Source organism: Ailuropoda melanoleuca, chromosome 9 (genome assembly GCF_002007445.2).
Source record: "Ailuropoda melanoleuca isolate Jingjing chromosome 9, ASM200744v2, whole genome shotgun sequence".
NCBI classification, from domain to species: domain Eukaryota; kingdom Metazoa; phylum Chordata; class Mammalia; order Carnivora; family Ursidae; genus Ailuropoda; species Ailuropoda melanoleuca.
This window is the reverse complement of record NC_048226.1, coordinates 63,611,235-63,683,046: the sequence shown is the minus strand read 5'-3', so window position 1 is coordinate 63,683,046 and position 71,812 is coordinate 63,611,235. Positions and strand designations below refer to the sequence as shown.

Here is a 71,812-nt window from a genome sequence, read left to right as displayed (position 1 = left end):
GCCTCAGGAAATTCTTCCAGAATGCCTCCACATAGCCTGCTTGGAGCCTTCTCACACATCACACATGGTTCTCAGTTCTCTTGGCTTCTCCCCTTGGCTCCCTCTCCACTTGTTTCCTAGGGTGGAGCTGGTAACAGTGCCCCAGACTCTTGGTACTGACCTAAGATTTTGTGGAGCAAGACCCAGACATCACCTCTCAGCTCCAAACACTGATGTGTTTCTGAAAAAGAAGACTGAGGCCATGTGACCTGGAGTCCAGAAGGACTTGTTCCCTATCCATCCAATCCAAATCATTTTTTTTAATGTCTTTGTTCTGGTTTTGTGCTCATCTAGCAACAAATGATCATGACATGGAATTTCAAGTGGATTTTCTCACTGGAAGGAAGTGACCAGAGAAAATAACCATTTATTATCATAGTTATTACATCTCTTGTTGCAAATAAATCCATTTCCATTCTGTTCAACAAGACTTAAGTCAGTCCCTCAGTATAATACCTATAACTCCAGAGCCAGGCTGCTTGAGTTTAATACTGGCACTACCCTCACAAGCTCAGAGACCTTGGATATTACCACATACTTGCGATGGGACCTCAGGCAAGAATCTCATCTCTCTGAAGCACTTTTTGTTTCCTCATCTGTAAAGTGGGCAAAATAACAGAATTTACCTCATAGGGCTACTGAAAGCATTGAAAAGAGGAACGTATCTAAAGTACTTAGAGCTGTGCCCACACACAGGAAGGGTTATGTCACCATTATTATCACTGCCTGGAAATTAATAAAATAAATGTGGAGGCCTATAACCATAAGAACTGAGTTACCCCCAAACACTGACACAATAGCAGCCCCAGGCTGAAAAATAAGCCAGCTTCAGAGACTTCCCTTGCCCCCAAGTCCCTATAGAATTGGTAGTTGGTCTGTTTGGTGATAAAGACACAAGCCAATGCTAAGCTTTGCCCTTCAAGGTCAAAACCACTTGGCAAGTGATTCGAGGCAAAGAAATGGTCTGGTAGCTCAGACAAATCTGTTATTCTGATGAACTGATTCACACATGGAATAAGGAGAGTTCCAAAGAATCCATGTAATAGTATCTGAAAATATCCCCCGTAGCAGGGTTTTGAGAAGAATTACTGCTTGAGAAAGAACTACAGTGAATCAATACTGGTATTTCCATGGGGCTAAGGGAAGTGAAACTGTTGCAAGCTCTATCTATATGATAACCAACCAACTATTCAAGAAAGTTGACCGAAGAAACTAATAAATCAATCAATTCATTCAGTTAACTTGCCAATTTAGTAAAAGATTCAGTTAACTTCATGTTCAATTCAGTCAAACGTATTGAACATGTTTTGCTATAATAAACTATCTGTAGTTCACTTGCCAAAAAAAATTAAAATGGCAGTTCACCCAGGGAAAACCTTCATGAAGGTTAGAAAGTGATTACATTATCTCATAAAATTACCAATACAAACAAAAATTAGGTATGAGAAGAGCTAGAAAAGTCAAATCAAGCTATAGCAGCCGCCATATCATTGTTGCCCCAAAATGTGATTCTGGTTAACTTGCATAAACAAAAGACACACCTTAGAGGCCAATCACAGCATAATTAATAAATAACAAAGTTAACAGCTGAGTCAGAGCAGGTAATAGGGTAATTAGGCAGGGACACCTGGATGGGACTGATTCCCTTAAGTCAACTGGAAAAGTGGTACAGGTGCCTCCCTGGAGAGACACAGACATGGCTGAAAATCTCTTCTGTCTTCCCTGCTGGGAGTCACAAATGCAAAAGTCCTATGTCCATACTATGCACAGATCTAGAACCCCAGAAGTTGGCTAAAGAACACCAGAGATAGAAAAAAGAATACATTTCCAGGGATCAATGTGACCTAATAGAACTCATTCTAACTGTCCATTCATAAACGTGTTTGGGGTTGGAGGGGTATGTTGGAGAATGGAGCTAGAACGTTGAAATGCCAAATAACAACACCCAAGATATGCTGGGTTGCTTACTATGTGCCAGGCACTCTTCTAAGCACTCTCGTACATTAATTCCCTTATTTCTCAGGACAGTAGTGTAATCAGCTCCACTTTACAGATGAGGAAACTGAGGTATGGAAAGATAAAGTAACTTCCCCAACATCCCTCGTGAATAAGTAGTAGACCTGGGATATTATCTAGGCAGTATGGTGTCGGAGTTTATTTACTTGAACACTATATTATGGGGCCAAACAAAAGAACCCCCTTACATAATGCACTATGGGGTCAAATGAGAAACAAAGGACTCTATCAAGTCCCCTTTGCCTTTGAAGTGCCTCCAACAAGGAGGCCAGCATTTGCAAAGAGGTAGTCATTTGGACCAGTGGAGCAAACCCAGTGACATCTTTAAAAGACTGAGAAGGGGGAAAGTTAGGAAGAAGCTGGTATTGTGAAAAAATACTCACCACACATCACTCTCCCTTTCATAAACCTTGGCACAGCCTCTACAGGCTGACCACATCCACAGGGTTCCATGCCTGCGAGGCATGGCAAATACTCTGAAGTAGCTTCCTGGCAGCATGGAAGAAAAGTCAGACTTACAAATCCACAATAATGCAGGCCAACTGCCCCCCTGCTGCCCTGCCAGGTCCTGTGAACTGTTTGCAGCACCTGTGCGGCCCTGGCCCCAGGGAGAGGTGGGCGAGGCCCCCTCTCCAATTTCAGAGAGATGTGGAAGGAGGTAAAGGGTGATAAAGCCTGTTGTGCACAGAAAAGATCTCATCACAAGGAAAAGCTATATATATCCACCTGAAAGGGAAAAGTAATTAGTATTAGCAAATAATGGAATACTCTGGGAACAGAGAAACAGCAGAGTATGTCCCTCGGGGAACAGTCAAAAAGAACCAAAATGGAGATAAGTGCAGTTATTTAGAAAGAGAAAAAAAATCTATTTTAAAAAATCATCAGTCCTACACCCAGCTGCATTTTAAAACAGCTGAAATCTGAAAGTGTATTTGCAAAAGCTATTGACTGGAAAATCAGAGAGGTGTCCTGTGTCTGCTCAGAGTTCTCACCGGACCCCTCTCAGGAAGATTGAGGCCTGTTCTGTCCTTTATCCTCGGAAGCAGAGTGCCCGGAGCAGGGAGGGGCAGCACCACCCAAGGCACATGGGTCTTTTAAGGGAAGAAGGGGGACAGTGAAGGCAAACCAGATGTTTCTCACTGGATTAGAAAAACTTCCACAAAACCTTTTAAATGACAGAACACGCTGAACACACCAAAGAGAAAGGTTTTCTCTTCCTTGTGATGATTCAAACACCGAGGGATGCCATACAAAAATGAGGACGCAGAGGGGGCAGGGAGGATCCTGATGGAGCCCATGTATGCAACATATGGAATAAGTTACTGAAGAAAGTGGCTCGAACAGAGTCTCCAAAAGTTGAGGAGAGGCGGTTATGCTTCTTTTGGAGACAGAGAAGATTGAGGGCGTGGTGAAAAAATAGCAAAACGGGATTAAGATAAACCAAAAACAGAGGAGAAATATTGGGCCAGATGAACTTTCACCTTCCCTAAAATGATTTATGTACTTATGAATAGCTAGACTGGACTTGATTTCTGGGGGTGAAAGTTGCTGGTGAACCTGCACGAATCCAGCATTTCTGTAGGAATTCAAGGCAGAGCTACAGTTCTACAGGCAGACCAAACATGAAACTTTAGTGGTGAAGAGGCTGAGTATTTAAGTGGGACCAACCATTACTAAGTCTCAGACTTGAGCACCTCACTCTCAGGAGAGGAAAAGATGGGGGGGAGGGAGGAGGAAGAAGTAGAGTAGGAGAGAAGCTGATTACACAGAAATCCGAGGAAAGAAGTGGCTCCCTTTTTCTGAATGCTCTAGTCTAGTCTTTTTTCTCTGTTCTAGAAAAGAATAGTTTCTGTCTCACTTATGACTTCTAGGTATCAGAAGTCAAGACAGACCCAACTAGATCTAGCCAGTGGCTTTCATAATAGTTTGGGCCAGAGAGGGTTGGGCAGAATAAAGATCGTTAGCCAAGCGGTGAACTGAATGCCAGTGTATCTATCTAACAAACTGTCCACAGGGCAAAGCAGGAGCCAGGATGCCAAGGAAATAAAATGTAGGACTGAGAAATTTGGTGTCAGGTGTCAGGTACTGGATGGAGAGATTGAGGGAATACAGACTTGTCAAGTTTAAGGCTCAAAGATTCAAAGGTTAACCCTGAAAGATTTACTAAGGGTTGAGATCCATGAAAGGGTTCATGAAACCAATGTAGTCCATTTTTCACCAGAATTTTTTAAAAAATAAATAAAATAGGATAGAACAGAATAGGCTAAGATAGGATAAAATATAAAATAAACTAGACTATACCAGAAGAGTGAATTACATTCTGTACTAAGAATTAATATTGTGCAATGAAATTTTTAATTCAGGGCTGTTGGTATGTGTGCATGCACACATGTACTGAGTCTTTATATAAAATACACATCTTACCATGTGTATTTACCGAAAAAGTTTGAAACCACTGATAAGTAGAGGCTTCGGGCGAAATGGGGGAGTAGGGAGGAAAGAACCGTAAAATTCATGAAAATTAGAATTCTCTGAAAATGCCAAAACAGTTCTAATGTCCTCCTTGAAGAACGGAAGCCCAAAGAAATAAAATAATGTGCCCAAAGTTCTAGAGTTCATGACAATGCAGAAACTGGTATCTTCATGCTTGTATTGTAAGGGCCTAACATTAAGTTTTTGATTGCCAAGGCATCCATTTCATAAGACATCCATCTTAAATAAATATATTGTCAGCTGTGTGACACAGCTACCAGCAAAACAGCAGCCAGATAAGGAATTAGGCTCCCCCCACCCCACTTCAAAAAGCCCTGGGTAACCCAAATAACCGACCACCTGAGTGATGCTGCTTCTCCCTTCCTACACCCTAATTCCTGCTCTCATGCTTTAAATTACCCAATAGAGTAAACCTGAAAACCTTAGACGTCCTACCCTCAGCCCCTAATGAAAGCAGAATTCCAGGTTCATTCTCTCCCTCCCTCTCTTTCTCTCTCTCTCTCTCCACCTCACCCCCCTTGATTTTGACTTCACTGTGTGGCCTTTGGGTGTGCCGTGCCCTTCAGGATTCATAAGTAACAAACCCTGATGCTCAAAATTCCCCGAAGGTTTTGCTAAAGTGGGTCCCGCGATCAGAATAAAAACTACAAGGGCCAGTGCAGCCACAACATTGGCCCAGGCTGGGGAAATGTCTGCAGGGACTCCATACGAATAACACCAGCTGGGCCTGGCAAGTTCCGCAGGCATTTTTAGCTGAGAGCATCACTGTATAGTCTGGGACTACACAATAATGCCAATAAATGCTTTCTTCCCCCCTCAACTGTAAGGGAAACAGGTTGAGAGAGGACGCATAGGAGGAAAGGGAGGCACTGCAGACAAACCTCTGCTTTGAGGACTATCTTAGGTTGGTTCTACCACTAAGGTAGACAAGGGATTGGTAATGACAAGTCTCTGTTCTGCCACCCACCTAACTTGGGCAGTCACTCAACTTCCATAATGCCCAGTATTTTTCCTCTGTAAACTGGCACCAAATACTTGAACTAAACCCCATTGAGTGCTACCAGCCTCCATTCCCTTCTGTTTATTTCCTAACAGTAGCCGGACTTTGTTCATTTATCTCCTTCCTCTATGTGACCCAAGGGTAATGGACTCCACATCCCTCTCCAACATGGATACTGACTGGTCTATGCCACTTATAGTAATCCCATCCTTCCTTGCCAGTAATTGGTTCAGGCACCCAAGCTAGTCACTGTAGGTCATCCCTCCATTCCCCCACTCTCTTATGCAAGGGACACATTACCTACACTGGCTAATCAGGAGAAGAGAATGACTTCTCTTCCATGGTGGGGTGAAAGAGTTTTCTTCTTTTCAGCTAGACATGAATAATGAAATGGGTAACTCCAGTTGCTACTGACAGAGTTCTTACTACCATGAGGGAAAGTAGCCTTGGCTGGAGCCGATGCCCTGGATGAAAAAGAGTGGAAAGAGAGAACTAACTGAATCCTTACCAACCTGATGGAGTAACAACCACGAGCTCACCACACCTCTGGATTTACAGTTGAGACCATTGTAACTTTTCTTACTGTTTAATGCAGCTTGATTCAGGCTTTCAGTTGCTCACTGCTGATTAAACCATAATGCAGTAAGGCTAGAGTGAAGATTAAATTAGACCTCTATGTAAAAACCTGTTATAAAGTGCAGAGAATGTATACAAATGGCAGCTTTTTTCAAAATTATGAAGTTTCAACTAACCTAGATAGAGGGTTTTCTAGGAAAAATCCTTAACTACTATGAGCCTCACCTCCTTTCTTGTGGAATATATTTGCCCTCTGTCTTGACCTCTGAACACGGACTGCATTCTGTAACAACACCTAGTGCATATCAACACTTAATAAATGCAAAATAATGTTGTGTTAACTACAAATTGCTGGCAGATGTTCTTAAGGCTTTGGAAACTTCGGGTGAAACTGATTGCACAAAATAGTTTAATTACTACATCATCCATCTCAATAATGGAGAGTGTTTGTCTGTCTCAGCACTGAGATCTCAGGTTAGACTGTTACTGCAGGGTTTAAGACTTCGTGCTCAATATGCAATCCCTAAAGGCAGGTTTTGGGAAGAGCCAACAATCAGCTTCTCTGTACATCACCATCTTGAATTATTTTGTTCAAAGACAAAGCTCAGCATCCAAAACAAGAGGTCAAACAAGATGTCAAAAAAAAGTTTCTGGGGAGCCTGGGTGGCACAGTGGTTAAGCGTCTGCCTTCGGCTCAGGGCATGATCCCAGCGTTCTGGGATCGAGCCCCACATCAGGCTCCTCTGCTATGAGCCTGCTTCTTCCTCTCCCACTCCCCCTGCTTGTGTTCCCTCTTCGCTGGCTGTCTATCTCTGTCAAATAAATAAATAAAAACTTTAAAAGAAAAAAAAAAAGAAGTAGTTTCTGGCTGAAATGAAGTTTAGGAAGACAAGTAGTCCCAGCAGTGCAGACAAGTAACCAGAAGCATTACCCATAAGTGGTTAATAAGAAGATAGAAGGACAAGGTTCTTTAGAAGAGCTAGAAGGAATAATCTCCAGATTCCTGCATCCTCAGAAAATATTCCTCCCATCCAGTGGGTTTTAATCCTGTCTGTGATTAGAATCACCTGGGGAGGGGCTTTTTGGGGGTGATTAGTATCATATGTCTCTGAACCCTACCCCAGCTAATTAAATCAAAATTCCTGGGGGAATACCAACATCATTAATATCACTAATATCACCTAAGAATTCATTAGAAATGTAGAATCTGAAGCCCCACTCAAGCCCTCATCCAAGACCCACTGAATCAGGATTTGCATCTTAATAAGATCGCCAAGTGACTCTTGTGCCCATTAAAGCTGAGAAATGCAAGTTCAGAAAACAAAGAAGCTTATTTTTACTCTTATTAACAGTTCCAATGCTAACAGTGCTAACAGAGTAGCAGGGAAGCCTAACTCCACAGAGTCATTCAGTGACCCAGGTTCTTTCTTTTATGTTGCTCTGTCCTCCCTAGGACAGTGCTAACTACTGCCTGGATTACTACAGGGTCCAAACAGCATCAGGGGAAGAGAGCACTGGAGGAGAACCTTCGGTCACCCTGAGGTCTAACACCAGAAGTACTATACAATATCACTGCTCTGAAATTAGTCACAGGATCACAACTAACTCCAATTGAGAAATCTAGTCTACTTACATGTCTAGGAAGGAGGAGAGGACAAATTTTGGTGAACAAAGATCAGTCTCCATGCTGGACACATAGTAAGTGCCCAATAAATGACTGCCCTTATTAGAGCTATTCTCATTTAACCAGGATGTATGTTTTACTGGCTTAGAATACAAATAGTGTTTCATTTATTTTATTATTCTAGTGAATTGCTTGAGACCCAAAGACCTTACCAGCAGGGAGTTTGGAACTCCTTCCTTAAGATCTTTCCCATTCCTCCATCCCTACACGGTCCAACATCCTCAAGCCTTTTTCAATTCGAACGGGTCAATCATACTTCCAAATGCCAGATGAGAGAAATAACTAGAAAATTCTATTAGCTCACCAGTACCATTACTTTGGTGGCTACCTCATGGGCACACCAAACACTGGCAAAATGATCAACTTCTACTCAAGACCAGTTCTATATATACCAAGGGTTTTGATCAGGGGGCTTCCTTGGTCAAACCATAAACAAAAACCCCTTAATGTTATCCCAGGGGCAGGGGTGTCTACTGACCTTACATTTTTACAACTCAGGGAGTTTACACTCACGGGACTTTTCCTATTATATTTCCTATTATAATAAAATTTCCTATTATAATAAAAATCTGCTCTAAGGCTGCTGCTGGATGTTAAAGAGGCTGGTGTCATTTTAAAAATCTCATCTCACCAGTTATCAATAGCACCTAACATCTCCTTAAGGCAAGTATCATGATTTCTGTTTATTGTTTTAGAAAGGGAGAATTTAAAACACTCCTTAGTCTCAGTGACCACAAGGCCAGCACTCAAAACCTAGTTTTTCTGGCAAATAATAATAATAATATCTGACATGAATTAAGCACTTTTTATTCACCATGAACTTCTTAAAAACTTTTAAGAATAATCAGAAAAGAAGTTGTGGTCCATATATACAATGGAATATTACTCAGCTATCAAAAAGAACGATTTCTCAACATTTGCTGCAACATGGACGGGACTAGAGGAGATAATGCTAAGCGAAATAAGTCCAGCAGAGAAAGACAATTATCATATGGTTTCACTCATTTATGAAACATAAAAAGTAGGAAGATTGGTAGGAGAAGAAAGGGAAGAAGAAAGGGGGGGGTAAAGAGAAGGGGGAATGGACCATGAGAGACTATGGACTCTGGGAAACAAACTGAGGGCTTCAGAGGGGAGAGGGGTGTGGGAATGGGATAGCCTGGTGATGGGTAATAAGGAGGGCACGTATTGCATGGTGCACTGGGTGTTATGTGCAAGTAATGAATCATGGAACTTTACATCAAAAACTAGGATGTACCGTATGGTGACTAACATAATATAATAAAAAATATTATTAAAAAAATAATCAGAAAAGTACAAATATAGAGCTTGGTGAATTTTCACCAGCTAAGCACACCCACATAGTCAGAACCACAACAGGGAACACAATATTTCCAGCACCCCCAGAAACCCTCCTCATGTTACTAGCTACTCATTCTCCCCAACTAGGGCACTCACTATCCTATTTTCTAGTGTTGCCTGTTTTTGATCTTTATGTAAATGAAATCATACAGCATTTATTCTCTTGTATCTGACTCTTTTATTCTTCATTACATTTGTGAGATTCATCCATGTTTTTGCAAGCACATACAGCTTATTCATTTTTGTTGCTGTGTAATATTCTATTACATAAATATGCTGTAATTTATTTATACATTCCACTTTTGATGGGCATTCAGGTAGCTTCCAGTTTGAAGCTATTATAAATCCTGCAACTGTGAGCATTCTAGTACATCTCTTTTGGTAAATACATATTGGATATATACTTAGAAGTGGAATTGCTGGGACATAGGGTATGCATACTGTTCCACTAGCAGATGCTGAACAGATATGGTTTAAGTCCTTCATGTGGATTAGCTTACTGAATCCTCATAATAGTCTTAACAGTGAAAGTACTATCGTTAGCTCCCATTTTTACAGAAGAAGAACAGAAGCACTTAGGATTAAATAGGTTAAATAACACTGCCAGTAAGTAGATGAATTCTATTTAAATAGGGTTTAAATTCAGGAGGTTTAGGAGTGGAGCCTGTACCCATAACCACCACCCTGTATTCTTAAGCCAGGATTCATTCTAGAACTATGCACATCTGTTCTTTTGCTAACTCATTTCCCCCACCACGCATTGTTACAAGAATTAGAGCACACATACACACATGCACACAAGATAGTATTGGGAATGACGATCATTAACAGTATTGATATCATTGATATAAAACCAGCCATGAGCTAGTCATTTACATGGGCAATCTGTGTATATATGAAAAGTTCAGATCAACCAAGGATTATTTTTACTTCATTTCTAGTGGAATTAAAAATATAAGGTAGGCATGACATTCTCAGTTAGATACATAGTGTCAGACCTTCTATTTTAACTGGGAAAGTTGGAGCCTTACTCATCTCAGCTTCCTACAGAAAGTGGAAATTTTACATAGTTAATCATTCAACATATTATCTGTGCTGGGTGTTCTGAGGGGTGTACCCTGAGAAAGGATGCATGGAATGAACACACCCTCATGGATCTCACCATGAGGGACATTAGAAATAACTATGACAGACAATAACAACAAAAAGTGCCACAATGTAGTTATAGGGCTACAGATAAAAGAGAAGTCTCATTGACTGGTCAGGGAAGACTAAAGTGGTGGTCTCATTTTAGCTGAATAATAAAAGATTGATAAGATTTCCCAAAAAAGATAGTACAGTCAGGGAAGGAGTAATGAATGGAATGAACAAATGCACAGATACAGGAAGACACTAAATGCTTCTGGAAAACAGAATGGAGTATGTTAGAAAACGAAGGCTATCCCGGACAGAACCACCACACCACTAACAACCACAACACTAACACTTACCGAGTATTTACTGTGTGCATTCTCATCTGACGCAACAGCCTGATGAGGTAGGCATCATTGTTCCCTTTTACAGGTAAGGGTCCAGGGATATAAAAAAATGTTAACTTGTTCAACCAGTGTCACAGCACTGGTAAGTGCCATTGACCAACTTTCAGTTGTGGCCCATCTGCCTTCAAAGCCCCCACTACACTCAAATGCCTCCTGCCAGGGGTAATGGGAAATGGATCTGAGGGGGAACTAGGTGCCTGGACTTCATATGGCAGGCAATGTAAGGCCATCAGAGATTTAGTAAGAAACTGAGCACATAATCAGAGTAATGCCCTAAGAACAGAATATTTCAAACTGTGGGTAACTACTTATTAGTGGGTCATGGAATCTGTTTAGGTAGGTTTTAACTAGCATTTTTTATTTATTTATTTTTTAAAGATTTTATTTATTTATTCATTCAACAGAGATAGAGACAGCCAGAGAGAGAGGGAACACAAGCAGGGGGAGTGGGAGAGGAAGAAGCAGTCTCATAGCAGCAGAGCCTGATGTGGGGCTTGATGCCATAATGGCGGGATCACGCCCTGAGCCGAAGGCAGATGCTTAACCGCTGTGCCACCCAGGCGCCCCTAACTAGCACTTCTTTAAATAGAAGGATAGAACAGATTGGAATAGAAAATATTAGAATGCATCTCACATCGATTAAAATACAATTTTATAAAACTTCTGTCTCACTTTAGATAGGTAACATACAGGTAATAAGTAGATGATTAAATAGATGATAGATGGCAGAGAGATGTACATGTATACTGGGCTGTCATCTAAAATGTATTTCTTGGGGCTCCTGGGTGGCTCAGTCGGTTAAGCATCCAACTCTTGATTTCGGCTCAGGTCATGATCTCAGGGTAGTGGGATCAAGCCCCACCTTGAGCTCCACGCTCAGCACCAAGTCTGCTTATTCCTCTCCCTCTTCTTCCCTACCCCTGCTCACACACGCTCTCTCTCTCAAATAATTAAAAAGATCTTAAATAAATAAAATATTTCTTACTGTAAGTCAGGATCAAAAAGTGTGAAGCCTTCAGCTCTAAGAAGATGGCCAGGAGTGGAAGCATACCGATTTGATTGGAGAAAGAGTGGGGGCAGGAAAACCAGTTAGAGGATATTTTCAGGTTTCAGTAATGGAGGAGACTAAATTAGGTGGTAGCAGCTGGATTCAACAGAAAGAGTTTTGTGCAATAAATATATGTTTTATCTTACTTAATCTACACTGGAACATCATTCACCTGTTCTCTGTGCCCTCTACAGGGATCCTTCAAAGACCCCTTCTCACTTGCCTGTTTCCTATCAAGAGGCTTAACTTCCATGTTGCATGCCTCCCCAGGGCTCAAACAAGAACCTGTCTGTTACAAAATACGTCCTGACTTTGGGGAGAAAACACTAAACAAGCCAGAGAGGTGCAAGACAGTGAAGATGGTCTCTTCCTCTTGGGCTCCACAGTAGAGGCCATCCTGGCTCTCTCAGTAGCTCTGCACTTCTGTTGCCTCCACCCATTCAGCCCTCACAACATCCTTGCTAGATAAGTACTATATTAGTAACCCCATTTTTTAACAGGTAAGGAAACTGATGATCAGAAAAAATAAGCAACACCTTCAGGTACCCACCAACCTCAGCAAGTAAACAGGGGAAATGAGATTGCAACCCAGGCCAATGTGACTTCTAATGCCACGTGTTCACCTCCTTTGGCACACTGCCTTTCATTAAACTATGTTTCCTTTCGATTAAGAAACTTTAAATTTTTTTCTTTTTTTATTATGTTCAATTAGCCAATAGACAGTGCATCATTAGTTTCTGATGTAGAGTTCAATGATTCATTAGTTGCATTTAACACCCAGTGCTCATCACCTCATTTGCCCTCCCTAATACCCATCACTGGGTTACCCCATCCCCCACCTCCCTCCCTTCTGTAACCCTCAGTTTGTTTCAAGAGTCCAGAGTTTCTCATGGTTTGTCTCCCTCTCTGAATTCTTCCTATTCAGTTTTCCCTCCCTTCCCCTATGGTTTTCGGCACTATTCCTTACATTCCACATATGAGTGAAACCATATGATAATTGTCTTTCTCTGCTTGACTTATTTCATTTAGCATAATCCCCTCCAGTTCCATCCATGTCGATGCAAATCGTAGGTATTCATCCTTTCTGATGGCTGAGTAATATTCCATTGTATATATGGACCACATCTTCTATATCCATTCATCAGTTGAAGGACATCTCGTCTCCTTCCACAGTTTGGCTATTGTGGACATTGCTGCTATGAACATTGGGGTGCATGTGCCCCTTCTTTTCACTACATCTCTTTAAATTTTTTAAGATTGCTTTTAGTTTATTATACCATAGAAAGCTAAGGTATGGAAGCATATCAGGTCTTTACTAGTCACAACTTACAGATAAAGAGACTGAAAAACAAGAATTTCAATGTCTCCTCTAAGACATAACCCAGTAACAGAGTTAGATCCAAAACCAGAGCTAGCGAAGCCAAGTGACAAATTGCTGTTGGTTCAAAGAATTTTAATCTAACTGTACTCAGGGCATAGAAAGATACTGGGCTGGATTTCTGTCAGAGGCCACTGTGTAAATTCACTGCACAACCTCTTCCTTGGAATAAACTTTTGAACTTTTCCTAGCTGATGGAACTTATTAGCATTTTCCTTCACACTCACATCTCATCTTCTCTGTGCACACAGGATGGTTGCTGGAGAATGTTAAGAGAGTACAGACAGATTCTACACACAGTGGACATCTGTAATAACTGTAGAATAATGCAAACTGGCAAGTGTCATATGAACTTATATACACTCAAAGATCCTGAATTGAACAGATGCCCCACAGATAAGATTTAAGAATTAAATTGTTTGGTTAGGGGCGCCTGGGTGGCACCAGCGGTTAAGCGTCTGCCTTCGGCTCAGGGCGTGATCCCGGTGTTATGGGATCGAGTCCCACATCAGGCTCCTCTGCTGTGAGCCTGCTTCTTCCTCTCCCACTTCCCCTGCTTGTGTTCCCTCTCTCGCTGGCTGTCTCTATCTCTGTCAAATAAATAAATAAAATCTTAAAAAAAAAATAAAAAATAAATTGTTTGGTTGGGTAAATTTCTTGGCCAAGTCCTTATAAGTAATTAGAAGATCAAATTAAAGCAAATTCCTACCCTTGCCTCAGTTGTGTTTTTTTTTTTTTTATGAGGAGGAAAAAAGATAACCTTAAGATAAATAATGAAAACATGTAAACTATAGTATGACATGGTAAAATGAACATGAGCTCTGGAGTCAGACCCAATTTCAAAACCCAGGCTGTACGACTTTGGACAAGTAGCTTTACCTCTCTGTCCCTAGTTCTTCAGCTGTTACAATTAAATAAAATAGGTTACATAAAGAGCTCAGGATAGGTAGGTACGCAATAAATTATATTATAGATGTGAGACTGCTATACCCCACATGATCATTGCCCTGAGGCACGCTGACACCTCAGTGCCTGGCTGACAAGAGGACAGAAACCATTGCAGTGTAGCTCAGGCTAAGAGAACTGACCTGACCTGGGGCTTATTTATATGAAAGGAGTCCACCAGGCAAAACTCACAGTTTTCAAAGGCAAGCTTGGATCTGATCCAGCCTGACACTTATACCCAAGGGGTTGGAAGTGGAGGCCTGGAAAGGCAGTAAGAATGTGTGAGCCGTGGAGATATTCATAGTCAAGTGGGTGACAGAATCTGATTCCAGACAGACTCATTCAGGTTGAAGCACAACTTTAGCCATAACCAAAAGAGGCAAGGGGCCGGCACAGGCCAAGAGTTTGTCGGGGTCCTTGTGGTAAGCGAGGAAATAGCCCTAAAAAGGATAACCATGTCAAAACCCCAGAATCTATGAATGCTACCTTCTTTGGAAAAGGGATCTTTGCAGATGTAATTAAGTTAAGGATCTTGAAAGGAGGAGTTCATCCTGGATTAGCTGGGACGGCCCTAAAGGCAATCACATGTGTCTTTTAAAATGGACACACAAGGGGCACCTGGGTGGCTCAATCGGTTAAGCATCTGACTCTTGATTTCGGCTCGTGTCATGATCTCAGGGTCGTGAGATCAAGCCTCACATCGGGCTCCTCACCAGCCATGGAGCCTGCTTAAGATTCTCTCTCTCTCCCTCTCTGCTCCTCCCGCCCCCCTTAAAAAAATGATACACAAGAGAAGACACACAGAGGAGAAGGCCACGTGAAGACAGAGGCAGAGATTGGAGTGATAAGGCCACGAGCCAAGAAGTGCTAAGAGCCACGAGAAGTGGAAAGAGGCAAGAAACTAATTGTTCCTTGGAACCTTCAGAGGGAGTATGATCCTGCCCACAGCTTGATTTCAGACTCCTGGGCTCCAGCACCGAGAGAATAATTTCTGTTGCTTTAAGCCACCCAGTTTGTGGCAATTTGTTATTGGCAGCCCTAACAACGTACTGCAGCCCTGGACAAGGGTCTGGGGTTTGGGTGAAGTTTCAGCTCAAGAACAGAAACAGAGTTCAATCTAAAGGTAGAAGAGAAGTCCATCACAAGAGGCTTAATGGGGCAGAGAGCACTGTCTGTCACTCGCCACAGGCCATCCAGACCAATTCCAGATTGAATCATGAGGGAGAAGAGTGAGCAAGCTCTGGGCTGGCTCAGAGGCTGGTGTGGTTCATCTTGCAGGGACGTATTTCAGCACCCACAGCCAAGCAGGCAAACAGAAACTGACAGAGCAACCAGTGATGTTCTGCCAATAAATGATAAATATCTTATAGAACCTGGTCACACGTAGTCTAAGTTGATTTCGGGAGGAAAAAAAGCCGGAAAATATGCTTCTCCTACTACGGAAGGAATCTGTCCTTTCATTCACATGCTAGGCACGTGCCTGCACTAGGGGTGCAGAGGTGAAGACAGGTCTTGCTCCCCCCAGAGCTCTAGATCTGCTCTGGCCCTTCTTGTAGCCCCCACAGTCTCTCTTAGAATGAGAGACTGCACGCTCAACAAGACACATTTTCCTTCAGCCAAGAGCTTCTATGGCTTGAAAAGACCATTTTGTGCCCATGTTAGTAAGAAAGGAGGATCGGGAAAAGAAAGAACTTACCATTTCTACGGCCTTCTAAGTTACAGGTCAGAGAATCAGCCTTACTGTTAGAATACAATGGGGATTCCCTGACCCCCAAAAGTACTGTTATAATAGGATTTCAGCTTAGATGTTCTCAAAAGCCACACTTCTCCATCCCTTCCTAGGCACTATAGGAGAAACAGGTATTCATCAGTTATAGTCCCTGTCCTTCAAGGAGCCTGTGTCCTCACATGTAATATGAAGTCTAGACATAATCACTAAACTATAAAGGGGTAAGTACATTAGAGTGACACAGACGATCAGAGATCAAAACCGTGAAGGGATAAGAGATGTTTTTATTGATATGTCAATGCAGGCATGAAAGGGTTCCAAACTGTGGCAATTTCATATTAAACTTATATCATCAATGTCATGGCCACTAGAAAGAGTCTTATCCAGAATAACCAGGATGATAAGAAATAAGACAATGTAATAGTTGCAGTGAAAATCTCTTAATAATCAAAGAATTTCTAAATTGTTTCGATTCTTGCCTTGATTGCTCATTCTATAAAATGGAAGCGTTTTATACATAATCACTAAAGTCCTTTCAAATATTCCTTGGGCAATTCACTGTAAGGGAGATAGCTCTGTTGGCTTTATCCTTAGGGACTTCCATGACTTTTTTTGTGGATGTGAAGAGCTTTTGGATTTTCAGAAACCTACAGGCACCCTTTTTTAAAGCCATAGATTGGTTGACATGTGGAAATGGGACTGAGAAAATAGAGAGGACTGGTCTGCTTAAAACCCTGGCTCCTCCCTGGAAGGCAATATGGCCAGTTGGGGGACAGAAGACTGATGGGCACGAAACCTAAGCCCAGGCCGTGAGACATTTCCGATTGCCTCTGCCAATTTGGTTCTCACTTTGCTTTCATTCTCACACCTAGCTGTAATTCCTACTCCCCATCCCACAGAGTTCTCCAATTGATCCTTTTTTCTTTCTCTTGAATCAGGATTAACTTTCTGAAGGTTTAAAATCGTAAAGCAAAAACTAATATGAAACAAGAAGGAGGGAAGAGGGAGCTGTGCTCACAGAACTGTAGAATTGAAAGGCATATTTTAATGCTCAAGCCTCAAGAGAAAGGCTGGACTACGGACTCCTCAGAGGGTTGACTGGTTTGAGCCGCATACATTAGCACTTGCCTCCTCAGGCTGATCTGTTTGTTGGTTGCTATATGGATGGTAATAAAATACATATTTGGGTGGGGCCAAAAATTGTATTACACTCTTAGAGCACATTTGTGAATACCGGCCTCTTGAACAAATGACCATAGTTCACTAGGCTTCTGTGCTGTCAGAGGCTGCTTTCCAAATACCAACTTTGAACCTAGCTCTGCCATATGGACACATGGGGTCAATGAAAAATAGTGTCCGAGGGGCCCCCAAGCATGAGAAGTTCTGGGAAAAAGTGACAGGTTTTATCCAGGCTGCCGAAGAGAAATGTACTGAGACTGGAAAGACTAAGGAGGTGCACGCCTTCGGAACGTGTCTGTGGATCAAAATACACCCTAATAGATTCTTGAGAGAGCCCCTGGCGGCCATGTTAACCTTGGCATTGTTATCATTAAAAGGTTATGCTCATTTCTGGCACCTAACATCGGACACATTGACAGCAACGGGGTTGATGGAAGAGGAAAGAATCTGTTTTGCAGTAAAAAAAGATTTTTTTAAAAGCAGTTCTCAGATTTCTCAGGCCATTTGAAATCACGCCAGAGAAATACTTGATTTCAGCATTCTTAAGCTCTCTGCGATGATGCTGCAAGTGGTGTCCCCCACGTGTGATGATGTATTTCGGGGCCAGAGTTTTCTCAAGACGTTCCAAGCCTGCAGGCTCCTGATCCTTTTTCAAATTACGAAGATGATAGTATCCCAGTGAGGGTTGTGATTAGTCTAAACTCTCCACAGCTGTGAGAGATGAATGCACAAATTCCAATAAAGATTCTGCATGTTCTGGACTGAATTTACCTACACGACATCGAGGCCTAACAGAGGGACCACTTAAAAGAACCGGAGCTGCCTCAGTGCTATTCTGTTTCTGCTACGGCATTAGCTGCTGGGGGGCTGGCAATTGTTCTGGGAGGATGCCTCCCCTCACACCACTGTCACAGCCCAGCCGTGGATGCTCATTTTAGAAGGTCTGGGATGTGTGGGAGTAAACCCAAGTACATGGGAATTTAAAGAGGCCTTGCAATTCATTATGTGAATAGCCAGGAGGATTATAAAACACCTTGTAACTGAGGGGGTTGGCTGGGAGCTGTGTGGGACAACACAACCAGCTGTATCACCACCCCTAACTCATTTAGAACGGTGCTAGCAAGAAGGCAGGCTCAGAGCTTTCTGCGGTTACTTGGAAAAGCCGACAGGGCTTTGTTTTCTTATTCTGGACACCTTTCTCCTAAAATACTTCCTTAGAATCCTAAGTAATGTAATAATACACAGCATGCTCCTTTTACCATGTCTAATAATTGTCTCATCTGAAAACACTTGGCTATTCTCCTTTATGAAACATCTGACACTAGGCATGCTTTCCAAAACTGTGGAAGACTTTGGGGGACAAGGAATTTACTTCACTGTCTACACAGATTAGCAACCATAGAGCTAATAGATAAGATTCCTCACTTTGGAAAACAAAAAGAAAATACAGGAATATATAATCGTATTTTTTTAAAATATTCTATATGATTTGCAGGAATGCAGAATCTTCTAAAGCTATGTATACAGTCATTGTGCGTACATCCACCTCCATTGTTCACAAGCCACTGAAGCACACCTAGCATCACTCCTGACAACTAGAGATTTTTAATACTCCACTACCTATCATTTTACAGTTTATCACACAGCCACACACATTTGTGATATGCGACACTTCTCCTTGTAGACACAGAACTCATTTTCTCTCTCTAAGGCAAACAAGAAAGGCAATGCCACTAAAGTCAAGAGACCCAATGAAGAATTGAATGAGCTGTAAGCAAAATTCTCAAAGCACCAACCCCTGAATGATCTATCTATACATGGCATTTTATTAAAATGAGGAAGGGAGTGGAAGAAGAAGGAAACAAGCCCCAATATTTTCTTATATTCATACAAACAAAACACGACTACAGCATTTCCGCTTTTAATGTTTCACAGTCCTTCATGCAAATCCTCTACATGCTAATAGATTCTCTCAACTACTAGCCATACCACCTCAGATTTCATCATTTCTAGAGAAAAATCAAATTATTAGTTTAAGCCTGTTAAACTGGATGGTAACTATGCATTACTCCCCCTGGAACCCATGTTGCAAGGGCAACTTCAGTATCAAATGGCTTATTCCTGTCTTTCTGCTGGAGGCCAGTTCCAAGTACAATCACCCAGCAAGGCAACTTGAAGGGAAAAAAGATAATAACTTTAAAAAATTGAGTAGGAAATCAGACAGCATGTCAGGATTCTAATGGCTAAAACAAAGCTGCAGGGAGAATAACCAGAACAGCCCTACAGATAAGAGGAGTGTTGCCTTCCTAAGAATATTCAAAGTTGGTCTGATAGTAACATTAGTAGTTGCTGGTAGATGCTTGACAACCAGCTCATATGGAAAAAAAGCCATGTTTTGTAGCATTTGCAATGTCCCTGGTGCAAAAGAACCCAGGAAGGCTGATTTCAAACTACCCAAGTGACATCCCTGAATAGGAAGTTAAGAAGAGATTCACGATAGATATAACTAACCTCAACAGCATAAATTATAATAAAATGTGGTGAAATAACTAGACTATGATGAATTTTGAGTATTACTTTTGTTTTTAATGTCATTAGTTTAGTTGTAAGTTTATATAATTTAGTTTTAATTAATGGTTGCATTTAACAATTGGCTTCCAAAATTCATAAAAATATAAAGGTGGGCTCAAGTGAGTAGGTACCATTGGCTCCACCAAACCACTGAAGTTTGCTCTCTAGGGACATTAAAGACATTTTCAACGAACAACAAACCAAATAAATGAAGCTACTAAATCACTTGGATCAAACTATTTCCAGGGTTTCCAAGGGTGCCAACCTCTTTGCTACTCCACCTTAGAAAAACTCAAAGTTCAGGTTACACCTTTCGTAGTATTTACAGGAATATCATTAAATAACACCTTGTATTTGTATCACGCATTACACTTTTCAAAGTAGAGCTTTAGAGCACGATGGGACAGTCTGATCCTGCCTAGTGAACTTAAATCGGTGGGTAATAGTAGCATTTTAGTGCCTTATCCATGAAGATACTGTCCTGGAAGCTGTTTGTCCAAGACAGAGGTGGAGAGATGGAACTGAGAGCCAGGCAAGGAAGCCTAAAGGTGGCCAGACGCCCCTAGTTCCAGATTCCCTCCTGGAAATGGCTCCATTACTAAGAAAGCAAGTGTACGGTAGTACCAGGCTTTCCTCCCTCCCTTCGGTTTTCTGCCTCTAACTAGAAATCTGACTAGAACTCAGTTTTTCCTGATAGAAAAGAAAAGGATTGGGTTGGACGGGATATGCTCGAAGAGTCTCTCAAAAAGCTAAAATTAGAGCCATAACATTCAAATATGCTCTTACCTGATTGAACAGCTTTGTAATGTTTTTCTCCCCCACCCAAACATACCTGTTACACCGCCGACACTTGTGTGAAGACTCTACATAGATCTTACTGCCAAAATTAACAACAGCAGTAGTCGTGGCCGAGTGGTTAAGGCGATGGACTAGAAATCCATTGGGGTCTCCCCGCGCAGGTTCGAATCCTGCCGACTACGGGAAGGTTAACTTTTTTTGCAGCTGATACTTGCTTTCGTTTTGGAGCGTTCTCTCCACCTTTCTCCGCAGATTATTTAAGTAATTTATGAACGCTGGGAGTACAACGGGGACCCCAATGGGGCCGTAAAAGGAGCGCATGAGGGAGCTACGGTGTCGTGTGATTGTGGTTACAACCTGGGCCCAGGAGGGGGAGATGGGACAAAACACTCCAATGTGGAACGAAGAAAAGCAAAGCGTCGCGAGGTCACGCAGAAAAGAGACAGCTCCGACCTCTGGCCCCGCGGGTAGCCCAGCGCCACCAGAACTCGCGGGCCCCCGGCTTCCCTCTGCTCGAGAGCCTTAGCTCCAAAGCCTCGCGAACGCTTGGGCCGCCTTGGGACGGCAAGCGCATGCGCGGGGCGCGCTCGGCGGGTCCTCGCGTTGCCCCTGGAAACCACCCGGCGCTACCGCGACTGGAGCGGGGGGGGCGGGGAAAGACGTAACGATTCAAGATGGCGAAGGACCTGGACGAGCTCTTGGATGAGGTCGAGTCCAAATTTTGCAGACCAGACCCACCGAGACTGGGCTTGGTCGAGCGGCCCAGAGGCTGCGGCGGCGGCATCCTCAGCAACGACCGGAACGGAGCCGAGGCGAAAGAGAATCTCAGGTTAACAGGCGGGAGGGGTGAGCTGTCCTAGTAAAGCCTGCTGCACGCCCTGAAGCCGTCCTCTGCCCACGATCTCCAGCTCCTGTACCTAGTCGGGCCCAGATCCTCAGTTCCCCACCCCCGGGACAGCGCACACCTCAATTCCCTGTCCAGGAGGATTTGGGCATCTCTTACCAAGGCCCAGTTCGGCAACCCGGGCAAGCCCCAGTGAGCTAGCCCCACCCGTGAGAGCCCTCACCCAGTCTCTTTCACCCAGATGGAGCCCCGGGGGAACTAATGGAGGTGGGGAGAGAGAGGTGCAGCGTAGGGGCCCTCCCCAGAGCCCCGAGAGGGTCTATCTGACCAGCTCTGTATGCCTGAGTTGTTCTCACCTCCCGCCCTCTCGTGAGATGTTCGTTCCCACAGAGAACCTTAGCCTATCGCCTCTGACCCAGTTCCCCAGGCAGAATAATCCTTGGGCCGGTTGTTGGAGAAAACGATTCCGCTCTAGTCTGTGTCATCATTAGCTGATTTTTTTTTAACTCAGAGAATTGAATGAGATTACATTTATGATAAATGGTTAATTATTGTGAACACTGTCTGTATTAATCCAACCACCTACCTTCTCCTCTGGTCCCCAGGTAAGGTCTCAGGGAATCTCAGGCATCCAAATTGAAATTTGAGGCGATTTCTTAAATATTCTGGTTTTTGATCAAAAAAACTACCTTTTAAAGTAATCTCTTTGATTCCGTATAATCATAAAATAATAGGACTTCCTTTTTCCTCTCATTTTATCCTCAATCCCAAAAGGTCAAAAGTGTTGCATCAGAATGAATATTGTCCTTCAAAGTGATGACTTGGGAGCCTCTGCAATAGCTCTGTTGGAAATATTTGTGAAATTACACAAAGGCAGCTTTGGAACAACCCAAGAAAGTCATTCTTGTCAATTTATGCCTGCATCTGTGGTTTGGTTTTGTTTGGTCTTGGTGTTCGTGGGCATGATTTCCCAGAAGTATTTACCCAAAACATTGGTACCCAGTTTATCAAACGTACCTCTAATGGCACTTGTTTATAAAAACTTAACCTTTAAAAGATAAAAGCGTTGAGAAGATTCTAAAGTTCAGAAACAGAAGTTCTAAAAATTAGTTCAGTACTGGGCAGCATTCTAAAACTCAAATGTAGAGCCAACTCAAATGACTACTTTGAAGGGGCTAAGGCTTACTTAACTGAATGTTTATTGCAAAGATCATTCTCATTAATTTGTATGTTATTGTCTTGTATGCTGGTGGTCCTTCTGTACTCATTCCCGTACATCCCACAGCAGTGTTACAAAATTTCTTTTGTTCTTTTATTCAGTCCTTTGGGGAATGGAGAGAATTTATCAAAGAGCCTTCCAAAGCTTGTTCATCTTAGGAGCACTAGCATGCAGAGGAATAGGATGATTTGGAGCAGGCTGGTCAAAATGGAAAGGGCTGTTAAGGTGGATCATTTTTGAGAACTGGTCCTTTTATGCCTCTCTTCATAACCTGTTACTGCACTACTAAAATCCATCTGTAATGTTGCTAGCATCCCATCCCACCTTACTACATCAGATTTTTCAGTAATACATTTGTTAAAGCTGTAGCAAACCGGTACTGTGGTTATTCATGTCTTAAAACTTTTCATTTGGTAATGTATTTGTAAAAGTAATTTATGTAAAAAAGAGCAGTACAGGCCCTAAACCTAATACCCAAATACAATCCTTACCTGTTATATAATGTCACATATAAAAATGTTATCCTGACCAAAATCGATTTTTAAAAATTAGAAACCGATTTATGTTATGAATTTATTGACAGGAGACTGTCTGCCAATTGTATAGTCGTACAGCTGTTATCTCTTTCCCTTGTAAAAGTTAAAATACTGAAGTTCTCTGTTAAAATGATAGATCTGCAAATGATAAAATAAATGACCATGCAACATCTGGGTACCAGGAACAACTACTAATGTAAGAGTCAAAACATATACAAGTTGTTTAAGTTTCAAAATGATAAAGAAAAGTACATGATTAGTTAAAAAAAAAAAACAACAACAACAACTATGAGTTAAACTGCAATAGGACTAAAGTGGTTCAGGATGATACAGATGGGAATATTTACGGATAATATCATAACCTCCAAATAGTAGTTATATTAATAGCCAACATTTATTGAGTCCTTTCCATATGCCTAAGTGCTTTGTATGTGTTATTTCATTTATTCTCCCCAATCCTATGACGTGAATAATACTATTATCCCCCTGACCAAACTAAGACTTAGTGAAAGAGTTACTTGCCCAAGGTCATATTTCCAAGTCTACCAGGATATTGTAGATCTAGATTTAAGCTTTTACGTATGCCTTTCACATTTAATTGTAGGCTTCAACTGTTTATAATCTCTTTTTTTAGAGTATACCTTTTATTGACAAAAACTGTATCTTTAATCAAGATTACAGTATAAGAAGCAGAGTTGGGGGGGAACCAATAAATGTTTATTAACCTATGATTAAGGTTATTGTATTATAAGGACACCTGGCTGGCTCAGTTGGAAAAGCATGCGACTCTTGATCTCGAGGTTGTGAGTTTGAGCCCCATGTTGGGTGTAGAGATTACTAAAAAAATAAATAGGGGCGCCTGGGTGGCACAGCGGTTAAGCGTCTGCCTTCGCCTCAGGGCGTGATCCCGGCGTTATGGGATCGAGCCCCACATCAGGCTCTTCCACTATGAGCCTGCTTCTTCCTCTCCCACTCCCCCTGCTTGTGTTCCCTCTCTCACTGGCTGTCTCTATCTCTGTCGAATAAATAAATAAAATCTTTTTAAAAAATAATAAAATAAAAAAATAAACTTTTAAAAAAAGATTATTATAGCATCAAAAGACTAAAAGTATTATATGGTCCTTTAAAATTTGTATGAATTCTCATTGAAATGATGGTATTCTTCTTTTTTTTCATTTCTACAATAAAGCATAGGCAATTGTATGCATCATGAAATTGTAAAGCAGACCAGAATCTTATGTAAGTGTGGATCCCTGATAGTATTCATTGGTTTGATAAAGTTTGAGTGTATCTGATTCCAAAGAGTATGTTGTGAAAACTAGAGGAGAGAATTTCAAGAGGACAACTTAGCAAACTGCTGTCATAAAAGAAATTGAAGGAATTGGTCCCTAAGAGTGTCAGGTATTTCTGAAAGATTAAGGAGGATTGGAACTAAAAAGGGCCATCGAATTTAGGGATGGCAGTATTGACCTTTGAGAGAAGATTTTCACTATAGTTGAGGGATATAGAGGCCAGAGATAGAATATTACATCCAGAAGAAGTTGTATATAGTTGTCTAGATCTCCTTTTTACAGGTAAAATATCTGAGGTTCAGAGAGATTAAATAGTTTAAAGTAGGTCAGTAGTTCTCAACCAGTGAGGATTTTACCACTCAAGGGGCGTTTGGCAATGTCTTGGCATTTTTAATTGTCAAAACCAGGGAACGGTATGTATGCCTGCTACTGGCATCTAGTGGGTAGAAGTTAGGGATACTGGAAAACATTGTACAATGCACAACAGCCCTACTCACCACACATATGCACTGAAGAGTGATGTGGCCCCAAATGTCAGTAGTTCCATGGTTGGGAAACCCTCATCCAGATCACCATCCATTATACTTGTAAGGAAGTAGATAGACTCCAGTAGTGAGTAAGAGGGTGGCAGCTCAGGAGAGTTTTTGGAGTGTTTCTTTGAAGAGTAGATCTTGTGGATACTTGTAAGTCAAGAGAACAAGCCAGTACCAGGTAGAAGACTTTAAAGATAAAAGTTAGAGAGGGAGCAACTGAAGAGGCAAAGCCTGGAGGTAGATGGAATCAGACATTCTGTATTAAGCCGCACTGTCTGGTTTTTCTTACATTGGGTTAATTACTCCAAGCAGTAACAAAGGAGTATAATCCTGAAGTTAAGAATTTTCAGGGTAAATACATTTCTAAAATTAGAGTCTGACTAAAAAACTTGTCTTATAAAATAAATATTTTAATGGTCTAATGAAGTTACAAACTTGATGTGAAGCATCTATAATGTATAAACTCTAAAAAGAGTTCATCTTGTTTAGTGTTAGGTGTCCGGACTGCCCTAGATTCAGTCCCAAGCCTCTCCTCCCACTAGTTGTATGACCTTGGGCGAGTTTCTGAATCTCTCAGTCCCTGCTTCTTCATCTATATTGTGAGTATTCAGTAAATGTTAGCTATTAAATAGAGGTTTTGTACAGTAACAGTTTGTATCAATAATTCTGTGATGGCTTTCCCTGCGCAAAGTAGAAAGGTAATTGAGATACTCTGTCAAGTGAATATTGCTCTTTTTTTTTATATTGATCATTTGATTGTATAACCTTCAGCTCCTGTAGTAAAAAGATACGGTTATTTGACTTACAGTGGAACTCTTAGGGAAAAAATTAGAAAGACTCATTAAAATTATCTTTGTTTATAATTCTCAGGTTCTACTTATAATTGTACATATTTTGTGTTCTTTAAATAAAGAAAAGCACATGCCCAGCTTTCTCTTGAATATAACATATAGCTTTAAATGTCTTATTTTAAGTGTGAAATAATAATGTATGTATGTGAATTTGTACCTTATAAACTACATCTTTGTCTCAACAATCTTCAACTATGTCCATAAAGGGAAAAAATTAATTAACATCACATTTATCCTTCTGTTATCAACTTTAATAATAGACTATTTAAGCAAAATTCTTCTGATACTGACTTTATCTGTACTTAAGCTTCAGCTATTTTGTTTTCAGATCAGCAGAAACATTTGAGAGAGAAGATGATCTTGACAGTCTTATTAATGAAATATTTGAAGAACCCACCTTTGACAAAAAACCCTTTGTAAGTTAAGTATTATAAATGTGCAGTAATTCTTTCATTATTTCAAAACATGTTTAGAATAGTCTGAAAATGTATGGAATGTACAAGTATCTAGTCCTTTGAATTTTGAAAAATACAGTTGTTTTAAGGGAATTATTCCATTTAGACTTGTAGAAAAAATAAAATATTAAGAACTCTCATGTGTTTTGCTGTTCATTTAGAGCAGAAGTCAGCTCATAAATGAAGTTGGTTACTTTATTTATATATTCTAAGAACACTTTTCTAAAAGACCAAAAACAGCTTTTATTATAGGAATGTGCTTAATATCTCAGATGCAGTGCCATTGCTGTTATCCTATGAACCTGTAAGTAAATTGTTAGTATTTTAATGTTTAAGTGCTTTTGTATCTATCAACTTTATAAAAAGCTCATTAAACAGTATATCAGCCAGCTATATATTTACCACCCATAGTGAATATATCTTAATGTTTTGTCATATTTGCTTCTCTGGATTTTTCTTTTAAATAAAAATTATAGATATAGTTTAAGAACTCTCCAGATCCGGGGCGCCTGGGTGGCACAGCGGTTAAGCGTCTGCCTTCGGCTCAGGGCGTGATCCCGGCGTTATAGGATCGAGCCCCACGTCGCTCCTCTACTATGAGCCTGCTTCTTCCTCTCCCACTACCCCTGCTTGTGTTCCCTCTCTCGCTGGCTGTCTCTATCTCTATCTCTGTCGAATAAATAAATAAAATCTTTAAAAAGAAAAAAAAAAGAACTCTCCAGATCCTATTCTTCTGCTTTCCTTCCTGGAGATAACCTGTCCTTTCCATCCATACTTTTCTATTTTAATTATACTTGTTTAATCAAACCATTTTAACTGATGTCCGTTATGTATCTCTGCCAGTTTATTTATCCGCTTCCCTGGTAATAGACCTATAGATTGTGCCCAGTTGTTGCTTTTAAAAACAGTGTTTCATCAGATATTTTCACATGTCTTTTTTTACCTACATGTAGGAGTTTCTCTAGGATGTGCAAACCTAGGGAAGGAATTACTAGGTCATTAGGTGTGCTTATCTTCAACATTTCTACCCATTGACAAAATATTTTCCAGAATGACTGTATCATTTCTGTTCTTCTCACCAGCAGTAGATGAAAATCTGTGTACTTTAATTTTTACCAGTGTGGTGGGTGTAAAATATATTTGTGAGATTTAAGAGGAGACCAAATGGAGGTTTAAATTGCAGAGACCACAAAGAAAAAGAAAATCTAAGAATAAATATAATACCAAAGAGGTTTTTTTTGAAGGGGGAAGATTACAGTGAGATAGACTAAAAATCACGAGGCGGTGGTGGTAAGGATATGGATATGAGCCATTTTTATTTTTGTCAGCCACTCTAAAAATCAAATGACTAATATAGAGCTTAAGATCTTTGTTTCTCTATATTTAACATTTTCAGTTCATAAGCAGATGGTAAATTAATAAGCTGATGGCCTAGTTGATTAACACATTAACATAGTAATAATGGTTTTGAATACTCTGCAAAGAAGAATGCATCATAAATGCCAAATAGCAACACTAATTTAATTAATAGTAGAGAAGATTACATGATGATCTTATTCATGGATCATCTGAACAATTCGTTATTAAGTACTACTGGGTGTGTATATGTGAGGCACAGTATCTCTAGTTCAAGACATTTCAGGAGAAGGAAATATTTCTCTGCTTTGGCTTTAAGATACACGAATTTGAAATAAGAATAACTCCTACAGTCATGAAAAGGTAAACTCCCATGTACTTCTTCTGTATACTCTCTTTTCTTAGTTATTATATCCAGTTCTCCAGACTGCAAGGGAAAAAAACAACCTAAATAAACTTCTGGAGGAGAGCAGGTCTGTTTCAAACATGGATTGGGTGAGGAAAAGAGGGGTCTGTGAAGAGGTGTGTCTGCCCACCTTGTCCAGACCAGGTCGTGCTCCTGCGAGTACTGCTTCCTCCCCCATCGCTCACCCATTCTGTTGAGTTTCTGAACTGCTCTCAGACCCACACAAGAAAGCCCGAGGATGACAACAAATGCCACAGTATGCCAGCTTCAAGTCATAAGTGTGAGCCTGGATGGTACATGAAACATTTTTCTCAAAATAAAAAACGACTCACGCACATTATTATTTTTTCAGACATGCACCAGAAATTTTTCCAGTTCTGTTTAACATCAAATAAGAAAATTAAGAGCAACAGTAAAATGAAATATTTTTGCCTCCATTAAATTTCCTCACCTACAAGGTAAAATGAAGGCATGTCTCTGCATAGTTTAAATTGTCTTTTCTCCAACTTACTTCCTTTCCTTGGCGGTGGTCCTAGTATGTGGTTGGTTTATGTTGTTTGGTACCATATACCAGTTAACACTTAATAAATGCTTACTAATAATGATGTTATGTTATGTAACCATATAGGAACTACTGTATGGTTGTGACTAGGTAGTTCTACAATTTCCTTGAATGTCTATTGGTTGATACCATTTCATTTGATCAAAATTAATATTCCTGAAGTTACCCAGGAGTTTGGTTAGTTTATTTTTAGTTCAGGTGAGTACCATTCACAGCCTTTAAAAATGAGTCTGAGGTTTTTTCCTCCTCAATTGAATTTTTCCAGGATGAAGTTTTAAATAGCAGATCCTTCATATTAAATCACTGAACTTGGTATTAACTGAAGAGTTATAAAGTGACTCTAAATCTTAGCATGCTAATAATGGCAGTATATCAATTTCCTAGACTAAAAGTTAGCCGAGTAATTTACAAATTCCTCAGGGAGGTCTACTTCCCTTTTGCCTTTAAAAGGTTTTGATCATTGTTTTTATTTCAGAAACTTTAAAATGATACAAAATTTTCATTTAAGTCATTTTTAAAAATACTCTTGTAATAAAATAAAGAATATTCGTTTTTATGTTAGAATTCTCAAAGTTACCCTTGGCCTTTTATTGTTTTGTTTTGTTTTTTAACAGAAATTAAAATCTAAATCTTCAGGTAACACATCTGTCAGAGCTTCCATTCAAGGCCTTGGTAAAAGGTAAGTTGAGATGGCTTTAGTGAATTACACACACTAGTGAGCAAACACTGTGAGCAAAGTCTAGTAGATTTTGTTACCATTTAAACAACAGTAACGTTGAACAACAAAGCACTGGTTGGCTTTCAGGAGAAAGACCAATAGTAATATCTTCCGTGTTCTTAAGGTCTGTGACCCCTTGGTGTAAAAGAACTTGAATGGAAGATTATTGCTATTGTAAATAATTTTCTGCCACATGAAAAAAAAATAAGCGTGAACAGTTTCTCAGAATTAATGTTCTGTTATGTTCTTCAATGTTTACTTTATCCCTTATATTATTTGGCAAACACGTTTTTCTGTGACTCATTTTAATTCCTTGAGTGTTCCTGAATGTATAGGTTATGTCCAATAATGCAGTGATCCTAGAATAAATGCCTCTTCTTTGAAATAATTGGCCTGCTCAGGAAAATATACAATTTGATTACAAGAATATAGACTCAATGAGGCCAAATTAACTTCTCATATTTTTTTGTTGTAATTTTTGTCTTCCATCTATTGAACATGTCTAGCTGCAGCCCAGTGTACCTTGGTGGAAGCACTGCTCCATGTGGAATTGGAACAAATACTTCACAGAGGTAGGATGTCAGAAATAGATTTTCTTGGGGTGCCTGGGGGGCTCAGCCAGTTAAGCGTCCGGCTCTTGATTTCAGCTCAGGTCATGATCTCAGGGTTGTGAGATCCCAGCTCCATGTCCAGCTCTACTTTCAGCAGGGAGTCTGCTTGCCATTCTCTCTCTCTCCCTCTACCCTTCCTCCTGCTTGTGCATGTACACACTCTGTCTCACTCTCAAATAAATAAATCTTTTTTAAAAAAAGAAAATAAATAGATTTTCTTTCTTCCTTATTAGGCTTTTCCTAGTTGATACCCTGTTGTTAAAATGTTCTTGCTATCTTGGCATCCATCTATGTCAAAATCTAAGGTGTATTTTATTAGCCAGTCTGAGAACACTGTTCTGAAATGTTTGTTATTCTGGGCAATAGCTTTTGAAAGCTGTGATATTGGGTATATGTTGTTCATTTTGTTGATGTCCATTTCTAAGCCCCACTTGAAGTGCCTGGGTCACTCCAGTGCCAGCCTGCTTTCCACAGGACGTCAAGAGAGTGAGCTTCTGCCTTGCCATTTTTGCCTCCTGGGCAGTAGAAGCCAGCAGATAAGACGGGTGAAGCAATGTGGCCATGCAGCCACGTGATGTGTTACCCACTGTCTTGGCCAAACTGTCAGCATGAGAAAGCTGGGTCTTCAGGACCCAAAAAGTTCTCAAGCATAGTCACTTGATTTTACATATTTAAAATGCAGAAATCCTCCTTTCTTCATCTCTTCCCCAATCCTTACAGCCACTATCTCACCCATTACTCCTTTCAGGGCAGTCTTGTGGTCATGATACCACCTACCCCATACTGCTAGCATATTCCACTATCATTCTCATAATGTAGAGAAACAGACAGGTTTTAAGCATATCTTTCCGTTGTCCTGGTAGTGTTGAGTCTGTTTTTGCAGAGGCCTATTTGCCTAGATTATTACATTTTGTCTAGTTATTTCTAAAATACTTTTTTATTTTCTGTTAATTTTTTAAGAAAGAGAAGAATGAGATACATGATTGCATGTTGACCACATTTTAGGAGGAATAATGGTTATATTGAATAATAGAAGTGGGATCTAAAAAGACATTGTCAGAGGGTTGTGGTGGTGCTGGTGTAGATCCCAGGAAGCCTAGAAAGAAAGGCTATGGGACCAAAGGAAAGTTGAGAGTCTGGGGAAGCCTATATCCAGAATACCAGGTAGCAGACAGGCTAACAGAAGCCCACTGGGGTGCTGCCTGCTGTAAGGACTGGAAATAACAATTGATAGCACTTGAATCATTGTGTGTTGAGGGCTATCTATACAGAGAATTAGAGACACAAGCTGGCCCTTAAAGAAGAGTATAGTCGGGTTGCTCTCAGTCCTAACTTACCTGTGTGGGGTCACTGGGACTTGTCTCACGTTTCCAGACCACACCCCCTCCAATCCCAGGTTCTTTCCAATTACTTGGGAACTGCACCAGATTCCTTGCTACCATCCACTTCCTTCTCTTTCTTCACCCACATCTAGCATGAAGGATAATATCCCTAACTTATTCTTCTGAGCATATCTCCCCTGTTCAGAGGGAAAATGAGAGTTGCCATTTGTCTCACATTAACTCTAGGGTTATTTGCTTTACCAAATTGTGTTCTTCCTCTTCTTGGTCCCTTCACCTCCAGTGAGAGCCCAGGTCAGATAGTCTACTTCCACTAGAACATTTGTTATCCTCTACTCTCCACTTACATCTTTCTGCTTCTGAGTATTTTTACATTTATTCCCTGTCTGGAGTGACCCTCCTTTCTAATGTGTGTCCTCACTGTCTTATCTGCTTATCTACAAATTTATTTTGTCATTCTATTTGAGCTTCTTTTTTCTTTTCTTTTTATAATATTCATTGAATGCCTGGCATGTCCTAGGCTCTGTGCTAAATACTAGATACCAAAAATAAATAAATAAATAAATAAATAAATAAATAAATAAAAGCCTAGCCAGGAGAGGAACTGGTAAAGAAGCAAATGATGACACCCTAGAGCATGAAGAGGAGGAGCTCTGATGGCAGAATGCCTGAGTTCAAATCTTTCATTGTGCCACTGATGAGATGTGAAGCCTTGAGAGAAGGGATGTATCTTCTAAAACTTTGGTTTCCTCACCCAACACACTCCATGGAGATACTGTGAGGATTAAATACAATAATATGTTACAGTATACCTGTGGTGCAAAGACAGCTAAGATAGTTTGAGTAATAGTTCGCAGTTAGTCCTGTGTCTTTATCATCTGTCAATGCTGCCCTCTCATTGTATTCTATTTCAGTGCCAGGAATCCTATATTCTTCTACTACGTTTCCGTTTTATCTCAGGTAATATGTGTCAGTGTTTACCTACACGGGTCTTCTGATTTTTAAAATGGTCTCGGGGTGCCTGGATGACTCAGTCAGTTAAGCAGCTGATTCTTGGTTCAGCTCAGGTCATGATCTCATGGTCGTGAGATCAAGCCTTGCATTGGGCTCCATGCTGGGCAAGGAGCCTGCCTAAGATCTCTCCGTCTCCCTCTGCCCCCCACCCCCCCCCGCGCCCCGCACATGTGCTCACTGTTAGTCTCTCTCTCAAAAAATAAAAATAACAAATAAATAAAAATAGTCTCCAAGATGATCCATTGTGGCTTACTTTCAAAGAGTAAATACCTCATGAGGATCATCTTTTATATGGTATTTTTTACATGTACTTTGATTTGGTTCTAGCACAGAAGAGTCTTGTTCCAGATGGAAGCAAGTAGACAAAAGAATGGCCTATTTTTATAGCTAAAGGATCCTATCACACAGCATTGATCCATGAGCATGACAGTATTCATCAGACTCCTTCCTACTTTGTCCACAGCTACCAGATGAAAAAACACATACTGTTTGCATATATATGCGTAGGTAAATGTGTATATTCACAGGTCTTTTCCTCCTCACCATTACAAAGATACCCTATGGACGAACCTCTTCGTAACACAGATCTGCACCCACAGAAAGATAAGCCTATACTTGTTCTTGTGCACGTACAACATTCCGTGTGTGAAGTACTTTATACTGTGCAGAGCACTTTTTTATATATGCTTATTGGTTCAGCTCACAGGAAAAAAAACCAAATAGAGCATGTCCTAGATGCAAATAGAGCAAGACTTCTTAACCCCATTTTATAAATGAGGAAATTGAGACACTGGTGTTAAATTCATTGAACACATTAATTAACCACCTGCTTGCTAGGTCCTACATCATACAACACATAATGTGAAGGGAAAGTGCAGGGTGCGATAAGCGTTGATAATTAGCACTCCAGCTAATATGAAGGGTTAGAGAATGCTTTCCCAAGCAAATAGCATTTAATCAGACTACAGTGAAAAGTGAGCTAGCAAACTGAGAGGAGCAAACTGAGTGAGCTAGCAAACTGAGAGGAGACCATTAGAGCCAGAGGGCACACAGTGTTAGATGATCCCTGAGCTGGAGTAGCAGAGGGCAGCTGGATGAGCTTCGCCATAGTGAGTGGGGGGAAGAATGGCTCTTGATGGGGCTGGAGAGGTAGTCAAGGGACATTTCGTTTGGGGTCCTGTAGTCCTCTGGAGGATTTTAGGAAAAGTATATCATATGCAGTGGAAGCCTTTAGTTGTTTGGGAAGGGTTTTTTGGTTTTTGGTTTTGGCAGATGGGGTGACAATCCTATTTGTGTTTCTAAAGAAAGTCATTTTGGCTGCTGAATGGAAAATGGTTTAGAAGTCAAAGGGGCAAGACAAGAGAGGACACGGAGAGAACAGTTAGCAGGTAGTAGTTAACAGTGCTCCAGGAAGGAGACGGGGATGGTAGCTGTGACCTGAGTAGTGACAGTAGCTAAAGGGGAAGGGTGTCCTGTTTGTGCCATTTAGAATCTAGAATTGACAGAACTCAGCGTTTAAATGGCTACGGGATGTAAAAGAGAATGTTCTCAAGAATGACTTCCAAATAATGTGCCTTGCCAAAATCACATAAGTTGTTACAAACCAAGGACTCAAATATGTAACTTGTTCCTGGTCCATTATCCTTTCTAGTATACCAATTTATAGAAGGCCATGTAATGTATGCAAGAGGGAAGAAACTTAGCTGTTTTTGCTATTGTGGCTACTGTTATTTTCCAAGTGTCCAAACAGCAAGGCTTCCTAGATCACTATGTAGATCTGACAGGACTTAACTAAGAAACAGTCTGGGCAGAAGACTATCTTGGGCTGTATTTTGGGTATTCCCATCATGAACACCTTAAAAATAGTAAAGATTGTATGTACTAGATGGACAAAAGGACAAAGCTGTTGGTGACACCTTTATATTCGTGTCCACATTTTGGAAGGAGAATCCTGACAATTTTTTTTTATAATAATTTTTATTTTGTTATGTTAGTCACCATACAGTATATACTTAGTTTTTGATGCAATGTTCCATAATTCATTATTTGCGTATAACACCCAGTGCACCATGCAATATGTGCCCTCCTTAATACCCATCACCAGCCTATCCCAATCCCCCACCCCCCTCCCCTCTGAAGCCCTCAGTTTGTCTTTCATTAGAATCATGCCTTTTTTTTAGATATCCTCCTATATGTATATAGTTAGGGAAGAAAAATACATTTAAGCCCTGAAAATAAGGCTGATTTACATGCCCAGGGCATAAAGGAAATTGAGTCTATTCTGCCTATTTTCCATGTGTTTTATTTGTTTGATTTCTAGATAAAGTTCTGGTTTGGAAGTACTGCTGAATGATTTTAGAGTGTAAAGATTTGAGTCTTTTACCCACTTTGTGGAAAGGAGAAAGAGTAGTAGCAGGAAGCATGGTGGCATAAGGTATAGATAAAATCAAGGCATTATTTTCAAGCCAAATGGAATTTTACTTTCCTATTTTTTAAACTACTTGTAAGACTGGATTATTCCATAGACTGCTACTAATTATGATCTAATAGAGTGAATCGTAGCAGCAGAATGATTTCTTAGCTGCAAGTTAGTTTTATTTTTCTCACAGGGCAGTGTGTAGGAAAATGTGGTAGTGTGAATAGATTTGAATAAACTACTAAATTTTAAATTAAATTAAAAAGCTGTATTTAACATTATGGTTGAGATTTTACACATACAAAACGTCAGGAAATTCTAAATTATAGTTCCCACAACAGTAATAATTTAGCCAAATTGCACATATGTATTAAGGCATTAAAGTTAACACTCTGTGCAATCATGTAATAAACTACATATGCATAAGAAAGCAAGTTATGGCAGCTTTGGGAACCATCATTTTGCATTTCCTGACTTGTACATTCAAAATCCAAGTTCAAACGTGTACAAATGTAATTGTGTTGAATTTCCATATGTACAAATACAACTCTATAAATTGCTAACAGTTTGAAAGAAAGTATGGAATTGTTTATGAAACTTATATAGATTTTGAGTGTTTAGTTGTTTTTATGATAATTTTTAAAATAAAAAGCATTTATTTTCAAAGAAATTTTCAGGCCAAAAAATATTTGCAATTTTGAAGTTAATCATATCTGAATTTTAGAGGGAAATAAGTGAAAAAAAAATTTAATGATGGGGTTTTTTAATTATTTTTTATTGCAGAAGTATTGAATGCTTATTTAAAAAATAAAACAATTTAAAAATGTATAAAGAAAAAGATATTAATCTTGTCTCTCCTCCATTCCCACTACCCCTGAGGCAGCCGGTGTTAGCTCTATAGTGTATAACCTTTCACATTTTTCTCCATGTTTTTACAAAACTTACACCTATACAGGAAATTTTTTTGGTGTTTTTAACAAAAATAGGCTCATGCTATATATGTTAACTGTGTACCTTGGTTAGGATATCCCTCTAGGTCAGTAGAGAAATCTAATTCTCTTTATTGGCTACTAATATTCCATATATATTGCATATTATTTAGTCTTTTCCCTTTTTTTTTTTTAAAGATTTTATTTATTTATTCGACAGAGATAGAGACAGCCAGTGAGAGAGGGAGCACAAGCAGGGGGAGTGGGAGAGGAAGAAGCAGGCTCATAGCGGAGGAGCCTGATGTTGGGCTCGATCCCAGGACCCCGGGATCACACCCTGAGCCAAAGGCAGACACTTAACCGCTGTGCCACCCAGGCGCCCCTAGTCTTTTCCCTTTTTAATAGGTATCCAAGTGGTATCCTTGTTTTTGCCACTTCAGCAATTCTGCAGTGTAGTAAAAATTTTTGAAATAAATGGCTTATTGGCTGATGTGTTTGTTTATATGTAATAGGTTCCCAAAAATGGGGTTGCTAGAGCAACAGCTAGAGATCATTTTAATTTTAAAATAGTGCTGAGGTGTTTCCCAAAAGGTTATAGAAATTCCCACACCCACCAGGAATGTCTGCGGGTGCTAATTTTTGCTAACTTAATTGGTTAAAACATTTATTTCGTGGTTGCTTTACGTTTTAATTACATTATATTTTAACTAACAAACCCTGTGCCAGGCACTGTACAAGCACTTTACCAACGTTAACTTATTAGGTCCACATAACAATTCTATGAGGTATGTAAGTATTAGTGTTACCCCTATTTTACAGATGGGGAAACTGAGTCACAGAGAAGTTATTTGACTGTAGTTACATAGCTAGTAAATAGTGGAATACATCTGAACCTAGGCCCTCTGTCTCCACAGTCTGTGCTCTTAACTACTATTCTGTAATACCTGTATTAGAGAGGTCAAGTATATTTTTAAGTTTTGTTGTCATTTGTAAGCACTTTTTGTATAGTGTAAGTATTTAACCGTGTGTTGAAAACATTTTCTTCCACTCTATCATTGACTGGTGTTTTCACTTCATTTTTGGTATCTTAAAATCTCTTCTTGGGGCGCCTGGGTGGCTCAGTCAGTTAAGCATCTAACTCCGTTTCAGCTCAGGTCATGATTTCATGGGTCCTGAAATTGAGCCGTACATCAGGCTCCACGCTCAGTGGGGAATCCACTTGCAGGTTTTCTGCCCCTACCCCTGTGTGCATGCATGCACAGACAGGCACACACACTCTCTAAGAGAAGTAAATTTTAAAAGAAAAAAAAAAAAAAGCTCTTCTTCTTTTTAATTTTTAGATAATCAAATGTATATATTGATTGTAGTTTTTAAATACTTCAAACAATGGAAGAAGTTTCTTTTTAAAATAAATCATAATTACTATATAAATCAAATTGTTTGCAACAGCAGGTCATAAGCATTTCCATATATTGTTATTTTACTCCGAAACTTACTATGTAGCATATGAGTTTTGAGAATTGCATGGCATTTCATTTCCTCACATGTTCAGTAAGGACCTGTTACATGCTAAGTGTCATTCCAGCACTTCTACCCCTTCCTGTATCATCAGGGTTTTGCTTTTCACTGCAGCTTTGCCATCAACATAAATATAGGCTTTTTTCCCCCTCCTTGCTTAAATATAACCTTCTCTAACCCCGTTCTTAACCACCTCTCACTCCATTTAAAGAGCCTGCTCCAATGGATGCACCTTCTCAGTGAGGCCTGTGCAGACTACTCTACTCACAATTGCAATCCACTCCTTCCCGATACTCCCAGTGTTATTTACTCTACTTATTTCGAAAATTGGAAACACTTTTCACATTTTTTAAGATTTTATTTATTTGAGAGAGAGCGTGAGCACAAGCAGGGGGAGCAGCAGAGGCAGAGGGAGAAGCAGGCTCCCTGCTGAGCAAGGAGACCAATGTGGGACTCCATCCCAGGACCCTGGGATCATGCCCTGAGCCGAAGACAGCCACTTAACCAACTGAGCCACCCAGGCGCCCCACTTTTCACCTTCTAACAAACTATATAATTTAGTTATTACGAGTATAATTTCTTCTCTCATTAGAATATAAGCTCCATGAGGACAGAAACTCTCCAGCACATAGTATGCTTTCAGGAAATGTCTTTTAACTGAACGAATGCATTAATGCCAAGTACTGGCGAAGCAGAAGCAAATCAGATATTGTCCCAGTATTTAAGTAGCTTATGGGGAAACAGATTCATTTCCATATAATGTGGCAAATTCTGTGATAGAGGCACTCCTGAAATTTTCAATAGGAAGGGAAGCAACTTAAAGAAGTTATCTTAAGTGAAGGTCTCCCTCAGACCCAGTTTGAAAACCACTGAACTAAAAGATCTGCACGTCCCTTTTGTTTTACATCTGTACGATATGCATGTGTGTGTATGCATATACACATATATATATATCAGTGCATAAGATTTAGTGAAATAGGTAGCTTTATACAGAAATTTAAACTGAAAGTTTGTACAGAAATTTAACCTGAAAATTTTTACCTAAAGGTATGTAATCTTTCATACAAAACCGTTTAATCACATTATCTTGACTTTTCTGTTGTTTACTCAGCAATCTATAATATGTGGAGTATCTTATGAATAAATCACCAGATTTCCATATTTAAACATACCAGTAATCTTTAATGTACTGTTGTTTTTCTCTGAACAGAGCATGTGATCATCTGCGTTGTATAGCGTGTGATTTCTGGGTTGTGAGCTATGACGACCATATGTGGGACAAATCATGCGATTATCTGTTTTTCAGGTATGTTTCCAAAGAACTTCATTCTGAAAAAACACACCAAGCAATAACTTTATATTTCTTATTTTGTTATAACGTCTCTTGGTGGACTTGGCAAGATCATGTGGCCCTCACCTCTTGCATATTTCTGTCATCTCCTCCTCTCCATCAGTCTGTTGTCAGCCTATGTGAGGCTATGTTACTTCCAGACAGGAGTATAGTAATAGCCTTCTCGCTGATTTCTCTGCTTGCAGTAACTTCTGCACCCTTTCCTTGCTGAGAATTAATGCATAACTCTGAGTGTGTCATGCTATTGCCCCCAAAACTCTTCTGCTTGTGGAATCATGTCCACGTTCCTTAGTACAGCATTCAAGACCCTTCACCATCCAACCCCCATCTGTCTGTCACCCAGTGTGTCCTTCCACAGTTTACTTTTCACTTCACAAGATTACAGCTGCATCAGAGTACTCAGTACTACCATCCCCTGTGACAGTGCAAAGCTCTTCCCTTCCCAGTGCAGCCTTCCCACCATCCCACCATTTATTTACCTAAACCTGACCTGTCCCTCAGGGTACAATTCATTGCACATCCTTCATGATTCCCTCACCACTCTGTCAACTTGGAAGTAAATTCATCCTTTCCTATGTGTGCATAGCACTTCATATCTATTCTAGCACTCACTGGAATAGAAGATTGAAAATCGTAGGTTGGTATAGGTGTGCCTCCCTCCTTGGGGTCAGGATAGTGTCTTACTCATGTTTTTGCAATTTATACATTCTTGTACACTTACTCCATACCTAATGTTTTTAAGATGTTGTAAGTTATAAAAATGTATCTGAATCATACATCCCATGGGGCACCTGGGTGGTTCAGTTGGTAAAGCATCTGACCCATGGTTGCAACTCAGGTCTTGATCTCAGGGTCATGAGTTCAGGCCCCACGTTGGGCTCTGTGCTGGGCGTGGAGCCTGCTTAAACAAACAAACAAACAAATAAGGCTGTGAATTATACATCACATTTTCAAATAAAAATTAAGAGCTAATAATTAATGAAGTGCATGCGTCATGCATTTTCATCCCCCACCCCAACCCTGGGCCTAAACAAGAATTATATTTTCTGATACAAGTAATCAGAATATATTGGATCTCTCTCTAATAGATAAAGAAAAAGGTTAGAGTCTTTCTTCCACACCTCTTCTGGCAGCCATTCTCCTGTAAATCCATAGGAGTCTCCTCTACTTGGATTGTTTTTAAACTCTTTCACATCAAACCACTTTGAAAATCTTATGAAAACTTTGAATCCCCTCTACACATACACAAAAATTCAAATACACAATTTCATGGAAAAATTACAATTTGAGAGGTTTCACATTTCCCAACCCAAATGAAGCCTAGTGCAGTCCCAGAATCCTAGATCAGGTTAGCCCAGTTTTAATCCCAGGGTTGGAAAAGTTAACTTTTAATTTCAGGTCTGTTTTGCCATTTCTGACTTTTCTCAGTCCTCTGCTCTGGTTAATATAATGAGTGGTCAGTAATCCCCCTATGTCACCAATATGAACCACCAATTTTTAGAAAACTAGTATAGAATGATAGGAGCATGTAATGTCCATGCTATGGTAAGCTGTCTGTGACTGGGTAGAAGGAGGTAAAATAGTGATGTATTCGGGGGAAGGCTAGAAAATGGAAGATTTTCACATCTGATGGCATGGCTGTGTGAAGGAGGATGTGAGCTGCTTAAAGTAAAGGAGCGGGGAGAAGAAACACTTGAGGAGGGTGGGGACTAATAGCCGAAGGAAAGCACAGCTAGGTGGTCACCGAAGAAGGCAAGTTAAAAGGCTTGCAGGTTGCCATCGATGGCCTGGCAGAACATGGGGAGCCATTTATTTTTAGTGGTATCAGTCTGCCACTTGTTTTATTGGCTTGTTTTATTGTCCTTATCTTATAAATGAGGGAAATGTGTATCCTAGCTTTGACAAGTTCTAGAATCAAAAAGAAGTATAAGCTATACTTGATCATCCTGCCATAGTAGCTAAATAAGATGCTCTTATTTTCCTGCTAAATCATTTTCTTTATGGGAAATTCTTTTTCTAAGCTTTTAAGATATGTGCTTTCTAAAAACAATTCGAAATGCATTCATTAGTTTCCTGGCTATTCATGATTCCTACTCATAAAATCTCTAATTAAGGATTCAGTAAAGTATCAAATATTAAATTTGTCATGATACATTGCAGATTGAATAAAGAACATGTAGTTTTCATTTTGTGGGGTTTTTTCCTTCCTGATAAAACTTAGATGATCCATCTTTTCCCCTAGTTTACTGAAACCAAACAGGTGGCCTGGAAAATCTCCTAGGTTTTGTTAACATTCAAACCTAGACTATGCCTGGATTTTGTACGATACACTATTGAGTGTGGTGCCCGTTGGCCACCAGAGGGCACTTTGTAGCCTGCCTTCTGTTGCAGTGACAGCACTTTGTGTCTTTTTTTTAATATTCCATACTGTATTTCATCATTTTACTTTGTATTTTTTCATCATTTCATTTTGAATTTTTCCTTTTTTCCTGTCACAGAATAGTTAAAAAAAAATTCAGTACATGGATTATCATGAAAATCATATTGATTTTCAGTTCATTAAACTTAAATTAACTTCTCTAGTCTTTTTTTATAGTAGCATCAGGTCAGATGGTTATCATTTTTTATGAAGGTCCTGCCCATTGGTTTAATTATTTTAACATTATTGACATTTAATGCGGGATAGACATTTATTCTGTTGCTAATAGTATATCTTGCTGGTAAGTATATCATTGAAAAAAATGAAAGATACAGTATTAGTTCAACAAATAGAAATAACAGGCACTTTTTCTCTATTTAATGAAAAATCCTAGAGTTAACCCATCAGAAGCCTATTTATGCCTCTTACATGCCCTCCATTGGCCATATTGCAGGCTTCTAGAGTATGGTATAGGTGAGTATCTGAGGTAGGAGATGGACCACAATCCTTCCCACTCTCTTCTCATATCATGTCATCTCTGATAGGACAAATCAATAATTCTTCATTCAGCCTTTTAGTTCGTTGTGTTCTATTATGACAGCTTTAATAAACAGGCGTAGAGGATTGCCGTTCAAAAGTACTGGATACCAAGGAAATACCACCAGAAAGAACACAGAAGCCTATCTTCTGTTGTTTGGGTGAGAGGACCAAGGTTGTTTAGTGTTCAAATGTTGTAAAGATAGGAAAATAAAGCAATGAGAACGTTTTTTAAGTCATTCAGCTGTGAGCAAAGCCACTGGGCTAAAATCTTCATTTTTTATTAATAGGAACAACATGCCAGAATTCCACAAATTAAGAACAAAGTTGGTAAAGAAGAAAGGAACACGGGCATATGCTTGCCAGTGTAGCTGGAGAACTGTTGAAGATCTGACTGACCTTCAGACCGATCAGCAGCTTCGTTGGGTTTGTGGTAAACATTAAGAATGCAGACGTTTTGTATTCAGACAAATGCATCCAATGAAAGCAGTCTCCACTAATCATCAACATATTTAGATAAAGGTACGAAACAGTATCCTGCCCTTTGAAGAAAGACAGGAAATTTCATTTAATTGACTACACAGTATAGATTTTCAAAGACCTAATGAACTTGAGAAGATAATGTGTTTTAACATTTTGGAATTATTTCTTTCTGATATATGGGCATTTCACTTAGTAAGTAAGGTAGCAAGTTATCCAAATTCTTTGCTAGCCTATCTCCTATTAAATGGAAGTTTAATTTTGGAGTTTCATACAAATATATAGCCATTCATTAATAACTGCAGTATTAGTCACTGCTAATACACTTAGCTAAATATTCCTCATTTATAACATTTAAAGGGGATAAAGCCAGCCAGTGCAGAGAGGTCACTGGGGGGTGTATACATCATCTCCTCCCATCAGATCTATTGCTGCCAAAGATCAGAATTTGGACATGGCAGAAACCATGTGATCAGTGGCTAACTGAAGGATTTTTGGGAGCATAGATTTATTGTAAATGAAAACACTGCTTATATTGACCTTACCTCGATAACTCCAAGAGATATTATACACAATAATGATAAAGTATACACTCTAGTTTTAGCTTATTTCTTCTCCTTTTGTTCATTTACATATCAAAAGTTAGTTTGCTATTTTAGTAAATATTCATTTATATATAAAAATTTTTTTTGATGTACCTATAATCACAAGGAAAAATCCTAATGTGGATAGATCATTATTGGATTTTTTCCAAGTACTTCTCTAGCCTTCAGTGCCTAAAATACCATCAAGTGAACAGCAAGTAAGATATTTTCTCAGGCAGCCTGTTGATTTTCTGGTGGGATCAGGTTGACATATTGTTTGTTAGATGAATGCATGAGAAAAGAAATAAAGCATAGTGGAACCAACAGGTAATCTGTTGTGCTCCTCCTTGACATCTCTGAGACTTGAGGAACCCTGCAATAGTACATTCAGGAAATCAGTTACCTCAAAATTACCAGTTCCCGGCACCATGGAGAAATTCTGGGGGCTTTCCAATCTGCCATAAACTCTTTATTGCATGTGTCTAAGATATAGTTCAAAAATATGACACAAGGCATGCTGAAAGGGAGTAACTGAAGCAAAGTTGTGATTGCTTAGTCTCATGCTGAATCCATTCCAGTCACCCTACTCGAGTAAGAAGAGACATCAGCCATTAAAATCCTTTTCCTAGCCGTGACACGTTTGTCTACCTGTAAAACTGACTCTACCAAGTCTAGCATTGCAGCAAAACCCATAGTGAACTCACAGTGGCAGATGCTTGCATTTTTGTATTGACGATGTTTACAGATTTCATCTTTGAATAAAAATGTTTTATTCCCTAAAATTTTATCTCTGTGTAATTGTATGGGAAACAAGGGAATTTGATTGAGAAACCATTACAATGATGATGTTTTCTTTTTATTCAAATAAGCAAATTTAGTAAATCATTAATATGAAAATATTTTTTTCTCTTTCATTATTTCATTACTATCCTGTATCTTGGATACATTGCTTATGTTTGGCATTCCGTAACATAATTCCCCAATGTCAGAAATGTACATATGAGTTCACATTTTTCTTGACAACTTACTTTATAAGCTTTTTAATATTGTACAATTTTTAATCTAAAATGTGGAAAGAATATTATGTTTGTATACAAATGGATAAATTATTACCAGTTGAAATTTAAGCCAAAATGCAACTGTTTTAGTAACAATACAGAAGAAAATCATAGTTGCTGATGAACTGTAATTTTAAAATGCAAAGTCTATAAAACTTTCAAGATGTTTTGCCTATTTATTTTTAATAATTTTCTACTTTAGCAATTATCTGTTTTTTGTCAAGCTAGGTAGCTACTTTCTTTGAACTGTATTATACTCTGACCCTTATCCTGCCTAGAAATGAATAAATAATAAATAGCTTCATTCTATATTTAGTTACTTTTTTATTTTTATAGTAAAATATTCATATGGGGATTAGTTTGAAATAATTTTGGTAATTTCTTTTAAAATGTCAACAAAAGCATTTCGGACTATCCAGTTGAACAGAGAATTTATTTATTTACATTGGAGAGGAGAAACATGCCATAAGTTTAAGTGTGTGTGTACATGCATGTATAAAAGAACATTGATATTTTTTTCACAAATATATAAAGAGCTTTATTTCACAGGACCAATTTTCTTCTGTTTTATATGTCAGTAATCTCCACATTTTCATGATAAGAACTTCCGCTTTATCAAGGACCATGGCAACATCATCTGAAATAATTTGAAGTGAACTATGAGCAATAACCTTAGAACAAATGAAATCAACTCGTGTAGCCCCTTTTTCGCCTGTGTATTCTATGATTTTTATTAATCCATGGTCTAATTCGTCATTCTGTCAATAGAAATCCACAATAGACCAATCCAGGAGATAAGCAAAGAGCTCAGGTTTGGCTGTAGGGATTTTCTGATGAGACTCTTAACGTGTTTGTGCTTCTCTTCCGTGTTTACAGGGCCTCTGGCAGCGTTTTTATCCTCCTCACAGTAATCCAGGGGAACCAGTTTCCTTTTTCATGGTATATCATCACTGTCTTCATCCTCAGATTTGTTAAAAACATTATCTACCAGAAGTTTCTTTCCCTTCACAGAATGAGGCTGACCAGGACTATTGGAAACACCCCATTTAAGACTTAGTGCTGTTTTTGGTCTGTGCTCTCCAGGTTGTTGTTGGTCTGGAGGATTTTCATGAGGAATAATAACACCACAGGGAGACTCCTCCCCCAGAGTGTTGGGGGTTGCATGGCCACTGGCAGAGGAAACAGACGGAGCAGAGCCGACGGCCTCAGAGTTGCTTTGAGACAGGCCTTTGCTCTGGCTCTTCCTCTTCCGTGAGTTCCTCTCATTTTTCTTCTTTTTCTTGCTTTTCTTCTTCCTCATCCTCTGGTTCTGGTTCTTGCTTTACCTGTACTTGTCCACATCCTCTCAGCCTCTGGAGCTCTGCATCTGGATCCAGAAGGTGCTGCCTGATCTCTAGTTCTTCCTTCTCTCTCCTCAGTCCATTCATCTGCTTCCGTTTCCTTTTCCCTGTCGTGCACCCATTTCTGAAGAACACTTCCTCTGTGATATTTGGGGTCATCTCTATCGTCAGAATCTTCTAAGATTTCTTTTAGTCATTTAGCTTCTTTTGCCCTTTCTCTTCTCTCTTCTCTTTCAGCCTCCTTCTCGTACTCCCAGGTTTTATTCTGGTCTCTGCTTTCCCAGTTCTGAAGGTGCTCTTGGTAAGAAGCTTCTTTCTCTCAGAGTTTTCATTCAGGTGTTCTTTGTTCATCTGCGTCTTCTTCATCCTTTTCACACTCCTGCTTCTTGTCTTCTCCACCCCCCCATTCACATTCTTTCTCGTCCTCATTCCTTTTCGTGATCTCTGCTTTCCTCTCGATCAACTGCCATCCTTACTCTGATCTGAGCTCCTTTCCTAGTCGCAGTCCCAATCCCTTTGCCATTGTCCTTCCTGCTCCCATTCCTTCTTTCGTTCACGTTCTCTCCCTTTCTTATTCCCATTCTCACCTTTCTTGTTCCCACTTACATCCCTTCTCTCTTTCTGTCTTTTATCAATTTCCTGTCTTTTTCCGTTTCCTTGTTGCCTTTCTCTCAGTTTCTTGTGCGTGTCTCTGAATTTGCTGATTTCTCAGGATATCAGGTCTTTTTTGTCTTCTTCCATCTCTATAGCGATTATATCCTCCTTAGTGGTAAGTGGATAATCGACCAGTGGAGCCACTAGAAGTGTGTGGAAACTGTCCTCCTTCTTTACTTCTTCCTGGGGTGAGAGTCAGATTCTTGGGAAGGGGCATTGAGTTCACTGGAGTATTCATGTATTAAAACTTCCAAGGCCCCTTTGATCATCTGATCTTTTTTGTTTCTACATCTGAGGCTTCTTATCATTAGTGACGGTTTCTGGCCTGGCATTCCCATTAGAAGCTTTCTTCTTTGCTTTCCATTCCCCCAGTTGTGCCTTCATCCTTACATCAACTTTAACAAGGAGCTTCTGCTCTCCATTCTGCAGGTCGTGCCATAACCTAAGTGCACAGGGGTAGACTCGGGCTCCTTAACCCACATAATTCGAAGGCTTGAAATTTTCCAGGTGAACCTTGTACCCTTCCAGCTCAAAACCAAGCCACATTTAGCAAGGAGTTACCTTATAAGCATGTCTGAAGCTTTCTCAGAAATATTACTAACAAAAGTTACAGTAGTTTTCATCATTTTCCACAGTTTTCATCATTTTCCTTCGTCTCTAAGCCTGGATGATTCTTTCTTGTTCCCAAATGCTTTCCAACCATAGACACAGTGGGGACTAAGACAGTTGGAACTGCAGCCATAATGCTCATTGGTACAGGAATTGTTGAGGCCCCTGGAGCTACAGGTGGAGGAGAGTCAGGAAACCCTGGGGGTCAGATCCCTGATGGGAGTGCTGGGATTCCCATGTGAGGGTGATTCAAATGAGGGAGGAAAGACATTCTTAGGCAGCGGTCTGCCACTGAGGAAATGGTACTGTCTTCACAGCCTTCTGGGCTCCACCAGTTCCAGGTTTCTGCATGCTGCTTACCACGGGACTAGTTCCAAAGTGCCTCCTCACGCGGGCCACAAACACAACCACACTGTGCAGGGAGCTTCTGGAGCATTGGTATTCAAAGGAGCAGGTCCAAGTGCAGGAAGAATGAGCCACATGGATATGGATGGTGGGTGGTATACATCCAGACCCTGTATGTTGATGTCCGTAACCTTGGCATTTTTTTTTTCCTTAGGTCAAAGAAAACGGCATCAGACTATGATTTTGAATTGCTTTCCCTCCTTTTCTTCATGATCTGATATTTTAAAATATGGAGGAAAAGGTGTTTATATCCAATAAGTACTGTGATGAGCTTAGCAGCAACTTTCAAATGCTGACTTTTCTCAGTGGTTACATTTGGTTTTTTTTAAGGTTTTACTTATTTTTAAGTAATCTCTATATCCAACATAGGGCTCAAACGCACAACCAAGAGCTCAAGAGTCACATGCTCTACCAACTGAGCCAGCTAGGTGCCCTTCAGTTGTTATTTTAACAAAATTCTGTCAGTCAACATACTACTAGTAACCAGCCTTACATATTGTTTTAAAATAGTCCTTGAAGAGAACAAAAAAGTCAAAATATGCAATCTCTTTTTAAAGATTTAATGTATTTATTTGGGTTTGTGACAATATTTTGTGCCTTATTTTAAAAGGTTGCATGGATATATGGATATATAAATATATGTGGTTGATAATTAAATTTGTTTTCACACTTTCCCCAAATGCCTTGAAATAATAGGTAACAATATGAAATGTTACCAAATCAGAGTTCAGTCATGTCCCTTGGAAAGTTACTTAACTTTTTGGGCTTCATCTGCCTTATTTATATGAACGGTGATACCTCTTTTATAAGCTTGTGTAAGATTACATTATATGAAAAGTGACGAGTATAGTGTTTCATTCACAATAAATGCCTAATAAGTGTTCTCATTCTTTTTCCTTCTGAGAATAATACTGTCTAAATCAAATAGTGCAGCATGTTTGGTACAACAAAGCATTTGACCACATGTTTATTTTTTCATTCCCTGAACATTACTTATGAGGAAAGCAGCTATGCTCTCATTTTTATTTTATAACTAGTAAATGTAAACATGACTAGCATTATTTTTATATAACTTGAAACTAAAGCTTTCAAAAACAGAACAAGACAAAAATCACTCACCCTAGCCTCCTCTTCCTGTCTGGTTTAAACCTAATTGATGGTCATGATGATATCTGGGCCTTTCCCGGTATCTTCTCAGCTTTCTGCCTCAGCTTCCCTCCTCTTCCATCCAGACATATATCCTCCCCATTGTTCCTTAGATACTCCACATGTTTTACTGCCTTCTTGATGTTCCTACTCTCCCTCATCTGAGCCTATCAAAATCTGACTCATTTTTCAAAGCCTGTACCTTGTATAGTTGTCAGAGTGTTGTCCACTCTCAGGGGAGTCCCCACAAAAGAGGACCCACATGGTCAAACCTATTTGCATAATGCTAAGACATCAACTTCCTTTTTCACTGTGTTGACATTCATCCTGATGGTGCAAATGCAGGTCAACCTGCTGGCACCTCACTGAACATGATTCAAAGTAGTGGCCCAGGCACTAGGCAGTAGAAAAAGCCAGTTTTACTTTAAAATGTCCTTGAAAAAGACAGTACAAATTACTAACTTGATTAATCTGGGCCTTCAAGAACATATCTTTTTCATATGCTGTGAGACTAAATGGGGACTACACAGAAAGCACTTGTGCAATTGACTTGTGAGCTGAACAAACCACTTTTCTCATGGAATTCATTTTTGCATGAAAGAACAAACTACATATTCAGACTTGAATATTTGGCATCCATTTCTCGAAAATTAACTGAGTCACATCCAGGAAAATAACTGACAGTGTTTTTGCCAATGATAAAATTCAAGTCTTCAAGCAAAAATAAGAATTCTGGAAAATGTATCAGCCACTGTGAGTATGACCTCTTCCCCAATACTTAAAGGCTTTCCTGACGAGACTGGTGATGATATGAACAAAGTGATTTTTTCCCCATCCTATTATATAATGAAATGTGAAAATATTGGGAAGATCTGTATAGTTCAGCAAATCAGCATTGCTAAATGACCAATGAATGATATTACAAAACTATGCATTTAAAATGCAAGATAGACCAATGGATTTTAATGAAACAATACTAAATGTTCATTGATATGATTTCAGTTTCCACAGTACAACTAACTTTTAAGAAACTAGCACTTTTCAAGTTGTGATGTAGTGTTGAAGAAGAGCCATAAATATCTGATAGGACTCTTCCCTTTTCCAACTACATGTCTGCATGAGGCTGAATTTTCTTCTAAGGCTTCAACCAAAACAAGATCCCAAGAGCAAATGCAGCAGTAGACAGATGAGAATCCAGATGTCTTCTATTAAGTCAGAGATTAAAGAGATTGGCAGACACATAAAATGCCACTCTTTTCACTATCTTTGTTTTGGAAAATAATCGTTTTCATTAAAATGTGACAACATGTAGTGGGTTTATTATTTTTAATAGTCTAATAATATTCTCAGTGTTAATTTCTAATATGATAAATATCAATACATAGAACTGCAAAAACCAAGCTGTTTGAGGTTCACATAATTTTTAAGAGTGGAAAAGGGTCTTGAGACCAAAAAATTTGAGAACCATTATACAAATCCTTTGTACCCTCCTTACGCACATGCCACCTTGGCCTAAAGATGTGATTTCTCCCCCTTTGATCTGCTTTCAGACTTTCTACTTCTCATATAATACCTTGTATTACAATTATTTGTCTTTTTAGTGTATTCATCTTACAGATTACATTTCGAGCTCTAAAGTCTTGAATGATCTCTCAGTGATATAGGGGAAACTGTCTGGGACAGCTGTGCCACTAACTTCCTGGGGTACTGTGGGTAAGCCACTGTGTCTTTGGGCCCATGTATAAAATGAGAGTTGGATTTAATCACATGTTTCCTTCTAACTAGAAAATGGTATTGAATATTGTTCCTCTTAAAAGAACTTGTGGATCCAGTGTTATACCATCCATACACTGAGAGGTAAGATACTTGTCGTGGGGAAGCACCCAGATTTTGGGGCCAGAGAGACGTGAGTTTCCAAAAGACAATATCTGTGCCCTCTTAGAGCTTTCAGTCAGTGGGGGAAAGAAGTGAACCACTTACTATTGAGACCATGAGTGCTCTCAGAAGTAAACGGGGTCCTTACAGGGAACAGGCATCTAAATCAGGTTGGGAGAGAAGAAGGTTCTTTCTCCCTGTAGAAGATGATTCTTAAGTTGTCTTAATGTTTTAGAAGAATGACAAGTAAATTGATTTGGCTTGCTTTTCTGTAGTGAATGTGGAGGAATGGAGTGGTAAGATCTGAGGCTGCCCAGGCAAGTAGGATTGAATTAGGAAACCTGTCCCGTATCTCCCTTAGAATAGAAATTGAGCTAACAGCTAGAAGCAGTTGAAAGAGAAGCCTGACACTTTCTCTGAGTGACATGAATGTGTGTGATGTTCACCATTACTCTCTTTCCTCCCTCCAGGAGAACCACATATCCTCACCCATTGAACTCAGGGAGTTAAGAATGACATCCACACTCTGAGAATGAAAGGACGTCAAGGAGGCATTCCCAAGAAAGCCATGTTCAGTTAAGGCAGAGGGAGGGCATGTGGAGTTTCATCATAGAGCAGGTGTTCCAGAAGGCATGGTGAACAAAGTTGGCCAAGAAAGAAGATGGGGGAGCAGGGGATGGCAGTAGATGGGTAAGAAGAATGGAGCAGTATTGAAATGAGAGCATGGAAGAACTTACATTTCAGCCAAAAAACAATAGGAATCGGGGGATTGGATCTAACTGAAACTCTGGTTCCGACTAGAAACAAGGCAGTTTCCATGTATGACATAGTCTCACGGCCCTGAGTGGTGACCCAGGCTGTTGTACTGTTTGCTCTATCAGGGTCTGCCGTCTACACCCGTTGCTCTCAGTTTTGAATAGTATTGATTCTAATAAAATCCAGATTGTTAGGACTTCAAAGCTTATCTCTGGTTAGGGAAGTACAAGATACCCAAGAAAAAAAAATGGGTTGAAACATAGTCATTGTCCTCAGAAGGCCATTATAGGCACTCTAAATACTAACGAGTGCAGCGTAAGGACCAACCGTTTCTATCAAGAATTTGTTCATTAGGACACTTGGGTGGCTCAGTTGGTTGGGCATCTGCCTCTGGCTCAGGTCATGATCCCGGGGTCCTGGGATTAAGCCCCACATGGAGCTCCCTGCTCAGCGGGGAGCCTGCTTCTTCCTCTCCCTCTGCTGCCACTCCCGCTGCTTGTGCACATGCTCTTGCTCTCTCTCTCACTTGCTCTGTCAAATAAATAAAATCTTAAAAAAAAAAAAAAAAGAATTTGTTCATTAGAACAAGTTGTTACCAGGGAGCTGAGAGGATTCAGACAGATAAAGAAGGCTTCAGTTTGCTAGAGATCAATACCAGAAGAAAGGCAAGAAGAATGAACCCATGAGATAGTTTCATCATTATTCTTACTTATGGTTGAGGAAACTGAGGCACAAAGAACTTGCCCAAAGTTACATGGTTTGTAAATAGCAGATCAGGATGCAAACCTAGATCAACCCAACTGCATCTGTGTGTAGTAGAGGGAAAGGAGAAGTTGCTTTCCACAGGATGAGCTAGAGCAGAACCTCATTGAGTAATCCAGGGCTTTTCACCTTGGTATTCCCCAGTAGAGCCCTAGTGGACTAAGAGAGGAATACCCCAGGCTATGAGAATGTAGGATCCCACTTTTACCAGAATAATACTTTGAGGTATTTTCTATACTTTTGTTTAGAGGAAGCAAGATACAGTGAGTGCCAGGGTGTAGCTAGGTTTCTGGTCTTCACCCAATGCTGATGGGCAGGTGGTAGTTTCCAGGAACAATATGAGGAGGAGGCCAGGTTAGGCACAACAGGAAAGCATTCCACAGTCCACTAGTCAAGTCTGCCATGGGCTCAGGGATGAGGACTGAGAGACAACGATGGATATGATGACCCTGGGTTCTTGTCTTAGTCAGTGGTTCTCAACTCTGGCTTCAGAATGAGTCACCTGGGAGCTTTAAAAAGTGCTAGTACCCAGGCCCAAGGCCCAGAAATTCTTTTTTTTTTTTTATTTTATTATATTATGTTAATCACCATACAGTACATCCCCGGATTCCGATGTAAAGTTTGACGCTTCATTAGTTGCGTATAACACCCAGTGCACCATGCAATACGTGCCCTCCTTACTACCCATCACCAGTCTATCCCCTTCCCCCACCCCCTCCCCTCTGAAGTCTTCAGTTTGTTTCTCATAGTCCATAGTCTCTCATGTTTCATTCCCCCTTCTGATTACCCCCCTTTTCTTTATCCCTTTCTTCCCCTACCGATCCTCCTAGTTCTTATGTTCCATAGATGAGAGAAATCATATGATAATTGTCTTTCTCTGCTTGACTTATTTCACTTAGCATTATCTCCTCCAGTGCCGTCCATGTTGCAGCAAATGTTGAGAATTCGTTCTTTCTGATAGCTGAGTAATATTCCATTGTATATATGGACCACAGCTTCTTAATCCAGTCATCTGTTGAAGGGCATCTCGGCTCCTTCCATGATTTGGCTATTGTGGACAATGCAGCTATGAACATTGGGGTGCATATGGCCCTTCTCTTTACTACGTCTGTATCTTTGGGGTAAACACCCAGTAGTGCAATGGCTGGGTCATAGGGTAGTTCAATTTTTAACTTTTTAAGGGACCTCCACACTGTTTTCCAGAGTGGCTGTACCAACTTGCATTCCCACCAACAATGTAGGAGGGATCCCCTTTCTCCACATCCTCTCCAACAATTGTTGTTTCTTGCCTTGTCTATCTTTGCCATTCTAACTGGCGTAAGGTGGTATCTCAGTGTGGTTTTGATTTGAATTTCCCTGATGGCTAATGATTTTGAACATTTTTTCATGTGTCTGTTAGCCATTTGTATGTCTTCATTGGAAAAGTGTCTGTTCATATCTTCTGCCCATTTTATGATTTGTTTATTTGTTTCTCGTGTATTGAGTTTGAGAAGTTCTTTGTAGATCTTGGATACCAGTCCTTTATCTGTGGTGTCCTTTGCAAATATATTCTCCCATTCCGTGGGCTGTCTCTTAGTTTTTTTGACTGTTTCCTTGGCTGTGCAGAAGCTCTTTATCCTGATAAAGTCCCATAAGTTCATTTTATCTTTTGTTTCTCTTAAGGCCCAGAAATTCTGATTAGTCCATCTGCAGTGTGGCCTGAGCATCAGCATTTTTTTTAAAAAACTCTAAATTATTCCAGTGTGCAGTCAGGATTGATATCTACTAATAGCGATGGGATCTTGGGCACATCACATTCCTCTTTGGGCTTACTGTCCTCATCTGTTAAAAAAAAATAGTTATTTGTTAAAAGCTCTAACTGCCAGTATAAAAATATGAGCTTACAGTAGGTGATTTTTAATGTCCCTTCTAGGATTAAACACTTTCATGAGTCTTCTTCATGATGTAATCATTCTAAAATAATTATTTCATTTAGGGTTCAGAATATATTATCGTTAGTGTTTCTCTTAGTCCCTGGAAACAGCTTGGTGTCAATGCTGGGGTCAAGGTTTGAGTCCCATAATAACCTATTTGCCTTACATGGGAAAGAATTGCAACCTCCAAATGTAAATGATGCAAATCCTTCCCACTAGGAGAAGCATCTCAGAGCACGTGGCTCTCCAGAAAGTCTGTCACCAGCACCATCTTCCACTGCAAAAAGCACCACTTACTAATAATATTGAGTAGAAGTCAGGACTCTAGAAAGTAGATTGAAAACAATTTTAAGGCAATAGAGAAATCATACATAACGTAGGAGCCATTGTAAGTTCTTATATTAAAGATTTTTTTAAGATTTATTTATTTAAGGTGGGGGGCAACGGAGAGAATCTTAAAGCAGAAGCCCCTCTGAGCGGGGAGCCCGACGTGGGGCTTGATCTCACAACCCATGAAATCATCACCTGATCCGAAACCGAGTCAGACACTTAACCAACTGAGCCACCCAGGTGCCCCAAAGATTGTTTTTAATTGACATCCACAAGATGTGTAAGGAAAATTATAAAAGATTTGCTCTCAAACAACAATTTTTTTTTTACATTTTTTATTGAAGGATGGGGGATTAAACAAGATTTTTCCCCGGTAGATTGAGGTATATCATATTACAGTCATCTCCCACCTCAACATCTAGTGCCTGGAAGGACCCAGAAAACACCTTCGAGGTCCCTCCTCTCTGGCCTTGGTTTCCTTCCACTGCTTATTATGCACTCAAGACTACTGGGGCTTCTCCGCACTCAGCTTTTATGGAAGAACACTGTATATTTAATTACTAGCGCAAATTTATTCTGAAATATCCCAGGTCTAGTGATAAACCCAGGGACTGAGGAGGAAAAGATTTGCATGACCCCACCTATAGAGGCATAGATGTGTACGCTGATGAGAAGCTCAGCATCGGGTCCTCAGTGAAGGAGCCCCATGTCCCTGATTGCCTTTGCCCCTGATAATCAGCAGGGTTGGGCCCTAAATAAGTTGCTACGGTAGGTGAGGCAAGGAGCACAGACCTGGAGTCAGACTGCCTGGATGTGAATCCTGACTCTCCAACTTCAGGGCACGTGATGTTCTCCAAGTCACTTACCCTCCCTGAGCCTCTTCTCCCCCACCAGTGGAACAGAGATTGCAAGAACACCAGCCTCACAGAACTGGTGGGGGGAAACAAATGAAATAATCCGTGGAAAGCATTTAGCATGACACCTGGCACATAGTAAGTGCTTAGTAAATGTGAATTCTCTGCTAAATTCTGTCAATATAAAAGTGCCTGCCTTAAAGACGACTTCCTGCCACAATCCTAGATGGGTTTTCTCCTCCTACATTCTTCCTATTTTGCCTTAAAGGTGTTCCACTACCAGCAAGCGTCATGTCACATGCAGACCCAAAATGACCCATTTAAAAGGAGCTTCAAATCGCAGGTGTATTTCACTTAAAGGGCCCGCCTGCACTGTGCTCCGTGTGTGGCCAGCAGGCCCAGAGTTGCTGGTCGTCCCACAGGAGCAGAGTGGGTCAAACGTGGGTTATTTCTTAAGGAACTATAATAATCAGTCTTTTACATTAAGTGTCTGGTGAATACCAAACGACAAAATGCAGACACGTACAGGCAGAATCGGTACGTTTAGGCCCTTCGCAACCTAGTGAAATTCAACCCAGAACACCCCGTGTTAGCTCATCTTTGGTTATATCCTGTCCAAAATGGAAACTTCATCTATGTGTCCGTACTTGAGCTAGAGACATGCACTTCTCCCAGGCAGAGAGTAAGGAAAGTACTTTGCCTAAACTTCCGCTTCTAGAGTTTAAAAATTCTGTGATTTCGAGTCAGCTGTTGAGTCCTCCAATCACATTCTGAGCCCAACTCGGCTGTCCCTGAGGCCTGAGAGACCCAGCGAAGGAAGGAGGTCCTGAAGAACTCTTTACAGAGCGACAGCTAGTTACAGTGGAGAAGAAAGACACGAATTTTGCTCCCAGGACTTAAGGATTTAAACAGACCCATCGTCAAAAATAAATAAATTTAAATAAATTAAAAAAAAAAAAAAGACCCATCGTTCTGAGCCCTAACAGACTTGATGAAACTAAGTAAGTTGGGAATCTGGCCCATAGGGGGCAGACCTGCACTGAGCACGGATAAAATTTCTTTGTTGGGCTGTGGTCTGGGAAGAGCGCCCGTAACACTGTTGTAAAACATCATCCGTCCCATTTTCCGTCAGTGCGCCTGCTTTGGTTAACGAAATCCTGCAGTGATGGAGTTCCGTGTTTCTTCTCCGGCCAAAAATAGAAATCCTCCGTCGTCGAAACCATCTGTCTGATTTTAGGAGAAAAGGAGAGTCACCAAACACGAGATCCCTTTTACCAAGGACGCGGAACCACCCCCTCCACGCGGAAGCACTTGTCTTCTGGGGCTTATGGCCCCGCGTCTGGAAGACAATCCGAACAGTTTCAGGAGCTCCCTTCCAAAAACTGACTCCTTAAGGACTTCAGGGACTCTAACTGGACCTAAAATTCAAGAGGAGCCATGAAAGGACTCCTCACCTCCAACAAAAGATGGACAGAGACAATTGGGGAAGCTACAGGGGTGAGAGTTTGTGCTGACAGGCGTTCTGAGACCAGGAAACAGTATCTCCATGACCTTAGAGCATGATTATTCAGCACAAATATTCCCAGAATACAGTGATTGGGTTTTATTTTTAATTTTGTTTATTTAAATGTACAAAAAAACACAAAAGAAAAAAATCATTTCATAACTCTTTTTTTGTGCCCTGAAATACTACAATATATAAAAATGCAGAAATCCTTCCACTATCCCAAGAGGGAAACACTGTTCATTTGGTGCCCATCCTTCTGGATGGGTGGATGAGACATTTACTAACATTTTTTTCTTTCCTTAGCAATGAAAATGATGGAGTCCCGTTAGCTGCCTGGTCAACCTCAAGCCCACCATGTGCAGAGGAGGGGGCTCAGTGGGGCCCACCATCTCCCCACAGGGCCTCCTGGCAAAGAGAGCCGCCTCTGCCTCCACGTGCTGCGCCTCACAGTCAGAAAATGAATGCTCAAAACAAGGTCACAAAAATTCTGATATCATTTAAACCATTACATGAGGCAAATTACTATATGAACACAAAAGTACAAGCCACATAAAGTTACAGAAATTAATTGCATATATATTATATATAATATGTAATATATTGTACGTATATATGTGTATATTTTTTACAGTGTATTATATGCACTGTAGATTCTATAAATTGTATGTATATATTTATTTATATAGGTATTTATATATGTGTGTATATATATACATATATATGTATTTTTTTATTTTTTATTTTTAAACAGGGCAGTATAAGCAGTAGGTTCTATGGGGCTTGAACAGCATCTCTAACCCTGCACTGTTCTCCTACCTGTGAGCTGCTGCTGCTGTGCTCAAACTATCATAAGAACTGGAGGCCAGGAGCTGCCAGTTTTAAGGGACAGGATGCCTTTCAGTCCTGCCCCCGTATCTCTGTGCCTGTATTTATTGCTATAATATCAAGAATCTAAACCTGAGTCCTTGGTAAATGTTCCCCCTGGGCTTCCTGTCTTCCCATCCCTTAACAGACCTTGTGCCCAAGGGTCCACATCCATCATCCAGCCCCACACACAAGCCTGGGTGCTCCACTGTCACCCCAGTGGCCCCTGGCCACTGACAGAACCACAGCAACTTTGAAGGTGAGGGCCTTCCCTGCTCTCTCAGAGGTGAGGGACAGCAACCTCCCTAGGGTCACGGTCACCAGCCCAGGTTTTCAGCTCTGCAGGTGTCCACTGACCATGAAGGAGTCTGCTGCATCAGGAGGGCATTAGAGGGTCCACCAGGGAGCCTCGGAAGTGCAGGGTCAGAGTGGCAGGAAGCGCGTCACAGCACAGTTAACTAAATCATCACGTGCTGGCTCATCCACTTACCCTCCAGGAGCACCAGTGACAGGCAGGAAGGAACTGTGAAAGTCCTTGCGAGATACTCTACGTCCCAAGGTCTCTGCAGTGGTTAAGCTTGCATGTCCTGCAGGTACATGTATTGTTCCCTGATTATTATAAGCTGCGTCTTTTCTGGACAGGGGCAGGGCCTTAAGACAGGTTGCAAGGAGAGAAGACAGCATCTCAGAATGAGAGCATCAGAACTGGAAATAACATCAGACTAGATCATTCATCCAGCCCCTTCCTTTTACGCACAAGTCACACTTGGAAAGTTGAAGGGACACGCCTACAGACACACAGATAATGGCGTCAGGACCTTTTTTAGATGAGAGGAGTCTGGAAATTATCAAGTCCAGCCAGAGGCAGGTAGGCCCTTGGAAAAGAGGATCTTCAAGGCCCTACCCCTCCCTTTGGCCTAATTCTCTTAACTTTTACCTTGTCAGATGTGTGACCGGCCCAGGCCAGATTTCTCTGGGTGGTCCCCTCTTTCCACCTCCCCTCCCTCATCAAGACAAACTGCTCCTGTCCATACTATCATGGCCTCCCCCACTGAAACCAGCTCCCCAAGTTGAAAAACAAACTGATAAATAAATGCCTCCCACCCCAGCTGTTAAAAGCTGATAATGGCTCTGAGTGGTTCTGCACTCATGGATATTCTTTTTTTTAACTTAATTTTTGAAAAGTCTCAATTTATATGGCAAAATTCAAACTATAAAAATCCTCATTCCCCACCTGCCTTTCATTGAACCAATTCCCATCCCAACTCCACAGGTAATCATTTTTATTAGTTTCTTGTGTATCTTTTCAGAGTTTCTTTATACTTATATAAGCAGATAGAGATATATATATATTCACAGAAAATTCTTAAGAGTTCTCAGAACTATAAGACAAAAAAATCTTGACAGTAGAACTTTAGGCACTCTAAAAATCTCATTGGACGACAGGTCTTTTCCAGAGCCCCTTTTAGCAATGACCTGTAACGGGCTGCTTTCTCATAGTCTGAGTTCCCTGCTCTGATGAAAATTAGTTCCAACAGGATTCTGTAACAAGATCATCACCCAGAAAGAACCACAGCCCACTGCCTCATCTTCAAGTCTGAAAGGAAGAAGGGGTGGGGTTGGAAAAGCTCTGAGACCCCATTTTTCATATCTTGATTCATTTGTTATACATTCCTATGGGCCAGGCACTGAACCAGGCCTTGAGGACACAGACATAGTCCCTGCACTCATGGCAAAAGGAAGACAACATAGACCAAGGTTATCATTTATATTATTCCAACTGCAACTGACAGCAAATCCAACCCAAACAGGTCTGTGTTTAAAAAGAGAATTGTAGAAGAAAGGGGGTGGGGTAAACAGAAGGGGGAATGAACCATGAGAGACTATGGACTCTGGGAAACAAACTGAGGGCTTCAGAGGGGAGGGGGGGGAATTGGGATAGGCTGGTGATGGGTATTAAGGAGGGCACGTATTGCATAGTGCACTGGGTGTTATACGCATAATGAATCATGGAACTTTACATCAAAAACTAGGGATGTACTGTATGGTGACTAACATAATATAATAAAAAAATCATTAAAAAAATAAATAAAAAATAAAAAGAGAATTGAGGGCTCTTGGGTGGCTCAGCCGGTTAAGCATCTGCCTTTGGCTCAGGTCATGATCCCAGGTTCCTGGGATAGAGTCCGGAATCGGGCTTCCTGCTCAGCAGGGAGCCTGCTTCTCCCCCTGCCTAATGCTCCGCCTGCTTGTGGGTGCTCTCTCTCTCTGTCAAATAATAAATAAAATCTTCAAATAAATAAAAATAAGAGAATTGACTGGCTCCTATAACTGCAGCCTGCAAGGATAGAGTTGGCTTTAGGTTCAGCTGGATCCAAAGCTTAAATGCTGTCATGAGGAGCCATCCCTTGCCTTTGCTCCCTCTTGGTTAGTTCAATTCTCAGGCAAGTCATGGTGGCCCAGGCAACTTGCGGCTCATATCATTACCAACTTAGGCCATTAGAAGTGAGTGAGTCAACAATCCCAGAAACTCAAACTAATATTCGGGGATTGAGTGCCCTCAGCCCTGATTGGCTTATTTAGATCACCTGCCCATTCCTGAGCCAATCACTGAAGCCAAGGGGGATGGACTCTACTGATTAGTGTAGACTAGGTCACATGCTCCTGCACGGTAGGGATCAACTTTACCCACAGCGCATAGGTTGAGAGTGAAGGAGGGGTTGTATCCCAAAATAAAACATAGGTATGGTGGCTAATACATACAAAATAGGCTGCTAAGCCACAAAAATAGGGACTATCCGCCCCATCCATGTAATTACAAGTGAGGAGAATATTTCAAAGGGGAACTACAAGGGGCCATGGGTCACCTGCCCCAGGGTAAGGCAGCAGGGACATGTTCCCCAAGGAAGGAGCAGGCCTCAGCCAAGTGAAGCTTGTGGGTTCATAATCTTAGGAGGGAAAACCCACAGGAAGGTCCAGAGACGGGAGAGAACAAGCCCTTTGGAGGAACTTAAAGATCTGCAGTATGACTGCGGCTCAGAGAGCGGGCCTGAGGAATGGCAGAGACCAAGGGAGTGTTGAGTGTCACCTGTCACAGTAGCTGGGGACCCAGCGGTAGGTGAGGATGAGGATTAAATCTGACCAGGCCCCTTCCCTGCTTAAAACACAGTCCCTGGTTCAACATGGCCTTCAGTGCCCTGTCCACTCTCCAGCCTCCGGTCTCTCCCACCCTTGGCTTCTCCCTGCACTGCTGGCACCACACCCCCCAACTCCGATGAGCATTCAGAAGGGAATGGGCCCACGTGCAGACAGCAGCCAAAGACCAGCCCTCGGCACCTGCTGTCTGGTGGAGCACTGGCCTCCCTGTACTCGCCACGGCTGCCTCTCCACTGGACACCCAGTCAGCTGAGGCCAGAACAGGGGCTTTCACAGGGTCTGGGGTCAAGAGCAAACCCTGGCGGCAGCAGGGGTGAGCAGAGACCTTTCAGAGCAAGGAGGGGGCACCACACGCTCAAAAAGGATGGTTCCTGAGCTCTATCCATGGACTCTGAAAGCTGCTGAGAGCTGCTCCAGACTCCAGCTTTGAACTCCTTGAGAAATTTTTCATAACTTCTTTCGAGAGGGAGCCATGGGAAATGCAACTTCTTCAGGGTCACATATACTGGAAGGTGGAGAAAACAAGACAAGTGAGGGTCAGGATTACATTTAATGCCCAATACCTCTTACCTTAGGTTCTGGGCAGAATTTTCTCCCTGCTTCCTCTCTGGCTTTTGACCTTTCTGACATATATCTAAGCTGCCCAGTTTATATATGTATTTTTAATTGTAAGTTGCCTCCATTACTTTCTGGAAGTAGATTAATAAATAAATGAAATAAGAATATTGGGAAAGTGTTTTTTTTCATTTTTTCTTTTTTTTTTTTTAATTCCACAGAGCCTCCATAGGTGTAAAGTAATTTGCTAGATTAACTCCAGGCCCTCCCATGTTTTAAAGCAGTTCCTTATCTTCTGTCGGAATCAGAGCCACCACTGGTGGACCGCCAGCTTCCCCTGTTCAGTGCATTGCTCACCCCCACACAGCACACCGTTTCTTCCTGCTGGCCGGACAAGTCCAGCGGCAGCTGCAAGCACACATCTGTGTTTAGCTAACAGACCCGCCAGGCTCACGCCAATCATCTCTTTTATGCAAGGAGACCCAAAGCGTGCATGAAGCCTCACGGGGGCCCCAATGTCCCAAACGCGGTTTATGTGCAGTAATTGCCATCTGCACTTTCTCATTCGTCAGCTAAAAAATTGCGTTCCTCCGGATCTGCTCTTAGAATCTGACCTTACAGATCAACCCTCCAACCCCTGGTGGCAGAATCTTTGGCTACAGCTCCAGACTGACCCAGGTGCACAGCGACTCTCTCAGTTTTGCACAGTTTACTAAATCTTAATTTTCTATTTCTTGACATTAGGACCATGCAAAGACAGCGCAGCGCTTTTCCTTGGCTGACACTACGAGCTGTCAGAAAACAAGGGAGGTCCTCTCAGCTGAGGGGAAGGTTTGTGTGGAGCCCAGCCCCTGGCGATGCTGGGAGCCACTCAACTGGGACACCCACCGTATTCCCCAGGACCCGTCAGCCCATTTTCCTCTTCTCCAGAGTATCTCGAAGCACATTATGGAGAAGGCCGCCAGCTCTTTCAAGAAGGACTTGATCTGTTCAAATGCCTGTGCTTGTTTCTAAAAGGCTGAGGGACTACACCAAGCCTTCTCCTCTCCCCCCAGGACACTGGAGCTGAGCAGAGAGGGGGCAGACAGGATTGGCTCTGGGCCTTTCACCGGGCCTCCTTCCCAGAGAGGTGCTCCTCACTGCCAATCAGCCGGTGATTCCAGGCACCTGCTAAGCCTTTTGCTGACCTAGAAACTGAGTCCTGGCAAAGAGCCTAACAGCAATCATGCCCCACAGGGAGAAGTGTCAGGATTTGGAACAGCCCCCTTTCATGTTATACCTCACACCACTTAAGGTCTCCTTATAAACAAGCCCCGGGTGATTCACCTCCCACACCCAGGCAGACTCTGAGGTGTTTTGCTAGACAAAAGCCCATCCACTCCTGAGACAAAGATGCCCTCCTTCCCCGCTCCCATGAAAGCAGTTGCTCCTGCCATCAATCATGGCTATACAGCAGAAATTTTCTCCTCCACTTCAGTAAGACTGGTCCAGCAACGGTGAGCGGCCTGCACTGATGTGGGGAGGGCTGGAGGCAGCCAGGCCGGTTAGGAGAACAGGGCAGGGAGCCCTTAGGGAGACGTGTTGGAGAAGAGACTGCAGCCACGCACCGCCGTGTGTGGTGACAGGACAGGACGGTGCAGACATCAGCTCAGCTCCGGACTTGTTGGCAATGCAGACTCGCTGCCCCCACCCCAGGCCTGCTGGGTCAGAATCCACCCTGCAGATCACTGGGCGATGCGAACATTTGAGAAGCACTGATTTCCAGGCAACCGCAAGATTGATTAAATCTAGAGGTGAGTCTCTGGTTCATTTCTTTCCCTCTCCCCCACGACCCCTGAGAATAATAAACGTGAGGTATGAAGGTCTTGATGCAAAGTAAGAAAAACACACCTTCTCTTACTTCATTCCTGTAGCAATCGCGGGAGGCTGGTGCTGCTCTCTCCATTTTACAGATGAAGGGGCTTGGCTTAAGGAAGTGAGACTACTTGTTCAAGGCTACAGACTCCAAGAGCTGGGATTTCACCCCGGGCTGAAACCTGCCTCTTGAGGCAGGAATTCTTTGCTTTGGGGGCTGCATCTAGAACAAAGCCCCAAGCCAGAAACATCCCCTCTGTAAATCCAGGCTGGAACTCACTTTAGGAAGCTGGGCTGAGGCTCCCTGGGGCCTGCTTGCAGGGGTGGGGGAATGGGAGGGGCCCGGCAGGGCAGGGCTTTGAGCTGCTCCCAGGAAATAACTGGGCACAAAGTCCCAGCACCCAGGCCCTGTCCAGGCCTGTCCTTCAGCCACAAGCGCCTTTGGAACAAAACAGAGCCCTTTGGGCCTCAGCCTGACTCAGCAGCTTCAGAGGCAGGCTGGGGACACATTACCCCAGATCTCATCGCTGTTCCTGTGAGCTCACTTCTCCCCTGGATGCGGCCTGGCCTGAAGCAGCACAGGGTCACAGACCCCCCATGGAGAGACTTCTCTCCAGAAATGCAGCTTAGAGCCCCTGTCTCTGAATCCCGTGCCAACTGCCTTCCTCTGCCTCATCCCTCCGCCTCATCGGCCCAACTGCCCCAGGCAAAATCAAAGGCTCTGGGCTCCCACACGCTGCAGCCCAGACAGCCTGCAAACTTGAATTGGGCCCATGTTATGTGCCCAGTAACCAGGTCGGATGCTTTTGCCTACTTATCTCCCTTTATCCTTAGCCTATTGAGACGGGCATTGCTCCTCCCATTTCACAGCTGTGAACATGAGGCTGGTGGGTTGTGGAGCTAGGGTTTATAAACCTGGGTCCTAACTCCAGATCCGGTATTTAACCACCTAAGAGCTGCAGCTTTCCTAGACATAGTTGTCGAATTTAGCATATTATTTGATAATTATTTAATTGCAAGTGTGTGTGCCTTTTCCACTAGACCGTACACCCCCAGGGGTCCCCATCCTACTCATTCTTGTAACCCAGTGCTTAGAGTGCCCCGAGCCTCATCTATGCTGAATACACTATGCTGAACTTAATTATTCTGCAAACTTTCACCAAGCAAAATACTATGTGCCAGACCTGGCGCGAAAAACAAGAGCTACAAAGATGAAAACGAGGTAACAAAGAGACAAACAAAAAAACACCCTGCGTTAAACAGACAGACACTGCAGTGGAACTAGGGACTTGTAAGGATGGAAGGATTAGCAAAGTTTGGTGGAGACACGAGGAAGGAGGCCAGGAGTCGGCCTGGAGAAAGGGGTTGCAGTGACCACCGCGGCCCATGCAGAACCTGAGTGAGTTTGGACACAAGAAGGAAATTCACTACAATGGCTAGGACCTTTCAGGGAGGAGAGAGCAGAAGCTGAAGCACGAGGGTCTGAAAGAGACCTGTTTTGCCAGAGTTTTAGGGGAATAATAAATAGCACTCTGGAGGGAGTGGGCTTTCGAAGGGTCCCCCATAAATTGAATTCCTCCCACCCAAAACCGTAGACCTCCCCCTTCCCAAAGCAAAGCCCACCCCAGTCACAACCACTGGAAACAGGCCCACATGCATCTTTCTGCAGGACAGGAAGAGAAAGATACCCGGCTGAAAGTGCTGTTCTTTTCTCCCAAGTCAAATAGCCTACCCCCAGCCCCAGGAGAGCAGAGGGAGGGGCTTTTTCTTCTATATTCTTCCCTCTGGGGAGTCTAAAATTCCTTCCAGTCCATGGAAACAGAAGACCTTGGGAATAACTGCCCCCGCCCCCCCCCACAGTGCTCAGAGTGGCTGCCACGGGAAATGCTACAGAGGGGCTGCCTAGGGCCGAACAGGTGGGCAGGTAGCCTGGGGCCACACGCCGGCCACACACAAGGTCTCCGTGCGCTATGCAGTGGGCGAGAGCTTGACTCCCGAAGGCGATGGGGAGCCATGAAGAATGGTGAGCAGGATGACGAGAGCACCAAAAGGTCACTCTGGGAGCGGTGGGGGGAACCTGCAACGGGTCACCCCAGAACCTGCCTGGGGCAGCAAGGACTGAAAAAAAGAGGGAATCAAGTGGTGTTTGGGAAGTGGCACATAGGGCCAGATGATTAAGTGGGTGTGACGACAAAAGGAAAGAGGGAGTCAGGTTTCACTGCAGGATTCTGGCCTGCAGCTGGCTGGGTGATGGTATGGTTCTGGAGGCCGAGAGGAGGGAGCGAGGGTGGCAGGGGAAGAAGAGCTCACTGTGGGACATGCTGGGCTTGAGGTCTGGAATATCAAAAGATGCCCCCCCGGAGGTACGGATGTCTGGAGGGAAAGCCAGCTTGGAGGGAGAGACCCAGAGTCAGCCAACTAGGAGAAGGCACGTTTCCCAGACAACAGGAGCCTGGTGTGGAAAATAGCATGACAGTGAGTCACCCAGGACGGGCTTTCTCTGCCTGGATCTCCTCCGGCTCCTAGGAAACTCCGGTGCCTCCCCCACACATCCTGGGGAAATCTGGGGACCACTGGTGGGGGTGTGTAGGGGGGTACCTTACATGAACTTACTCATCAACTAGACCTGTGCTGCCCCATGGTAGCCATGGTTTCCCCTCCCTGTTGGGCTCACTGTGAGGCCCCTAGGCTCGGCCATGCCTAGGGCCCTCGAACGGCCATGACACTAGCCCCAGCCCACTGGGGCCGGTACCCGCCATCAGGGGCACGCATGTCTGCACTGCAGAAAACAAACGTGCGACAAACAAATGAAGCACGCCCACGATGAGAAGTGGTTTCTCTTAATGGTGTACAGTATGGTGACTAACATAACACAATAAAATTTTTTTTTAAAAAAGTGGTTTCTCTGAAAACAACAGAACCCAGCTATACCCCTCAGCTGGTCCCTTAGCAGGCCAAGCCCCACCTAGGTCAGGACTAATTCACTCAGCCCACGCTGCTGCCAACACCAAGACCTCCACCACCATCACTGGGAATGTCCCCAGCATCTCCACACCCCGGCCCCAGTCCAAACCTGCCTTCCTTCCTACCCCAGGGTTAGCATCTTCCCACAATGCCTGATGTGGGAACCATGAATTTGCTCCAGGAAGAAGGGAAAAACCTAACCCCATCCATGGGGTACAACCTGAAGGTATAGCCCACGTAGGCAAGGTCAGTATCCAGAGTCTGGATTGTTCATTCTTATATAATATCATCTCTGGGTCCACCATTAGCAAATCCTGTTGGCACTACCCTCAAAATCCACGCAAATCCTAACCACTTACCACCTCCACTGTTCCCAGCCCAGACCCAGCCACCATTACATCTCGCCTGGCTTAGAGCCTCCTAATTGGTATTCCCGTTTCTGCCCTTTAGCCTGTTCTTCACACAGCAAACCCAGTGAGCCTTTCAAATCCGCCAGACCATGTCACTCCTCTGCTCAAAACCCTCCCTGCCCTCCCACCTCAAAACAAAACCCAAGTCTTTACAAAGCCCTGTGCTATCAGCCTTCACACAACTGAGCGAGCGGGCGCGCGCGCACGCGCGCACACACANCATGGGGTACAACCTGAAGGTATAGCCCACGTAGGCAAGGTCAGTATCCAGAGTCTGGATTGTTCATTCTTATATAATATCATCTCTGGGTCCACCATTAGCAAATCCTGTTGGCACTACCCTCAAAATCCACGCAAATCCTAACCACTTACCACCTCCACTGTTCCCAGCCCAGACCCAGCCACCATTACATCTCGCCTGGCTTAGAGCCTCCTAATTGGTATTCCCGTTTCTGCCCTTTAGCCTGTTCTTCACACAGCAAACCCAGTGAGCCTTTCAAATCCGCCAGACCATGTCACTCCTCTGCTCAAAACCCTCCCTGCCCTCCCACCTCAAAACAAAACCCAAGTCTTTACAAAGCCCTGTGCTATCAGCCTTCACACAACTGAGCGAGCGGGCGCGCACGCACACACACACACACACACACACACACCCGTGGCTCTGACCTTATCTCTAGGCTGCTGTTCCTTATTCACTCCCTTCGGTCCTCAAGCAAAGGACCTTTTCTGTCCTCTCAGGGCTTTTGCACTTGCTGTCCCCTCCACTTGGAGTACTTTCCCCTGCACACGGCCACACATCACCCCTTCAATCTTGCCACACCATCTCAGTGATTATGCCACCTCAAAAGTCAAGCCTCACACACTCACTTCCTATCCCTTCACCCTGTGTAATTTTTCTCCTTAGCACTTCTCACAACGTATCTTTCGTATTTTGCTGTTTATGCCTGTCTGCACGAAGACAGGATTTTGTCTTTTTTGTTCCCTGCTGACCCCCACCTCCCAGGGCTAGAAGACTGCTTGTTAATATGTGTTGGATTAACTCTGAGATCACTCTGTTGATCTGCGATGGAGGGGACGGAAACAATAACCATGTTCTTCCCCAGGAGACATCTAGTCCACACAGAAACAGACCGGAGACGATCCCATCCAGCGGGCCCCCACACATGCCCAAACGTGCCTGAGAACTGGGGGACTCAGTTCAGTTCAAACCAGAGTCCTGCTGGGATGTAGGGAGCAGTCAAAACTCTGGGTATGAAAGAGATCCCCGTCGGGGGTTATAAGATTTTTTCCTTTCGGGTTCCTGAAGTTCTTGGTCTCACGGCTTCGAAGACTGAAGAGGTAGACCGACCAGACAGCATGGTAGGCAGCAAAGCGGGTTTATTGAGCTATAGGGCAGTGACAGTACAAAGCCCAAGAAGGGAGGAGACCCTGCACCGGAGTCGGAGTCCAAGTAGCTAGGTCTAGGGGTTTTTATGGCTTGCTGGAGGGCCGTTTTAATCTGATTAACCCTCCACGTGCCTGTCACCCAATCAGGTTTTTGTCACTTATCTATCATATGGGAAAGGGTGGAGGGCTCCTTCCAGGGTGCTGTAAAATCCTTTCAAGGGTGGTTTCTTCGGGCGGGGTGGCCCCTTGTCCCTTGTTCCTGCCTGCCTTTCTTCCGACTCTCCTTCATCACAGGGATATGGACGCTGGGAAGAACCGTGGGGCTGGGGAGCCCTGGGAGAACCCAACTTCTCAAGACGCTGTCAGGTGACAAAAATAAAACAATTGGTAAGGAGCTTGATGGGCTTGTTCAAGGGAAAGCAATCCCTGAATTGGGGAAGACAGGGCCTCTCAAGCAGCAGAGCGCTCTCTGGAGGGAGCCTGTGTTGTAGAGCCTTCGAGCCTTCGAGGCAACAAGTGGGGAGCAGAGTGTGACCAGCTGGGGGGTCAGGGCCTTCCATATAAGGCCAGCAGGTCCTGTTTGCCAGGGAAAGGTAAGCGAAGGCTGAGTTTGCATGTTCCATTTCCTAGACAGAGAGGTGTTTCCGTAAGTCCAGCTGATTCAGAATTGTGATGGGGCCCAGGCCATGGGGACAGCCTCCACCCCAGATGGACGAATTACCCGTATCAAGGCCCAGAGGAAAAGGAGGTGGCACAGCAGACCCTGAAGGGGGGCCAAGCCAAGAGAGGACGGAGAATTTCCGAAGAGGGAGGGAGTGGCTGATAGTGAGTCCTGCCCCAGGGGAAGCCACCAAGGAGAAGCCTCAAAAAGCCTTGTCAGTGGGCACCTTGACCCAGTTTCCAGGACATAGTAAGAGCAGGAGCCAGACAGGAAAGGGCGGAAGTCCGAAGGGAGTGAGGAAGTGGAGAAAGGGAGGGGAGGCAACTTTTCCACAAACTGGGCTGCAGAAGGATCTCTATAGGCAAGCAGGGTGAGATACATGGGGGCTTTTTAGTTTGAAAGAGAGCCTCATATTTCTACTCTGGGAGGAAGAAGCCAAGGAGGACAAAGAGATTAAAGGTACAGGCAATGGAGCGGCTACTCAAAGGGAGAGGAGAAGTGTACTGCCTGTAGCGGTTCAGCCTTGGCCCAGGGAGGAGACCCCTCCTTCCTTGGAGATGGGGGCCGAAGGAAAGGGCTGGATTCAGGAAGCTTGCGGGGGGAGGGCGGGGGAGTGGAGGAGACCACACCTGAGGACCCCTTCTCTGAAAGATAGCCTGGGTGGCTCAGTCAGTTAAGCATTCCACTTGATTTCGGCTCAGGCCATGATCTCAGGGCCCTGAGATCAAGCCGTACATTGGGCTCCACACTCAGCTGGAAGTCTGCTTCAGATTCTCTCTCTCCCTCTGCCCCTACCACCCCCCCTCACATAAATAAAATCTTAAAAAAAAAAATAGAAGCAGGGTCATTACTGGGGGAAGGCTTAAGGGAGTCATTAGGGTTTGAAATCTCTGCTAAGGGAATTGGGGGAAGGATTTGACAAAGTCCACGGAAGAGGCTTTGAAAGAAAGCAGTGTGTGGAAGCAGCTGCCGTTGGACACCATGCATCTGAGCTCTGTGGTGTCTATAGGAGCGGGCTCTGCAGACGGAGGCAGGGGCTGGGTCGGTCAGGGAGGAGGGACCTGGGAGTGTGGGCAAGAGAAAGGCAGGACACCATGTGGCCCTGGGGAGTAAATTGAGGATGCTAAATGCAGAGTCAGGGAACTCAAGATCCAAATGAGGTCCCAGAATAGAATTGGAAGGAGGGAGGAGGGAGCTGGAAGGGTAAGAGGTTGTGGTCAGAGGACACCGCACCCTTCCCCAAGGTGTACCGACAAGCTCCAAGCTCCGTGCTATGGCCACGAGGATGGGAGGCTGGAGGGAGGTCACAGAATGGGGATCCTAAGGTCTCCCCAGATGATGCAAATACTGAAGTCCTCAGAGCTTGTGAAGAAGAACCAAGTTGTAGGTGGAGGGCACAACAAGGCTGGTAGAGAAGGGCATGGAAGAAACGGACTGTTGCCACCAAATACCCACCTGCCCCTTCTTCCTCAGCAATAAGGAGTTTGAGTTTTTTAGCTGGAACCACTGTCAACCTAGACTTTTTAAACACTTTGCACAGCCTAGCTGGCAGCTCAGGGTGCCCATGTGACTGCTCTCTGGTACTTCTGGAAGCCTTTTTTCCCCTTTCCTCGACGGCCAACCTGGAAATCCCATGTAATGACAGAAGCCTGAGATGCATCTTGGGCCATGAGGATGAGGGTCCCAACCTAGCAATGGCAAAGCACTGAGCAGGAAAAAGCCTGGGTCCCTGAGGACCTCACAAAGCCACAGTACTTGCTCTGGACTGTCTACCTCTGAGACTTCTTTAACTCAAAAAATAAAAATCTGGTGAGGTTGAAACACTGTTTCTTGAGGTTTTCTGTCAGTAGAGGAACTAAGCCTCAATATTACAGATGGTGTAGGAAGATGGCACAGATTTCAAAGGAGGGTGAGCATGTATTTGCCTGTAAACAGCAAGAAGCTGCAAGAACGTCAGCAGTGGCTTCTAGGCCTAAGGTAAGTTGGAGGTGTTAAGAACAAGCAGCCTCCACTCAAAGGGGCTCTAGGCAGTTGTGTTCCTTCGCTGAAGGAAGGAGGAGGGAGATTCTGCAAAGAGCTAGAAGCCAAAGGGGAGGGTGTTGGTAACGGAAGTGTTTCTAAAAGCCTTGAGAGTGGGGAGCTCAGCAGTGAGAAGGTAGCTGGGAGCCTGCCAGTCAGAGCATCCTGTCCTGGACCACGGGAGGGGGCCGTATGCAGGACAGAAGTTAACAGTGAGAGTCAAGGGGCTCACATTTTTCAGTGGAGTTTAGCCAACGTCCTGCTGAACTTGTGAGGTTTGGGGAGACAAAAGCTCCCTGCAGCAGCGGCCTTCTAATGGCAGGGGTGGGCAGGAAGCCAGCCCGGGTTTGGGAGGGCAGGACAGGGAGGCTGCAGGCAGGGCCAGCAAAGCCTTGGGGGTGGGGTGGGAAGATGAGCTCCCCCTCCAGCCCCAGCAGAGAGGGCCGGAGGGTGGGCCATCATCTTCTCAGGCTCATTTCCTGCTTTGTCTTTGTGACTGTTTTAATTGCATGTTTCCAACCTAATTTCCATATTAATTTCAGAGGACTCTCCATTTCTATTTTTGAAGGGCAGACAGATAAACAATTGAAAGTGTAAATCCTGGGCAAGTTTGTGGGTCTTTAAGAGGACCATTTAATAGGCAGCAGCCTGCCAGGACTCAAAAGGAGGCCACCTCAAAACTGATGGAGGGAGAGCCACTCGGGAATCGTGGCAGGATAGGGATTTGGGCCGGCTATTATAAAGGGGCAGCTCTGGGGTCAAAGCCTGAAGAGGGACTCACCGCTTGCTAGGTGAAATGCAGGGGCTACACATGTATGCGGGAACGGCGTTCCTGATGAGAACTTTGCAGGAAGCTGGGCCGATTCAGAGTCACCTTAGCCAGGTTCACAAGGGCTGACCCAGGACCAACTCCGGAAGCTGGTTACAGAGCTTAGCACCAGGTCAGGTGGGTTCAAGATCAAGAATTCTTGCTGTTGATATGCACAAGACTTGCCTGCCCCCCACCCTGCCCCACCCAGGGCGAGAGGGGCAGAGGGCTTGGAGTGGGGTGGGGCTGGACTGGGCGGTGAGATCATGGTCTCCAGCTGTGGAGAGGGGAGGCTGACGGAGGTCAAGGATCAGCCAAGGCCTGACAAATCCTGCCGAGCCCTGCAGCCAGGGCCCCTGTCCTGAAACTTCTCTTCTTCCCTGTATTAACCCCAAACGGAGGAATTCAACGGTGCATTCAGTAACTGCCACTCAAGTCACGGGCGTGGCGCCTGCAAGGAGTGAACAGCCTTGATCTTGTGGACCTTGGACCCTGGAGATCGGTTCTCATTAGAATCACCTGGTGTGCTCTAAACAAAACCAAAAAAAGCCTGATGCTCGGGCCACACCCTAAATCAATAAAATTAGAATCTCCAGGGGCAGGAACCAGGTACCAGTGGATTAGAAAGCTCTCCAGATGTTTCCCCTGTACAACCCAAGTTAGAACCTGAAGTTGAACGGTGGCCAGCCACTCCGCGGCTGAGTGAGTCTGGGCCATTTCCGGAAACCGTGCTTCAGTTTTCTCCTGTGTGAAACGCAGATCTGCTAGCAGTACCTTACAGGGTTCAGTGCCTGGCCTGTCGTAACTCTTCACGGAGTGCTGGCCGTTAAGTCGTCGTCGTCAGGATTCAGCTTGCAAACCCAAACCTGGAAAATCATGGTTAGCCTCTTGGGCTATTTTGGGATTTGTCAAGTCTCGCCCTCTTCAATAGTGGCATGGTTTGTGGGGGTGGGCATGGGTCAGGCTCCGGGCTGCTGGTGGATGACACAGGCTGGTATTTCTAAACAGGATTGGATGGGAGAGAAAACCAAGCCTCACGTCGGCTGGTCATTATGTCTTAAAATGAGAAACTGCCTTTCCAGGAAATTATCTACTTCTCAGTATTTAATTCTTTTTGGGGGGAGTGAGAGGGTAGCAGTTTTATTGAGGTATAATTCACATACCACATAATTCACCCACTGACAGTGTACAACTCAATGGTTTTTAGTACATTCACAGAATGGCATATTCTCATTTTTGTTGTTTTGTTCTCATAAACCATTTTCCGGGCCCAGTTCAATCCCTGTCACGTCTCGTGGCTCCTGGTCTGGTCTATTAATCCAGCACCAGTTCATCCCAAACTTCAACACGCCTGGTATGCATGGTCCCTCAAAATGGGACTGATTGAGCATGATAAGTTCAGAATACTATTTTCAAGTTCCTGTTAGAGAAGTCACACAGAAAAGCTACATGGAGTTCAGCAAGCAAAGCCATCCCCTTGGCAGCGGGCCCCAGGGAGGAGACAGACAGGAGAGTCTAGACTGGAGAGAGTGTTCCCTAGAAGGAGGTGGGTATGGGATGCTCTGATGGCGGGTGGGGGGGGGGGCAGCAGGGCAGCCG

General features: G+C 42.5%; 1 protein-coding gene, 1 long non-coding RNA gene and 1 other non-coding gene across 7 annotated transcripts in view; 2 read left to right on the top strand and 1 right to left on the bottom strand.

The window, feature by feature from the left end:
- The first annotated feature begins 20,456 nt into the window (after nt 1–20,456).
- On the top strand, nt 20,457–20,538 carry TRNAS-AGA. Its single transcript has one exon. It is a non-coding gene; the product is annotated as a tRNA-Ser (tRNA).
- A 457-nt stretch (nt 20,539–20,995) lies between these two features.
- C9H8orf37 (chromosome 9 C8orf37 homolog) lies at nt 20,996–43,109 on the top strand. Of its 2 annotated transcripts, XM_034668341.1 has the most exons (7): nt 21,054–21,185; nt 25,270–25,379; nt 25,960–26,047; nt 29,025–29,089; nt 29,635–29,700; nt 38,167–38,262; nt 41,554–43,109. In XM_034668341.1, the coding sequence occupies exons 2-7, from the start codon at nt 25,327–25,329 to the stop codon at nt 41,705–41,707; spliced, it is 522 nt and encodes a 173-aa protein (XP_034524232.1). In that variant the 5' UTR covers nt 21,054–21,185; nt 25,270–25,326; the 3' UTR covers nt 41,708–43,109. The 2 variants fall into 2 exon arrangements, with proteins under 2 accessions (XP_002926625.1, XP_034524232.1); XM_002926579.4 differs by lacking the exon at nt 25,270–25,379 and having other exon boundaries at nt 20,996–21,185.
- A 9,377-nt stretch (nt 43,110–52,486) lies between these two features.
- The window catches only part of LOC117803773, a 23,896-nt gene continuing 4,570 nt past the window's right edge, over nt 52,487–71,812 (bottom strand). Inside the window, exons 1-5 of one of the 4 annotated variants that reach the window (XR_004627849.1) lie at nt 66,006–71,812; nt 59,882–60,061; nt 56,891–57,051; nt 55,064–55,256; nt 52,487–52,753 (exon numbers count right to left, since the gene is read on the bottom strand). The exon at nt 66,006–71,812 is cut by the window's right edge and continues 1,165 nt beyond it. This is a non-coding gene — a long non-coding RNA (uncharacterized LOC117803773). Of the gene's footprint in view, nt 52,754–53,311; nt 55,257–56,890; nt 57,052–59,881; nt 60,062–66,005 lie in introns of those variants that run through there. The other 3 variants (XR_004627848.1, XR_004627847.1, XR_004627850.1) reach the window with 3 other exon arrangements.

What these genes read in the sequence shown, in the direction of transcription:
- C9H8orf37 (XM_002926579.4), top strand. Translation starts at nt 21,031, where the DNA reads ATGGCGAAGGACCTGGACGAGCTCTTGGATGAGGTCGAGTCCAAATTT. An exon ending in GAGGCGAAAGAGAATCTCAG is followed by an intron (nt 21,186 to 25,959) that starts GTTAACAGGCGG and finishes TTTTGTTTTCAG; the next exon opens with ATCAGCAGAAACATTTGAGA. An exon ending in CCTTTGACAAAAAACCCTTT is followed by an intron (nt 26,048 to 29,024) that starts GTAAGTTAAGTA and finishes GTTTTTTAACAG; the next exon opens with AAATTAAAATCTAAATCTTC.